This window comes from Amblyomma maculatum, chromosome 10 (assembly GCF_055883805.1).
Source record: "Amblyomma maculatum isolate TAMU_Amacu chromosome 10, ASM5588380v1, whole genome shotgun sequence".
NCBI classification, from domain to species: domain Eukaryota; kingdom Metazoa; phylum Arthropoda; class Arachnida; order Ixodida; family Ixodidae; genus Amblyomma; species Amblyomma maculatum.
The window spans coordinates 29,576,938-29,649,026 of record NC_139353.1 but is presented as its reverse complement, the minus strand read 5'-3'; the positions used below and the strand labels follow the sequence as shown (position 1 = coordinate 29,649,026).

The 72,089-nt window shown below is 47.2% G+C and overlaps 2 protein-coding genes and 1 pseudogene across 2 annotated transcripts in view; 1 reads left to right on the top strand and 2 right to left on the bottom strand.

The window, feature by feature from the left end:
* Nucleotides 1-7,852, bottom strand: part of LOC146176014 (uncharacterized) — a 43,327-nt gene extending 35,475 nt beyond the window's left edge. Inside the window, exons 1-3 of the mRNA XM_084581239.1 lie at nucleotides 7,829-7,852; nucleotides 7,055-7,162; nucleotides 5,198-5,283 (exon numbers count right to left, since the gene is read on the bottom strand). Of these exons, the coding sequence (XP_084437365.1) occupies nucleotides 5,198-5,283; nucleotides 7,055-7,162; nucleotides 7,829-7,852 (218 nt within the window). The remainder of the gene's footprint in view (nucleotides 1-5,197; nucleotides 5,284-7,054; nucleotides 7,163-7,828) is intronic.
* Nucleotides 7,853-11,720: 3,868 nt separating this feature from the next.
* LOC146176013 (uncharacterized) lies at nucleotides 11,721-43,482 on the bottom strand (annotated as a pseudogene).
* A 7,252-nt stretch (nucleotides 43,483-50,734) lies between these two features.
* LOC146176012 (uncharacterized) lies at nucleotides 50,735-71,721 on the top strand. The gene is made up of 2 exons (XM_084581238.1): nucleotides 50,735-51,457; nucleotides 71,467-71,721. Exons 1-2 carry the CDS (start codon nucleotides 50,735-50,737, stop codon nucleotides 71,719-71,721), a joined length of 978 nt encoding a protein of 325 aa, XP_084437364.1.
* The last annotated feature ends 368 nt before the right edge of the window (nucleotides 71,722-72,089 follow it).

Sequence of the window (72,089 nt, the reverse complement as noted above, 5' to 3'; positions counted from 1 at the left end):
CAGCGCACGGCCTAGTGTTATGCTCGTCCGCGATGGTATACTCTTTAATCCTGGTTCCTTCAACTGTGTTCACCTGCACTCGGATCTCGGAAAAAAATTCACTGAATGAAGCTCATAACGCAGCAAGGAAACTGCAGGTCTTATTTTGCTCTCCTTCATTCACACAAATATCCTCAGTTCCGTACATCCCCTGAATGAATTGTGCCTCGCCGAGCATCTGGTATGAACCGTTGAGACAACGAAGGCGCTCTGCCATCATCACAATGTAACTTCTTGCATCGCGTGGTAGGAGCAAACAATAGAACCATATCAGAAAAAAAAAAGTCACTACCTCTCAAGCAATTGGGAGTAGCTGTAAATAAGAAAGTTATTTGCAAGGTCTTTAGTGTACAGATGTTGGTATAAGAAAATAGCCATTTTCATATACCAACCAATCTACACGAAAAACCTTGCAAACTCTTTCCTTAGGTTTGCTTTGCGCGGTGATGGACGGCTGCCCCTAAACTATTGTGAAGGTTTGTTTACGGATTGCGACTCCACGTGTGCCTGGTGCGTTAACAGAAAAGTGACGAGTTTCTTCCATTTCCTCACAGTCCTTTTTTCTCCCTTCAGCGTTGCCTACGTTTACACCATCATGGACGAAGCCCCCTGGGTTGTCAGTCAGAGTTCCGAGAGTAGCAGAGCATCATTGCGACATATACAACTTTTGTTCTCCGAGAGGGGCAGCCTTGCGAAGATGGGCGAGAAGATGACCTATTCAGCCATATCTAATAACCGGAACTGACGCCATGATGACTTGACATCTGGTCATGACGTCAGCAGGCGATTCACGCATATACAAAGCTGACCCAGCCGGGTGTCAGATCCAGGCATCCGTGCGGCGCCTTTCCTTTGGTGCTTCCTCGAATGCCGCATCACGCAGCATACAGGAGCAGACGCAGCAATGCAGGCATCAGTGGCGTTTCAAATTGGTCTACATAAAAGAAAAGGAGCAGTATCTTTCACAATTCTCCGCGGACACGTTGTCCGAGCTGTAAGAAAAAATTGGAGGCTTATCAAGGTTAAGCCCAGTGGATGCGAAGCATGTTAGGCAGCTGCCTCAGTGTGGATGGGGCTAAGTAACGGAGCCGTGGTTTTAGGTTAATCGTCGTACTTTATTCTTGGCAGCCCGACAAACACACTCTTATGGTCCGTAAATGCATGACTCTTGGTTTGCACGTAACTTACGCATACACGCCCGGCGCAAAGACGCTGGCGCGGTTGCGGGCACAGAGACTGACGCGACGGCGGGCGCGCGCCGCTTCATCCCTGGCGTGACGTCACATATCACGTGATGCAGCGATGGTGGCGCCGCCGCCGCGTCGCGCGCGACGGCGCGAACCGAAGCGTGGAGGCCTCCGCCGGGCGACGTCCGACGGCGCGATTTGAGGCGCCATCTGCAGCCGGTGTGACGTCATCACGTGACGTCCCATCATGTGATCTCACTTCAAGGTCAATGGTGGCCACCGCCGGGAGGCGACCGACGGCGCGATATGAGGCCCCATCTGCAGCCGGTGTGACGTCATGTCACGTGACCCCACTTCAGGGTCAATGGTGGCCACCGCCGGGCGTCGCGCGAAGGCCCGAAACCTACGTTAATATGCTTCGCATAAAAGAAGAAAGGTGGGAGTGAAAAGAGAAAGAGGTGCCGTAGTGGAGGGCTTCATACCACCGGGCTGGTTTGCCCAACGTTGACGACAAATCACTGCCCTGCTTCGTCACAGTATCTTGTTATTTATTTGAGGACATGGAAACACGCCACTATCATGACGCGGTGCTTTAAAGGTGACACTTGGTAGAGTCACTGGTGAAGCACCAGGGAAGAGTGGAACTGGTTGAATAGGACGAGGAGCTGATCGCGGTGAGCAGTTTTTAAGTCAGTGTCCATTTAATGTTGAAAAAATTCAAATACTTTGGGATGCCATGGCAACGTACTCTGAAGATGGTCTATTCGAGACCAGGACTTCGGTGGCGCAGCAGGAAATGTCGTTATGACAGTAAAAGGGAGAACAAGGTGGCGGTGAAAAGGAAATGCAGGAGGATGAAGAGAACAGTGGCGTCGGAAGAAGACGCAGCGCACAAGGAAGCAAGCGTGCACTTTCGGGCGCAAATGTTTTACTGTTACTGCAGTTCATTTTAAGGCGAAATTCTTTATATGCTTATCATTGTCAGCAAGATCTGTGTGTTCACGAGATTTCGCGGTATATCGGTGGGGTTCTGTTTAACCTTGCAGAAAAAATTGTCCTCCACAGGGAATCGAACTCAAACCTCTGCGATCACCAGCCGAGCGCGTTCCCTCTACGCCGCGCCGTTTTATATCTCTATTGCCATTAAGGCTGTAGGATGCAATGTAACAAAACACTACAAAACGATACTATACACTGAAGTTAAAATACAATTACAATATACAATAAATTACAATAATTAAAGTACGATAAATTACAATACAATATACGCCGCACACGCGCTAAATATTTGTTCTTGTCCAGCATTCCTGCCGTCATCAGTGCAACGTACGGGCACAGTGACGATGCCTTCAATACGCTCGGCAGGAGGACGCGCGGCATCTCAAGACGACCAAGCGCCCCAACGAGCATGCGCGGCGCCGCCGAGTAGAGCTGCTAACCTCGAATCAGGAACGGAAGAAATAGTGGGATCGGCGGGGTTCTGGTAAATAGATAATATAGTAGACCAAGCCCCAAAGGTCCTTGCCTTGTTGCTCTTAAGGGATCAAGTACCTCAACAATTTTCAGAGCGGCAATAGCCTGAGCAGCACAAGGCGCCGTCGGCCCAATATTGAGAACATCTTGGCAAATCCTAGCCCTTGATAGGACCTGCGTTCCCACTGTTTCCCCAGTATCGGTTGAAGAGAGATGTGCTTCTCTAAGCACGAACGCCAACCAGACACACCATCGCTCAACAGGCCAAAGATCCTCAGGCTTTATTGCCACCCAGCGTCACTCGCACACACTACATCGGTGATGTCATTCCTGTGAGCTACCAATATTTGCAGCGCCAATTCATAATCCTTTCAATGATTGCCCTGGTTGCGCTCTGGTTTCCCATATTGGCATATAACTGCCTACGAAGGCCCTAGTCTTCCCACCATTTCCCCGTATTGGCACTGTCATTTCATCGCACTTGCAACAAAAGGCCTGGCTGTGCACTGTTCCCCTCATATTAGCAATCTCACCCTTACACTGCATACGAATGCCCGCGTTTTCTTTGTTTTCATTGCAGAGCCCTTGATGGCCGCAACTGCGGAATGGGTCCCTAGTTACGGCTACGCCATAACTAAAATAAAATAGGATAGGAATAGTAAGTAAATACAATGACAATTTTTGCTGGTTAGAATAGGATAGGAGAAACTTTATTGCTCTACTTTAGAGGTATTGACGACAGAGTTCCTCCATCTTCTTTGCGTCGATAGTCACTACGCATCCGGGTTCCATCCCACTGTTTGCTTTTGTTTTAATTTCTTATGCAGACAAATAAGCGAAAACGAGGGAATGTGAGTGTCCGCGGCGACATGAAGTCTGGCGCAAAGACGCCAGGGTGAGGCACGTCGTCGAGCATGGCCACGCGGGCGGCAGAGAACGGGATGTGTTCAAGGGCGCAGCCAATAACGGCATTGTGACGACATCCCAGCCAGTGAAATGCACGAGGCAAGCATCGCATAAGCGGTCTTTGATGATGACGTGCGCGGCGCAACCATCAGAAGCATGAACGGACTCTGAGCTAGCGGTGCCTCCCTGACAGACGGCACCGTAACAGGGAATGAACTGCGGTGGCGCTGCTGCCAGCCTCCCTCGATGGTCGCCACGGCAATCGTGCAAACTCCGGAGCTCCACGGTGACCGCGTAAGAGTCCTACACGACACCTTCCGCCAAATCAAGAGTGGTTCAATGGGACGTTAGCAGCACTATTCAGTCGCGGGACACAACTCACACAAGAAAGGGTCCCAAAAAGAGCCGAGCTTTAAGTGCGCGCGGCAGCTGCCAGCCACAGAAGAGCTAAAAGCTCCATAGTATTTTGCGTGGGCTCGATCATTCCTATAGTCTTCTTTCACACATATTTCACATATTTCCCCCCTTCGACTCCTGGATCTATGTTATGGAAAGATGTATGAAAAGAAAGTGAGCTTCTCAGCAAGGTACCGAAATGCGTTGATAAGATCGTAAGTATAATTCATCACCTCAGAAATGCGCACAGAGGTGAGCTGTGATAAAACGGCTGGGAGCGTGCAGTGATTCTGGTAGAAGCAATACGAAGAAAATTGAAATTCGCTTTACCAAACTGCACCAATAAATTCTTCCTGAAGGTAAAATAAATGGCACTCAGAATAAAACTACGGCGGGTACGAAGTGGATCGGATCGGGCAAGACTATACCAGTACTAAAGTTTTGTTTCGCTGTAGAATGAAAGTGCCAGTCGACAGCTGCCATCAGTGCATTTCCTTCAAAGCTATCGAGTGAACAACGCACACTAGAAAGTAGCCGCTATGGCTTTATAGCTTCATAATCATTATCATCATCATCAGCTTAATTTTAATTGTCAGATAAATGTACATGATTATCAGTATTACAGAAGTAGGTCCTGAAGGAGGAACTGTCCGGGGGACCTCTATGAAAAAATGACTAAAATTCGCGGGTAGCCTACTAGGCAGTGAATGAGAAAAAAATATATACAGTCGTGCAGAGAACAACTTATAATACTAACAATAATATAATAAAATACTCATAATACAACGCAAACGACAAAAAGTATAGAAAATTCTAAATAATCATGAACTGGAAACAAAAGAGCACTAATTGCGGACATCTGAGTATGTAATTTACTGAAAAAAGAAGGAAATAACGTAAACACGGAAACTTACGACACAGAGAAACATCTTTAGTCGGCGGAACAAAACGAGGTAGAAAATAAGTAAGTCTATAATGAATTATGAATTGCACAGAACTATAAATAGTTTTTCAAAGCCGGGTCCAATGAGGGAGTTTAAAGAGGCAGAACTACAGGCCACGTGCTGGCGAGGCTGCTTTTAATGCCCTGTGGCCTCTTCTCCATCACGGACCCGTCACCACGCCTCGCACTTCAGGGGATCCTGAATAGTTTGCTCTTTATGGTCTCCAGGCGGCTGAAGGGATTCGGAGCGCACTTCTTTTCAAAGGGCCCGAGATGGACGTTGTTCACCAACCAAGACATATTGGGAGGCAGGTCGACAGCTTTCTTCAGGGCTTCAAACTGAAAAACGATGAGAGAAATGCTTCTCGTAGCACTATTAGAGAGAAATGCAAGCTAACACCAGTGTGAAGATGAATAGCGACAATGCGCTTTTGTTGATGAACTGAAGTGGCTATTAGGAGACTTGTCATGTACTGGCAAGCATCTAGTCTCTTCAGCGGATTTTAGAAGAATAGTTCAACTAACCTACGGTCAAAGCCAAATAACGCATCGTGCCGTCAAAGCGCCCTTCAAGCTCATCATATATGAAGCTATGCCAGCTTGCCTGTTGTGACCAATCGTGTTGAGTATTATAGCATAGTATTGTGAGCTGGTGACAATCACATCATTTAGTGACTCACTAAGTGACAGCTCTGCGATTTAAGTGGCGCATTACAGTAAATTGGTTCATTGCGAATAAGGATGGAAATTAACTGGACAAGCCCTATATAGTTGAATATCATATGCCGAGTATAATTGCACAGGATTTATTGTAGGTGGTAAATAATTACCGTTATTTATTTATTTATTGTTAAATTTATTTATTTATTGTTGAATTGTAGTATATACATGTCCCCAAATATTATAGCCGAGGTAGAAAATTTGCGGCAAAACTGTATCCCATGCAGCTGCGAGCTGTATATATGTCCTCATGATACACCATGCCAGTCCATCTATTCCTTTCCTTACAACTCGTTTCGTTCGAATGTAATATTGCCGAAAATCTTCTGGTGCCGCGACATTAAAGCATACCAGACGTTTGATTGACTTAATCGAATCTAACTAATTGTTCTGTATGCAGGAAATATTTTTCTAAGTGAGATGTTTTCATTCCTCATCTTCTGTTCAGTGTTAATATTCGTTTTATTATCACTTTTTTTTTTCGCTGGAACGTACTCCTGCCGACACGACACCCGCCTGGTGACCCGACATACCCGACGTCTGATTGACTTAATTGGCTCTAATTAACTAACTACTCTTGATGCACCAAATGTTTTCCTCGGCAAGACTTTTTTTATCCATCTAGTACAAGAAATAGTGTTCTTATCACTCGTTTTGTTCGAACGTAATCCTGCCGACAAACAACTGGTGACACGACCTTGGAAAACATACCCACTTGATGCTTACGCATGAATAAGTGAACAAAGTACTTACCTGGAATACGTAAAATCCTTAAACATAGCCACTAGGCTCATAAATCTAACGCAATGTCCGCTTCTATAAAAGGTTTGGGCTCCGTAAAAAAGATGGTATAAAACCTCATTCTGGTGTTTCATTAGAGCCCGCTACGGTGACTCAGTTCTCAGGATCCGTATTCCGAGTTTACATCATTATCGAAAGTGTCGCTATCTCACCGACCTCGCATGTGAGTGGTGAAAACACCGGAACCGGATGTCACTGCCACTTCAGGTTCCGGCGTTTCCAGCAATCAGATGTATCGAGGTCGCAGAGATAACGACACTTTGGATAACGAAGCAAACTCGGAATGCCGACTAAGGATGCTCGAACACGGACAGGGCGGCCACTTTTCGATGCAACAAACAAGCAAAAGCAACCATGTACTGTATGCGATGTCAGCGCACGTTCAAAGAACCCTAATTGGTAGGAATGTCTACAATTATCGACTACTGCATCCATCGTAGCTTGATTTGCTTCCAGACCTTCAACTTTCTGCACTAAATAAAACAGATCTCGCGTTACGGATTCTGCGTTACGGAACATTAAGTTTTCATACTTAAGTGTTCCGCTCGCACGCTGAAAACTGATACAAAATGAAGCATTGTTAACTAACCTTCTTCAGCAGGCTGAAATCGTTCTCGAAGGCGAACACGTAGGCCTTGTTGCCTTTCACCTGCCCGTAGACCGCTCCAGCAATTGTTTTCACATCCTGATCGCATGACTGGAAAGTGCATGAGGTAAAAAGCAGCTTTATGTACTTCAATGACTTTATTGAAACTACGCAAACATTTTGGCACCAGTTCTAAATTTTCTCTCGATTTAACGGTCGCGCTTCCCTCAACGCTGCCAACATTGACGGCACATTTGTCAGAGATAGAGTCACTGATTTTTCTCACAGCACCCGCTGGGAAGGATGGCTGTCCTTGAAATGGGGACTATTTTGCTCACAATTAGTGCATCAAACACACTCCAGATGACGCAACGACACTCTCCTGTGGCTGAAAAACGTTTCTGCAGCCCTTCAATGACTTGCATCTAGAACAACCTGCCACAGCAAACAGCAATAATAAATTTGATTACTTCAAGAGGAAAAGCTCAAACACCATGTAAAAAATAGTTCTATCAGATATACAGCGGCGGTACTACAGTACCAGGCAGGCCGGAGCTATGAGGGCAAGCTCCGAACATGCCGTATACTAATGCGTAAAATCGCTTTTTTGTCTACACACACATCCTTTCGTTATCTATTTCTAACTATATTTTATCAAACCGCTGTGATTTCTCAGCAATTGTTGGGACTCGATCATCCAGCAAGGGTATCGTATCTGCCACGCCATAGGACTAATCGGCCACTATATGTATCGCTAAAATATCCAGGTCCAATCACCATGATGGTTGCCATGGCAACCATGATGTTAACTATGAGACTTCATGGACCACAACAATATCCCCGCAGCGAAATGCAATAACAAAATTAGCGGACATCCAGGCAATGCTCAGACAGATTGATTACTGATTGGTTACAGATTGGTCGGGGTGGTTTCTCTTCCTTGCACGACTGTCAGCGTGACCTTTCACAATTACACTTGCTTGTATAACCATCAATGGTTGCGCGACCTATCGAACTACTACTCATACTTATATGATAACGCCTAACTTGCTCTCCGATATATTGCTTTTACTGTGGGGCGATACTGAGATTAACCAAGGCCTTCCCAAATTGAACGAACAGCCTTCTTGGCAGTTCTGCGCGCATTGAGGATGATCAAGCAGCCATGCACAGAGCTGAATGAACTCCCTTTTACCCAACGTGATCATAAAATTTAATTACGCTGCTAACAGCTTTGCTACGTTAGAATTTATTTATAAAGTGGGACACCCAAACCAAAATGAACAAGGTCGATGAAATCACACGAGAAAAATAATAACACAGCCCCATTCATCAGAAAGTTGAAAGCCCCAAATACACTCCTTAATGCAGCAAGCATTGATGCCAGCAACAGAATGCCTGAGAAAAATTTGCTATCCTTATGCCTTGGAGATTAAGAAAAATCTTAGATTAAGTAAGAATCAAAAGTCGACGTTTTGCTGGGGTCAGCTGGATGAAGATAGGCCCAAACAGTTTTAAGCGTGCACACCGATTAGGAAAATCATTCCAACATAAAAGCGGCACATTAATATTAAGTTGTCACAGTTCAAAATCAATCAAAACATCAAGTAGGATATTAGTGCTCTTTTTATTATTAAGACCCCGGTTCTAATAGCGTTACGGAATCAACCACACAGCTATTTGGCCGAGAGGGATTCCGAAAACTCACAAATAATTAGCGAATGACACTCCGGAGTAACTTTGATGCTGATAAATCACTCTCGTCATGTTCCTTATAAGCACCTTAATGGGTCCATGCAAAGAAATTTACCAATATTAGGAAACTTGCGCGACCAAAGACATCCAGTCAGTTCTCACCGCAATGAAAAAAATATCAAAGTCGCTTCGTTAGCACCAAACAAGTGAGCAATCGAAAATAATGCCCCTCTTCTCCTCGCTCAGCTCGGCCGCACGCCGGCGCGCAAGAAAAAAAGAAAATATGTCGTGACGGCGCCCCACAATGACCCGTCTCACCCATGTAACTTGGGAGCGTCCAACGAGCGCCCAGTAGCCTCACTGATGTCAAAGGGGAGATTTGTACGCGGGCATGTGTCACGCGATTTGTTTTTGAGCGGTCACCAGTAGCAATTTAAAAAAAAAATAACTTGTACTCACAAAGACCACATCTATGTAACTGTTGCATTAAATTTTTGCCTAAAGTAGATTTTCAGGTACCTTTAACATCACAATCCCGAAAATAAGAAGCACAAACCAAAATTAGATGAACTGCATACCCTTATCGATGACACTGATGTCGACATAGTTGTTTTAACTGAAATGTGGTTGCACGATAGCGTCCGAGACCATTGAGTACAGCCTCCAAATGAGGATTACATTTTAAATCGTCATAGGGGCGTTGCAGTGCTCATCGCCATCCGAAACACCTTATCATTATCGCTTCTTTGCCATGCCACTAAACTTCAACTAACCTTGATATGCATACGCAGCTGAGGATCGAAAATAATCTGATATTTTCTACATATCTCCGAACCGTGATTCTTCAGCGAGCTCCTTCACGATGCGCTAGCCAATATTAAAGGTACATATTTTAAGTCATCGATCCTTCTTTTTTGGAAACTTTAATTATCCACACATTAATTGGACTTTCCTATCTGTATTCAGGCAAGCACCCTCCATAGATATGAAACAATTCCATGAATAAACATTATACTCTGAGCTGCACAAAACCACTAGAGGTGATCATACTCGTGATCTGCTATTGACATCTTGCCCTTGATAACATCAGCAGCATATCATTGCTTCTCGGCCTCAGTGATCACATGATCCTGCACATCTGCGCAACACTGCATTGTAATAGGCGATCACTTACAAAATTTTAATCATGGTCTATAAGCGAGATGGCTTCGATTCGATCAACAATGGACTTTCATACTTTTGCACTCAATAGCGAAGTTCATATTTAAATCTCACTAATAATGAAAGGTGGGATTTGTACAAGTCAACAACAATCTTAAGATTGAGTTCATCCCCAACATTCCTATAAATGCGGTTCCCACAATTATAGGTTTAAAATGTTTGAAAGATTTCACTGTTCCGCCCAACTAAGCAATAAACACGAAACATGGGAGAGTTAACGAGCCTGTAAGTAATGAGCCTGTCGGCGCTGTTACGACCAAGCATCCGCATTTGCGCGCTCTATTGTTCGCCTGTGGGCATGGAAAAGTATTGTGAATATGTGGTGATGGTCCAATGGCTCTAAGTGAGCCTGTTTCCAGGAATCCTGTTTTGTAAGCCTGTTTTGCTTTGTGGACAACCTGCAAATGCCAAATTGACCTTGTCAAGAGAACGTCTGGAAAAACACAAAGAAACGTCCCCCTGCGGGAAATGCAGGAAGTGCTTTCTTTCTTTTGTTCACCCTTCCAGTCGAGAAGCCCTATCGTCCAGTGAGGAATGTCTACTTTCCAAAGAAGACGACAGAGTGACATGTCCGCTGACGTGCAGGACAAGAAAGGAGCATGACGCATACGTACAGCCATTAAGTGATTTCCCAGGAATGCAGGAAAGATTTGCAATTGTCGAAAACGGACAATGCTGGGAGCGGATGCGGCGCCACGTGCACTCGGGTTTCTGAGAAGTAAAACCACTTGTCAGAACCAGCCTGTGGTTTCTTTGCTGAAGAATAGAAATGTACCTCCTCTCCTCGCCGTTCCCAAGCTTTTCCCGCCAACAAGTGATCACGCCCAACGAATGAATGCCGGACCAGTCAGTGCTTCAGACCATCAGTGCAGTGATGTGTTCGATTGGATGCCGATACCTGAGGGGCGTGCCCTGGATTTGGTTGGTCAGCATCTTCAGAGAGGGGCTGGACATAGGGGTTTTAAGGACGCTGCAGAGCACGAAATGTCGCTCTGGGCCCTGGGTAAACGGCTCATCCAGTCGCTTCTCGCTATGAACTCTTAACGCTTGCCATTTTGCTGATGTACCCTTCTTTTTCGTGTAAATAATCTTGTAAATAAGTTTCTCAAAGTGCCATTAAACCTGCTTGTACATATTTCACCAACTTCGAAGATTCAATCCTTCTTCAACCCCGAGTCTCTGCACGCTACCAAGTGAAGGCCGGGACGACGTAGCCCCAGCGTCACGACAGCGCATTGGCTGCCGCAAAACACTTTTCTTTCTGTTGACATAATATTCTCAGAACAAACCTGAACAAACTCGGTCGTCTCTTTTCCCCTAAACATGCATCTAACCGTCTTGATCTTGTACGAAAAGATGGCGAACCAGTCGAATCAATCCACAATTTGCCTGCAAGCAATTCAACACACGTAAACTTGTAGTCTCATTGGCAAAAAGGAATTCCTGAACTCTATTTCAGCCCCGAAGGAATGTCCAATTTAATTTGCGTGCTAAAGATATCATGAACCGCTGAATGGGTCCAAATAAACAGTAGTAAGTAGTAGTAGTGTAATAGTAGTATAGTAGTATTGTAGTAGTAGTGATAGTAGTAGTAGTAATAGTAGTAATAGTAGTAGTAGTAGTAATAGTAGTAATTGTAGTAGTAGTAGTAGTAGTAGTAGTAGTAGTAGTAGTAGTAGTAGTAGTAATAGTAGTAATTGTAGTAGTAGTAGTAGTAGTAGTAGTAGTAGTAGACTTTATTGAGGAGCAACACTTAGGCGCTTAATACATTGATGGCCTGCTGGACGAGCAGGCGCTGTTCTTCACCCTCAGCATTAAGCCAGTCCACACAGGCCCAGATAGTATGGGAGGGGGTGGGAATGAATACCGATTACAATGCAACCGGGCTTGAAAATAGGCAGCGGGTAAGGTTGGCATAAGGGGAAGGGCAGTTAGCGCATGGTGGATCATGACGGAATTTGTACAGATATAGCCGTGCAGGGGTTATGAGTGTATTCAGCTGTATCTGCCGAAGGACATGAGCCTCGGAGATATTAGGATGAGGGTCGGGGTAGAGCTTGCGTTCTAAGCGAGTAGCATTGTAATATTCGCTGATGGTGGCGCGAAGAGACAGTCTCGACCCGCCCTCCAAGGATCTTGGCTAGGGTATTAACGGTGCCCGGTTACGAGTTTCACGGGCGAGCTGGTTCGCCAGCTCATTGCCGTCAATCCCTGAGTGTCCAGGGATCCATCGGAGAAAGACGGGGCATGGCTGCAGCGCAAGTGCGGACTCGAGCTCTGTGGACAGATGATGTGTTAGACTTTTAGATTGAATTGCACGAATAGCAGCCTGGGAGTCAGTGTATATAATATACTGAGGCACAGGTGGGAGAGAATGAAAACTTTGAATGGCATGAATGGTGGAGAGGACCTCAAAGGAAATAATATCCGAAGGGTGGAGAAAGGGGCCGCTAGTGTGTGTGACAGCGGTAGATAGACGAGGATGAAAGGCTTCCAGACGCGCGAGGAGCCACATAAAAGGTACCCGCGTAAGCGACTCCATCGGTATTTGAAAGGCGGACTATGATGAGGGGTAGCAACATGTCGGCGGCCAGCATGCAGGACCGGCGACATATTGGCTAGAAGAGGAAGTATACGGAGGTTAGTGGCCTCCGGAGGGGAAGGAGTTGGCAGAGGGACTGACTGGATGGGGGAAATAGCCTGGTTGAGAAGCCAGCGTCTATTAACTGCGCCGGAGAGGCGCGCTACCTGTCGGTAGCGGTGAAGAGAAAGGAGACTGCGAAGAGGATGAAAAAGCCCGGTGGAATAACGCTTATCGGTGGAAGTGGTTATGGGAAGACAAAGAGCAGCTTTGTAAAGGCCGTGAAGAGCTGTTGCAAGTGTGTCTAGCTGGCTCTGGGTGAATGAAAGATATGATATAAAGTAAAGAAATTTGTTAAGAGCCAGCGTGTGAGCCAGTCGACAGGCATGAGCTTTCCTCAGGCCAGAGGACCGTCTCTCAACTCGGCGAAGTAAATGGGTGGCAGACTGACAGGTAGCAACCGCCGCATTAAGAGCCCGGACATTTTTGGCGGCATGCAGAGGCATGCCAAGGACGCGACATTCAAAAACTTTGGGGATTGGAGCCGGCCAAGGTAAGGGAGATCAGTGAGTTGTGAGCTCGTTGATAAGCAGAGTGGGTCAAAAGTAGGAGTTCTGACTTCTCGGTCATGGGAGATAGGCCTGCATGGTCATGAAAACAAGAAATGATATCCAATCTCTGCTGAATGGTGTCTTGAACGTGACCAGGAGATCCGCGCGAGCACCACAGTGTGATGTTGTCGGCGTAAAAAAAGTGCTTAAGATCGGGAATGGTCGATAACTGAACCGCGAGAGGAGTCATGGCGATATTAAAAAAGGGTGAGTGAAAGAACGGCACACTACGGGCTACTGCGAGGGAAACGGTGGGGTGTAGAAGTGAAGTTCAATGCTCGGAAATGGGCCTCGCGATTAGAAAGAAAAGCTGGAATGAAGTTATGCATGCGGGAGGCGCAGTCGGTGCTGGAAAAGCAGGTAAGAATATGGTCCTTGGAGACGCAATGGAATGCCTTGTGGATATCTACTGTGACCAGGGCGTGAAGCTGAAAGCTACCACTGGTGAAGAAAGTATGCTGAAGTATAAGGAAAAGGTCCTGTGCAGATATACGGGGGCGAAAACAAATGAAGGTATGAGAGAGCGAGTTCGAAGCCCCGAAATGCCGACTAAGCCTAGTGAGCGCCATTCTTTCCATCGTCTTGCCGACACAGGAGGTCAGAGAAATGGGCTGGAGATTAGACAGGGCTGGAGGCTTACCAGGTTTAGAAATGAGAGAAATAAGTGAGGAAGACCAGGACGCTGGCAGAGAGCCTTCTTTTCAGGCGGTGTTATAGAGGTTGAGAAGGTGCTCTTTTGCGTTATCGGGAAGATTGCGAAGAGCGGAGTGAGTGATTACATCTTCACCGGGAGCTGACCGAGTGGCGTTAGCAAGAAATCCAGCTTCAAGCTCGCGCAATGTGAAAGGGGAATCGAGGTCATTGCTTTCACAGCCTGTGTATTCAGGGTAAGGGGGACAAAGGGGGTGGGCGATAAAAATTCGTAAGCGTTGCGAAAACCTCATCGGGAGACTTTGTGGCTAGAGCTTTAGCAAGAGTCGGGGCAGGGGCAAGGGTGGTACAAAGGAGGGTTCGAAAATGACTCAAGGTTGATTTTTTTGGAGCGCCGTGTCAAGATTGTTGCATAGGGTATTCCATCGGGAATCCTCAAGCGTAACACAAAATGTCACGATATCGTCTCGTAACTTTGAAAGGGTGGTTTGCGGTTGGATGTTGCGAGGTTGCAGTCTGGCTGTTCGGAGAAGCTTTTTGCGACGCTTCCATAGCCTGATAAGATGGGGGTCGGGGTTAGAAGTGGGATATGCAGCGGTCTCAGTGCGAGTAGAGGATGAAGCCGCTTGGAGAAGGACATTAGTCCACTCCTAATGGGACGTGAAGGAGGCAGAGGAGTGGAAGCAGCGGAAGACATGCCAACAGTAAGCTCTTAAAGAACACTCGTTCACCATCAAGCCAGATACACCTTATATTCACACAATCATTAGACACTAGGAGCATTGCTGACAATTGGAAAGTAGCCCAAACCTTGCCATATACAAAACTGGTGACCACGCATGTCCTGTAAACTATCTCCCATCTTCTTTAACTAGCATCCTTTCCAAACTACTCAAGCACATTATATCAAAAAGCCTAATGCCCTGTTACGACCGTGCATCCGCATTTGCGCGCTCTATTGTTCGCCTGTGGGCATGGAAAAGTATTGTGAATATGTGGTGATGGTCCAATGGCTCTAAGTGAGCCTGTTTCCAGGAATCCTGTTTTGTAAGCCTGTTTTGCTTTGTGGACAACCTGCAAATGCCAAATTGACCCTGTCAAGAGAACGTCTGGAAAAACACAAAGAAACGTCCCCCTGCGGGAAATAGCAGGAAGTGCTTCCTTTCTTTTGTTCACCCTTCCAGTCGATAAGCCCTATCGTCCAGTGAGGAATGCCTACTTTCCAAAGGAGACGACAGAGTGACATGTCCGCTGACGTGCAGGACAAGAAAGGAGCATGACGCATACAGCCATTAAGTGATTTCCCAGGAATGCAGGAAAGATTTGCAATTGTCGAAAACGGACAATGCTGGGAGCGGATGCGGCGCCACGTGCACTCGGGTTTCTGAGAAGTAAAACCACTTGTCAGAACCAGCCTGTGGTTTCTTTGCTGAAGAATAGAAATGTACCTCCTCTCCTCGCCGTTCCCAAGCTTTTCCCGCCAACAAGTGATCACGCCCAACGAATGAATGCCGGACCAGTCAGTGCTTCAGACCATCAGTGCAGTGATGTGTTCGATTGGATGCCGATACCTGAGGGGCGTGCCCTGGATTTGGTTGGTCAGCATCTTCAGAGAGGGGCTGGACATAGGGGGTTTTAAGGACGCTGCAGAGCACGAAATGTCGCTCTGAGCCCTGGGTAAACGGCTCATCCAGTCGCTTCTCGCTATGAACCCTTAACGCTTGCCATTTTGCTGATGTACCCTTCTTTTTCGTGTAAATATTGTAAATACGTTTTCTCAAAGTGCCAGTAAACCTGCTTGTACATATTTTACCAACTTCGAAGATTCAGTCCTTCTTCAACCCGGAGTCTCTGCACGCTACCAAGTGAAAGCCGGGTCGCCATAGCCCCAGCGTCACGACAACTGGTGATCAGCGGTGGGATCTGAATCTACAAGCACAACGACTGGTGACCAGCGTTGGGATCTGAATCTACAAGCCACAACATCTGGTGATTGGAGGTGGATCTGAAGCTACAAGCCACAACACCTTGTGATCGGAGGTGGCATCTCAAGCAACAAGCAGGAGCAACAATCGGCCAAGAGGGCAGCTCGGAACATCGATCGCATGTGTGGGTGAGTGCTTGGCTTTTCTTCTGATGTGGACCAGGTTCTAGAACAGGGTTAGATTTTAGAACTGGTAAAGAGAGTGTGGAAACGCCTTTAGGTTGGTAGTTTGCACAGTTGTTTTGGAAGTAGCCGACACTCGGAGCGATCATGGACCTACAAAAGCTGCAGAAACCGGACCTGTTGCTATTGTGTGAGGAATTGGGAATTGATACAAGTGGTTTGGCACGAAAACCTTTGATTATAAAGGCAATCACAGATTTGGGAGCCGATGATGAGGAGCTCAGTGAAGCATGGAACCTCATCGCCCAAAAAAAGGAGGAACAGCTCAGACAGCAGAAAGAGCGGGAAAAAGAGGAAAAGAGGCGTGAGCGTGAACTTGAGAGGGAAAAAGAGGAAAGGGAGCGCGAACGTCAGAGGGAAAAAGAGGAAAGGGAGCGCGAACGTCAGAGGGAAAAAGAGGAAAGGGAGCGCGAACGTCAGAGGGAAAAAGAGGAAAGGGAGCGTGAACTTGAGAGGGAAAAAGAGGAAAGGGAGCACGAACGTGAGAAGCTTGAGAGAGAAGCAAAAAAGCGGGAGCTAGAAATTGAGCTCCGGAAATTAGAAGTAGAGTTGAGCAAGAGGTCGGGCAATTGTCCCCAGCTAGCGGTACCTCTTCTCAACAAGGAGGCAGATTTCAAGATGTCAAAGTACATGCAGCCATATGTGATATCAGGGGATATCGGTCTGTATCTGGGTAACTTTGAGCGAACTTGCGAAGAACTGTCCTTCCAGCGAGACACGTGGTCTCAGAGATTATTGACGGTTCTGCCCTGCGAGGCAGCGGAGGTTGTCGCGCGGCTAAACAAGGAGGACGCGGACAACTACGAGAAGGTCAAAGCTTGCCTTCTGATTTTCGGAGACAGAGATGTGCAGGCCTTAACACGTTCAAAGGCGCGAGAACTAGCTACACTGCTCATTTCAGAAAAATCAACAGCGGAGGAAACGGCAGTTAAAACAGTGGTAAATGCGGAAAATAGCGGGCCAGAAAACTTTGAGAGCGAGGCATCTCAGATAAGTCAACATGAAAGTGAGCTTGATAAGACACGGAATGAGGACGTTCTTGAAAGTAACCTCTTGCCGCCAGTGTCTAGTAATCTCACGAGACTTTTAAGTGGAACCCGAGAGGACTTAGCTATGGAGCAAGCCAATGATCCCAAGAATAAGCTCGAAGTACAGTGGGAAGGACCTGCTAAAGTCGTTGCAGAGCTTTCTGACACTAACTACGCAGTGAAAATCCCCGATAGGCGTAAAGAAGTGCGCATTTATCATTGCAATCTTATGAAGCCTTATGTGCAGAGGGAAGCCGTGGTAAATCTAACGTTAAACCTTCCCGAGGAGATGGGGGACAACTTGATTTGCCTCAGCGGAAAAGGAAGCAACGCTCAGGAGCTTCTCAAAAAGACGGAGCAGAGAGGAGAACTAAAGAAATCCCAGCTGTCCGATCTGGGCGAGATAATAACAGAGTTTGAGGCCTGCTTCGTGGACAGGCCAGGCAGAACTGATTTGACTGAGCACGATATTGAGCTGACTTCAGACGTGCCAGTGCGATCAAGGTGCTACCGATTTTCTCCAAGGCAAAGAGAAATTCTGGATAGGGAAGTAACTCGCATGCTGGAATTGGGAGTAATAAAACCCTCGGAAAGCGATTATGCTTCGCCTATGATCTTAGTAGAAGCTCCAGGTAAAGACCCTAGGCCTGTGGTAGACTACCGAAAGCTAAATTCTCTCACCAGGGATCAAGTGTATCCTATTCCGAATATTGAGGAGAGAGTAGAACAGGTCAGTAGAGCGGCATATGTGACTACGCTGGACCTTACTCGAGGATACTGGCAAGTACCGCTCACTGAACGCGCCAGCAGATACGCGGCTTTCGTCACTCCGACGGGCAGCTACCAGCCAACAATGATGAGTTTCGGGCTCAAAAATGCTCCATTTTGTTTTTCCCGACTCATGGATAGGGTTTTAAAGGGGTGTGAAACATTCGCGGTGCCTTGTTTAGACGACATTGCGGTTTTTTCCGACTCATGGGCGAACCATATGGTACATCTAAGAGCTGTACTGAGCCTTTTGCGTCAAGCTGGACTAACCGTAAAGGCCGAGAAATGTTGCCTGGCAAGGGCGACCGTGGACTACTTGGGTCACAATGTAGGTCAAGGTTTCAGGAAACCCAGCGAGATTAAGATTTCTGCGGTAGCAGACTACCCGCGGCCGAGCACGAAGACGGAAATTCGAGCATTCCTAGGTCTGACTGGATACTACAATCACTACATCCCTAACTATTCAGCTTTGGCCAGCCCTCTGACCGACGCTCTCCGCAAGACAGAACCGACAAATGTAGTCTGGGACGAACAAAAGGAAGCCTCCTTCGTAAACCTGAAGGCTGTGCTGATTAGCCGTCCGGTATTGCGAGCTCCAGACTATGACCGGGAATTCACGGTCCAGTGTGATGCCAGTGATCGAGGGCTAGGTGCTGTTCTCTGCCAGAGAGATGACGACGGTAATGAGCACCCCGTGCTCTACTTGAGCAGAAAACTGAGTACTAGAGAGAGGGCTTATTGCGCGTCAGAGAAAGAGTGCGCTTGCATTGTATGGGCCATTCAAAAATTGCAGTGCTATCTTGGAGGGGCCAAATTCACCGTAGAGACGGACCATTGTCCCCTGGCTTGGCTGCAAACTGCGACATCGAAGAACAGTCGCCTTCTTAGGTGGAGCTTGATTTTACAGCAGTACAATTTTGAAATAAGATACAAAAAGGGGAAGTTAAATGGGAATGCGGACGCGCTTAGCCGCTCTTTCTAAGCGGTCCGAGATGTTCCTCACCATGTATCGAAATTGATAATCAGGTTTTTTTTTTTTTTTTCCGTGCGCTTGTATATGTGTGACTATGTAAAGCAGCACGTTTGGTTTTCTAGGCATACGTGGGTCCTGAACGTCTTGAGAGTGGGCTTTTCTCGAACAACAATGGCAGTTTTCTTTTAACCTGGTCTCTTCAGACGGGAGCCGAGTGCTTGTTTAGACATGTGGTTGAGTTTCAGACAGCTCGAGCAATTTGGCCTACAACAATCAAGACAACGCGACAAGCAACAGCGAGCTTCAAGCGTTCACGTGCAGGCCATTAAGTCGTCTCTTCATGCAGCAGCGGCGACTGCTGCCCTCCGTGACTCTTCTGGCGGGGGAGGAGGCTGTTACGACCGTGCATCCGCATTTGCGCGCTCTATTGTTCGCCTGTGGGCATGGAAAAGTATTGTGAATATGTGGTGATGGTCCAATGGCTCTAAGTGAGCCTGTTTCCAGGAATCCTGTTTTGTAAGCCTGTTTTGCTTTGTGGACAACCTGCAAATGCCAAATTGACCCTGTCAAGAGAACGTCTGGAAAAACACAAAGAAACGTCCCCCTGCGGGAAATGCAGGAAGTGCTTTCTTTCTTTTGTTCACCCTTCCAGTCGATAAGCCCTATCGTCCAGTGAGGAATGCCTACTTTCCAAAGGAGACGACAGAGTGACATGTCCGCTGACGTGCAGGACAAGAAAGGAGCATGACGCATACAGCCATTAAGTGATTTCCCAGGAATGCAGGAAAGATTTGCAATTGTCGAAAACGGACAATGCTGGGAGCGGATGCGGCGCCACGTGCACTCGGGTTTCTGAGAAGTAAAACCACTTGTCAGAACCAGCCTGTGGTTTCTTTGCTGAAGAATAGAAATGTACCTCCTCTCCTCGCCGTTCCCAAGCTTTTCCCGCCAACAAGTGATCACGCCCAACGAATGAATGCCGGACCAGTCAGTGCTTCAGACCATCAGTGCAGTGATGTGTTCGATTGGATGCCGATACCTGAGGGGCGTGCCCTGGATTTGGTTGGTCAGCATCTTCAGAGAGGGGCTGGACATAGGGGGTTTTAAGGACGCTGCAGAGCACGAAATGTCGCTCTGAGCCCTGGGTAAACGGCTCATCCAGTCGCTTCTCGCTATGAACCCTTAACGCTTGCCATTTTGCTGATGTACCCTTCTTTTTCGTGTAAATATTGTAAATACGTTTTCTCAAAGTGCCAGTAAACCTGCTTGTACATATTTTACCAACTTCGAAGATTCAGTCCTTCTTCAACCCGGAGTCTCTGCACGCTACCAAGTGAAAGCCGGGTCGCCATAGCCCCAGCGTCACGACAGCCCTAACTTGAATAATTTGACATATTTTATTCTCATAACCATGGCTTTAGAAAATCGTATCTTCAGGTGGTGCAGCGTAGCGCAACGAGACCTATACAAGAGAAAGACCAACAGCACTCGTCTTGGTCTCGTGCCGTTACGCTGCACCACCTGAAGATATGTCTGACCAACTCCTAAATGATAATAGTGCGATGCTGTGTGTGTCAACTGCATGCTTTATCTGAATCGTATAGATGGTCATGATTACTCATTCATGACGTAACTCTCATTTGTGTATTTCAAATTGTGATTCGTGAGAAGTTTTTAGTGCAGGGTACACGGGAGTTTAATCTTCATCACTCAAACGTAGCCACACCACCTCTTATTCATATACGTCATGAAACGCAAATGTGTTAGGGGCAACCTTGCGTTATCATCTGTTGGAGTGGAACTTAGTAATTGGGGTTAAGTGTTAAGGACACCATATTAAACAGTGCGGGAGAACGGTTGGTATGGTATACCATAAAATCTCCACAAGGACGTCGTCACATAATGGACTACGTAGGCATAATAGTTCGCCTATTTCCCAGTGTGTCTTTAGAACACGGGTACTCATTCCATCTCACTTCACCCACAGAGGATGTAATGCAGGCACAACGAAATCTAGTGAATGGGTAAGTTGTAGAAGAGATCGGAGATTGGAGTGGAAGAGATCAGTTGGCAAAACGGCGGAGGAAGCTCTGTACTAAATCACTACTTTTCCGCAATCAAAATATTCTGAGCTCCTTGAAACCTATCGCGCCCAGTTGCAGGTGCCGCATTAGTCTGATTTCAAAACGGAGGTTCGCGTCTATAGTTTCGTATTAAGAATCCTTCCAAGAGACCGCCTCATTCCGCTGATGAAAAAAGCAGCACTCATAGTGGGAAGTAAAGAGCGCTTTGTAGCGACAAGAAATGCTGACAAGGCAGCTAATCACTAACATAGCAGAAAGAACAGCACAAATCATTCGGCCAATAATAAAGCTTGTTGGCGATTGAACTAGCCTTACATAAGTCCAGTGGATTGCCAACAAAATCCAATATTGGGCTAAAGATTTGTGTTAACTGGAAGGTGGCGCAGTGTATATCCGCTGTGCACTCGTCAAAGAGGGACTCTTTACAATTCTGTTTGGCATTTCATGCGATCAAAACAGGCATCTGAGCTTCCTAAATTGCTAGATTCTTTCTGGATAAATGCGTGCGCGACCATTAAATAAGAGTAAGAATGCCAGAAAAGTAAGGAAAAAGATCGAGAACAATGTGAACGTTCACAGCCAATAAATGGTGTGCCTTGAAAATTTCATTTTAGGCGTCTGCAACTTTTCTTTTACTTTCTATTCATTTTGCTTGCGACAACCTTTGGTTAAATGCGGGCTTGATTTCTTACTTCTATTTTATTACGCCTTGAAAGCTTTATAATAAAGCAGTACATTTTCTTACAACATATTTTAAGCACATGCGCCACAACGCTGTCTGTAAACATGGGTGAACAGCGTCGAGGACTCTGTGGGATGTCGTCAAATACGGTATGAAGCCGTGCTCTTAACTGTATGGGCAAAGGATTATGCTGCTATTCGCGATCAGTGTAACATTGGAACCAATCACAACAGAGCCGACCTCCGCTGAAGATAGCCGTCAAAGCTTCACTTGGATATACACTCACCACATCCCTGTGGTCGATCGTTGAGCGGATGCACTTGGCATAGGGGACTTTGTCCAAGGCGAGATTGGCGTCGGCCAGCTTGTACAGCAGCGTACCCAACTCGAAGGACAGCCCGAGCTTCACCTTAGTATTGCTGTACTTTACGCTCCTCTCCATCAGGCTGGCGTGTTCCTTCTGCGTATGGTTCAATGACACCGTGTAGGCATACCTGCTTTGAAGAATGTTTATTTGCTGTGTTCGAAGTTCAGTTTTGTGGCTACACTCCCGACAAATAGAAAGCCTTTGACTTTGACACAATTCTGAGCGGTTTCAGTCCCTTCGGAGTGCCAGCCCCCTCAACCACAAGAAAATAACGGGGATGCTTATGAAATGACTATGAAGAGATGCTAGTAATACAGCCAAGAAAGTAAATACGGTAACAGGGAATGGGAAAGTGGAATATGGCAGAGCACTTGATCCTTTCTGTAAGTGCTATTTCGGTCTTCAATTTACCCGTTGTTGCCCTTACCATGGCAGTGTAGCAGTATTTACTTTTACAAGCGTAGCTCTTTCGTCACTATTCCTGGACTTAACGCCCACACTTTTGCAGCCATTGGTCTTGGCATAGTATCAAGCAGGTTTACAGGGAAGCTAAGCACGTGGTTGAAATTTAAATCGCTTGTCTACATTTGAGAGAGGGAAGAGCAGCGAAAATAGGAGATTGAGGGATGCAACGGGCGTCGTAAAGTCTGGCATGGCGACAGCGGAGGAATGCGTGACCGTACGCGGAGCACAATGAGGAGGGAATTATAGGAATTTATCAAGGTTTTGTTTTTCCCTCCTTGAGAAAATGATCGTAATAACTCTCGACGCATGCCCGCAATTTTAGAATGTGGAACGTCTAATAGTATGGGGGAGGATGCAACACAGAGTAAGAGATACAGGGGGAAAGGGAGGGCAGTATTTATTCCTTGCGTCCATGCTACACATTCCTCCTCAGCATGAACCTCTGCATTCGTGGTAGTCGCATTGGGCTTGTAGCACTACTCTGGCGCGAGTGTCTTCTACTGCTGGCTGGCGATCGAACTGTTTATCAATATATATAGTACCCAAATGGTACGTATCGTCATTACAAAGAGGAGAGTCGGATACAAGATACTGAACCATAGAAAGAATTTGATTGAAAAAGTTTACACAAAGTCTGAAAAGCGAGTTCACTTCGGAAGGTAATAGAAAAATAAGAACGAAGTATAAAATGATTTCTGCAAAACAGCCTGAGCATCAAAAAACTTCAATATGGTACACGGTTCAGAATGAAGAAAAATCGCCACACAATAAGGGTCATTGGTAGCACCGGACAAATATACTTGAAGTGCTGTGTTCCAACACCTTTTACTAAATATGATAGTCCTTTATGGCTTTTGTATATCGTTCAAAATCGCTCGCACCAGGGCCCGTTGCTATCTCCCCGACATCGAGTCAACTGATTGATCGAAACGCAGGAACGTCCGGTTCCGCTGTAGCAACACCAGGTTCCGGCGTTTTCACTAATCAGATGACTCGAGGTCACGTGAGATAGCGACACTTCGATAACGACGCAAACTCGGAGTACGGGCCAAGATAAGATGAACCGGTTCGCTACAGAGAGCGTAGGAAGTTACCTCTCGTATTAGGCATGCCTAGTGTGTCGCGCGATTGTTTTCTCCAGTTTGTTCATTGGCTCATCAAAATCAGACCTCCTATAAAAAAAATGACTTGAGCAACGTTTGACGCCTTGCTGTGTACAATTGAATCGACAGAAACCCAACATGAACACAAATATGTTCCTACTCGTCAATAGCTAACCAAAATTTTGGGTTGATTTTCTGTTGTGGTCTTACAGAGCAAATAAACATGAAATGTACGCTCATCAGTGCATTAGCTGGAAAATGGAAATGATCTTTTTTGGCAAATATTTGAAAGGGTGTGAAATATACTGCATACATGTAACAAGATATATCAGTGGTAGAATCGAACAAGAAACACAACTTCCGCGAAAAAGGTGTGTGTTGATCGAACAAGAAACACAACTTCCGCGAAAAAGGTGAGTGTTGAGCTAGTTGGACCGCCCCGCCGGGGTGGTGCAGTGGTAAGACGCCCGACTACTGTGCCGGAGTTCCCGGGATCGAATCCCGGCCTCGGCGGCTGCGTTTCGATGGAGGCGAAACGAAGTGGCGTTCGTGTGCTGTGCGATGTCAGCGCACGTTAAAGATCCCCAGGTGGTCGAAATTACTCCGTAGCCCTCCACTACGGCTCCTCTTTCTCTCTTTCCACTTTCATTCCCACCTCCCTCCCTTCCCTTACGGCGCGGTTCGGGTGTCCACAGAGCAAGTGTGACAGTTACTGCGCCTTTCCCTTCCTGTGAACCAATTTAACTTTAACTAGTTGGACGCCACATTCCGGAGTTCCGCAAACGAGAAACCAAGTTGGGCATCGCGTTCCGAGGAACACAAAGCAGCTCTAACTAATCGCTTTATTTTATTTGTCGACAAAGAAATGAAGGGGTTCAGTTAACAGACTGTCGCTTGTGAATATGATTAGTTATACTGCAGCGAACATATATAACTATTCACCAGAATATTTTATATAACATTGCTGGCCTGCAGTATGCAACATGGACAGATCAGAAAACCATCGTAGAGGGATTACATAGATGGATTTGCCACGCGCGCCTGATGGTCTCCCGCCCTGATGGGGCTGGGACAGGTAGGTCACCGCCGCTTGCGGCGGGGGCTGAACTGCCACCGAATTTTTATCTGTTATAAGCCGTTATTGCACCCAGCACCGATTTGGGGGTGGACGACGGATTTTGTTGCGGCGCGCGTCTTTATCTCCCTCTTCCTTTTCTTCTCTATTTTTTCCTCTGTCTGCACGAGGCAGCGGAGGGGGCTCAGCTACAGAGCCAGTAGCAGGCCCGTGCATTTTCTTTTCCTTCTTCCTACAGCCACAACAACAACAACCCGCGCGCCTCAACAGCAGCCGTCGTCCACCAGGGGATGGGGCTGGAACAGCGGCGGGGGCTTGCCTGCCACCGAATTTTTATCTGTTGTAGGTCGTCATTGCACCCGCCACCGCTTCGGTGGTGGACGACGGTTGTTGTTGCGGCGCGCGTCTTTCTCTCCCTCTTCTGTCCGCATGAGGCAGCGGAGGTGGCTCAGCTGTGCCCCGCCGGGGTGGTGCAGTGGTAAGACGCCCGACTACTGTGCCGGAGTACCCGGGTGGTGGTGGTAAAAATATTTTAATGAAAATGATTAGGAGGTTGTAGCGGCGGTTGGAGTCCTCAGTCCGGAACCCCATTGGCGTAGGCTGCTGTCCGCGCTCTTCCGATGAGTTCTTTTTGAACCCTTGCGTCCGAGCTGGTCAGAGCTGCCTCCCACCCCTCCTGCGTTGGCTGGTTATTAATAGTGACAGTCTGATTTCGCTGGCATGCCCACACCATATGGTATAGGTCCGCCTTCTCCCCGCAGAATTTGCATTGTGAGTCAAATGGCTCTGGATCTATTGCGTGTAGTCTGCGTGGATTGTTAAAAGTGTTGGTCTGTAGCTTGCGGAGGTGTATCTCCTCCCCTTTGTCTAGTGTCTTTGCCGGTGGAGGGTAGACCCGGCGAGATAATCTTAAGTGCTGAAGTATTTCGGTGTAAGTTAGCAATGGGATAGGAGGTTCCACGAGATCCGTATTGGGTGCCCGGGGGAGAAATGCTCGGGCTGAGGCGTGTGCGCTCTCGTTCCCTGGGATGCCCTGGTGACCTGGTACCCATACTAAGTGTTTATTCATGGGTTGGTAGCCACGGGTGTAACTATCTTGCAGGATTTTAGCTGCTAGCGGTGCAATCCTGCCCCTGAGGTAATTGCGATATGCTGTCTGTGAATCTGTAAGAATGTATTCTGAGGTAGTGTGTGTCGCAGCTAGGGCAATTGCCACTTCCTCCGCAGCCAGTGTGTCATGGCTGTGTAATATTAGTCCATCCACTGTTTTATCTTGGTGTACTACCGCAACGGCCGCCATTCCCTGTTCAGGACCCGCAGCATCGACATAGAACACGCCCTCGCGCCCGCCGTAGTGCCTTTTTATAGCTTCCGCTCGTGCTTGTCTTCTTGGCTGGTGAAAGTCGGGGTGCATATTCCTCGGTAATGGAGTTCCCTTGAATTGTCCTCTCCATGAGGCTGGGATGTCGCTTTTAGGGTCTAGCTGTTCGGGGCAATTGATGTTCAAATCGTTCAAGACTTGTCGGCCAGTCAGAGTCGTGGAGAGTCGTACCACCTGCGCCGTGAGGTGTGCCTCAATCAGCTCGTCTACCGTGTTGTGGACGCCCAGTCGTAAAAGCCGGTCCGTCGATGTCGTAAGAGGGAGGCCCAGGGCCTTCTTGTAGGCTGTTCTGATTATGACGTCGAGGTTCTTGATGTCAAACTTCTTGAGACGAAGGTAGGGTGCCGCATAGACGATGCGGCTTACGACGAAGGCCTGCACCAGTCGGAGAGTATCTTCTTCGCGCATCCCTGATTTCCGCGTCGTTATTCTGGCGATCATCCTGCCGACTTGCTCGCTCACGAGGCGGAGTTTCTGGATGGCGAGGTGGTTGTTGCCCTTGTTATTGATGCATAGACCCAGTATCTTAACGGTCTGAACTTCCTTTATGGGTGAGTTGTCAACGTGGATGTCGATCGTGGCCTGATTTTTGTGCTGGCGGAAGACTAGGAGTTCACATTTTTCGGGAGAGCAGGTTAGTCCACACGCTCGTGCATAATTCTGAACTGTTGTTGCCGCTGTTTGTAGTTGTTCTTCCATCATTCCCATACTACCCCTAGTTGTCCAGATGGTTATATCGTCAGCGTACAGGGCGTGTCGTATGCCCTGTATCTGATTTAGAAGAGGTGGAAGATTGCGGAGTGCAATATTGAACAGAAGTGGGGATAATACTGCCCCTTGCGGAGTGCCTCTCGTGCCCATCTTCACTTGCGTTGTTTGTTTAGTGCCGATGCTGATGTTGACTGTTCTGTCTTTAAGGAAATCATAGATGTATGAGTAGACTCGCTGGCCACAGTTAGTGGTCTGGAGATTTTGGAGGATTGTGGAATGTTTGACATTGTCAAACGCTCCTTTGAGGTCGAGGGATAGAAGTGCTCGGTCACTGTTTCTGCGTGCTGGATCAATGACTTCGCGTTTGAGTTGCAGAAGCACATCATGGGTGGACAGATGTGCTCTGAATCCAAACATCGTGTGTGGCAGTAGCTCGTTGTTCTCTAGATAGTTGGAGAGACGTGCGTGGACTGCCTTTTCCATGAGTTTGCCTGCGCACGACGTGAGGGATATGGGGCGTAGGTTTTCAATTCTGATTTTCTTGCCGGGTTTGGGGATAAAGTGTACATTGGCTGTTTTCCATGCCTGTGGAATGGTGCCGATGCGCCAGCATTCGTTAACGTAATCCGTAAGTTGCTGCAGTGCCTCCGTGCCGAGGTTGGTTAGAAGTCCGACCGTAATTTTGTCTTGTCCCGGGGCTGTACCTCGGCGCATATCTGCTAGTGCTGCTATGATTTCTTCTAACCCGACCTCGGCGGCTGCATTTCGATGGAGGCGAAACGAAGAGGCGTCCGTGTGCTGTGCGATGTCAGCGCACGTTAAAGATCCCCAGGTGGTCGAAATTACTCCGTAGCCCTCCACTACGGCTCCTCTTTCTCTCTTTCCACTTTCACTCCCACCTTCCTCCCTTCCCTTACGGCGCGGTTGCGGTGTCCACAGAAAAACAAGTGAGGCAGTTACCGCGCCTTTCCCTTCCTACAAATAAATCAGTTTTTTTTGCTCAGCTGTCTCTCTTTCCACTTTCCCTCCCATCTTCCTCCCTTCCCTTACGGCGCGGTTGCGGTGTCCACAGAAAAACAAGTGAGACAGTTACCGCGCATTTCCCTTCCTATAAATAAATCAGTGGCTCAGCTGTGCAGTGGTAAGACGCCCGACTACTGTCCGGAGTTCCCGGGTTCGAACCCGACCACGGCGGCTGCGTTTCGATGGAGGCGAAACGAAGTGGCGTCGGTGTTCTGTGCGATGTCAGCGCACGTTAAAGTTCCCCAGGTGGTCGAAATTACTCCGTAGCCCTCCACTACGGCTCCCCTTTCTCTCTCCACTTTCACTCCCATCCTCATCCCTTTCCTTACGGCGCGGTACAGGTGTCCACACAGCAAGTGTGACAGATACTGCGCCTTTCCATTCCTGTGAACCAATTATTATTAGGTGGCTCAGCTGAGGCAAAACTCCCCTGATGGGGCTGGGACAGGTAGGTCACCGCCGCTTGCGGCGGGGGCTAGCCTGCCACAGAATTTTTATCCGTTGTAGGCCGTCATTGCACCAGCCACCGTTTCGGTGGTGGACGACGGCTGTTGTTGCGGCGCGCGTCTTTCCCTCCCTCTTCCTTCTCTTTCTTCTCTATTTTCTCTTCTGTTGCACGAGGCAGCGGAGGGGGCTCAGCTACAGAACCAGTAGCAGGCCCGAGCATTTTCTTTTCCTTCTTCCTACAGCCACAACAGGTGGCTCAGCTGCCCCGCCGGGGTGGTGCAGTGGAAAGACGCCCGACTATTGTGCCGGAGTACCCGCGTTCGAACCCCACCTCGGCGGCTGCGTTTCAATGGAGGAGAAACGAAGATGCAACCGTGTGCTGTTCGATGTCAGCGCACGTTAAATATCCCCAGGTGGTCAAAATTACTCCGAAGCCCTCCACTACGGCTTCTCTTTCTTTTTCCACTTTCCCTCCATCCCACCTTCCTCCCTTCCCTTACGGCGCGGTTGAGGTGCGCACAGAAAACAAGTGAGACAGTTACCGCGCCTTTCCCTTCCTATAAATCAATCAGTCAGAGGTAGCGGAGGTGGCTCAGCTACAGAGCCAGTAGCAGGTCCGTGCACTTTCTTTTCCTTCTTCCTACAGCCACAAAAACAACAACAACGTAAGTGAAAAAGCACTGACTTTCAAGCGCCAAACTCGCCCTTCTCCTGAGTGATTCCCCCTGAGGTCATTTATTATAAACAACTGCTCCATGATTTGTAACCTGTGAGCGTTGGTTGGTTTGTGGGGTTTAACGTCCCAAAGCAACTCAGGCTATGAGAGACGCCGTAGTGGAGGACTTCGGAAATTTGGACCACCTGGGGTTCTTTAACATGCACTGACATCGCACAGCACACGGGCGCCTTGCTTTTCGCCTCCATCGAAAAGCTGCCGCCGAGGCCGGGATTCGATCCCGCGTCCTTGGGAACAGTAGTCGAGCGCCGTAACCACTGCGCCACCCCGGCGGGGCCTGTGAGCGTTGGTAGTACATTTAGATATGGGAGTTTGAAATGTGTTTGTATGGTTATCATCGTGTGTGTAAAACATCCGATGTATAGGCTGCCTCAGTTAAATACCCCAGAAAAAAATGGTTTGGCACACGGCCTTCACTGTTCTGTTTTGTATCGAGAGCTGAAATGGCCGCAAAGTCGCATTTTCGCTGGGGTAGTGGCCGAGTAGTGGTCGCGCCGCTCACATCTGGCGAGCTACATCTGTGGTTTGGTTTGGTTTGTGGGGTTTAACGTCCCAAAGCAACTCAGGCTATGAGAGACGCCGTAGTGGAGGACTCCGGAAATTTCGACCACCTGGGATTCTTTAACGTGCACTGACATCGCACAGCACAGGGATGCCTTGCTTTTCGCTACCATCGAAAAGCTGCCGCCGAGGCCGGGATTCGATCCCACGTCCTTGGGAACAGTAGTCGAGCGCCGTAACCGCTGCGCCACCCCGGTGGTGGTGTAATACTAATGACTAATGACTAACTAGTCACTAACCAGTACTACCTAATGGCGAACTAGTCACGTACTAACTAGTAGTAATTAGGCATTAGTCATGAGCAATTGACTATGAAGTAATCACAGCGACGTCATCAGCTCTGACGCCATGACCGGATGTGACGTAATGATGGCGTCGCACCCGATCATATATAATAATCTGCAGTGACGTCATAGTGAACCCACACCCAGTCATGATGTCACAACTGGTGATGACGTCACTAGGCGATTCAAGCATATACGGGCGTTCGATCCAGGCGTCCGTGCGGTGCCATTCATTTGGCGCTTCCTCGAACGCCGCACCACGGAGCACATAGAACCAGACTCCGTGCTGCAGGCGTCAGCGGCGTTTCAAATTGGTTTACAGGAAAGAAAAGGCGGAATATCTGTCACAATTCTCTGCGGACACCTTAGCCGAGTTGCAAGGACAAGGAGGAAGGTGGGATTGGAGATAGAGAGAGGGGCTCTAGTGGAGGGCTTCAGAACACTGCGCAACAGACGCAATGCCCATTGTTTTAGCCAAAGATAGTAGTAGTGTGTTGAATCAACCCAAATATTTCAACAAGGTCTCAACATAAAAATATCTAGAAATGATGTTGAGAATGCTGAACTCTAGCATGGTGGCCAATTTTGTGTTCAAGAGACGCCTCTTCGTTTAGCCTCCATCGAAACGCACCCGACCTCGGCGGCTGCGTTTCGATGGAGGCGAAACGAAGAGGCGTCCGTGTGCTGTGCGATGTCGTCGAAATGTCGATGTGGTGGTCGAAATTACTCCGTAGCCCTCCACTACGGCTCCTCTTTCTCTCTTTCCACTTTAACTCCCACCTTCCTCCCTTCCCTTACGGAGCGGTTCAGGTGTCCACAGACTCAAGTGTGACAGATACTGCGCCTTTCCCTTCCTGTGAACCAATTATTTATTTTATTTTAATATAACTCTGCCTCAACATTATGAATCCATCAGTCGTGCAAGATCGCAACACGAATTCAACATGGCATGTTGAGCCGGCTCAACAGAACACAAACACCCCCTCAGGATAGTTTTTAAATGATGACGAGGCGGGGAACTATGCTCCCAGCATAATGAAAACATGATGAGAAACTATGCTTTTTGATCGGAGCTTGCAGAGTATATTCTCATTTTTTTTTCCTACTTTTACGATGAGCCACCGCATCCTCTGCTGCTCTTGAAACTGAACACCGGGAAATGCAAGCAGCAACACAAGCCACCATGCCGCTGTGAAATTTCTAACTTTTCGATTATTAAGTGGCTGTAATAAATTTCTCGTTTATCTTCATGAGTGCATGACTAACTTTTTGGCTTTGCTTCTGCTAGGAGCGTGAAGAATCCTTGTGGTAGTAAAGGGAAGCTACTGTCGCTGATATGAAGACATCGGCTATTCTTCTAGGGCCGGCTACTTACCATGTCTGGGACCCGTTTGTCCGTGGGGTCGATGACACTAGTTGGTGCCACGAAGCATTTTTCGTCGCTTTCCATAAATCCAGTTGAACACAGGGCAATCACTGTGTCGACGTTCATCGTCCTGCATTTCAAGAGGGGCTCCCTCATAAGATCTCGTAAAGCACCAGTCTATGCAAAGCATTTTGAGCGGAAGAAATTCACTTCGGTGGTTACAGTATAACGCTATCGCTATGCTCAACAATACTCGCTCTCATGTCCCCGAACATTCAGGGCATCCACTCATGACACCGAGGTACCCACCGCGCATGCGCTATGGGTGCAATCGAAGTGTCTCACTTATGTTAAAAATGGCTTGAGTTAACTATACGTACGTCGTGGTGGCGCCGTGGTGGCGTAGTTTCAGACGCCCGACTACAGTAAACCGCTTACTGCTCAAAAAATAAGTGTGTAGCCATTTTAATAAATCACGATCCTGCGGTGATCAGAAACCATGCAGGTCGCATGAGAATTATGGCCGGCTTTTTAAAAGGATTTGATAGGAGATGTAGCTATTTATGCGGGCGCTCCTTCAATTGAGTTGGTTAAGAAAGAAAAAGTTATTTGTTAACAGAAAGGCTGAGTGGTGTAAAAACTCATCTTATACTCTTGTTATTGTTTGTTTTTTTCGCTTATTGTTTTGCTTTCGACTCTATGGCTTTTGTCTCATCCCCAGAGTTGCTGGTAAATATGAAAATAAGTCTAGTAAGTTTGATCTTAAGTTTTTTTCTTTCAGTATTGTGTTAGCGCAATTCTACTGGAAGAACGACCTAAAATGTCTCGGCGTCTACACAGATGACGGAACTATTAAATGGCAGACGAAATGCAAAGAACGCAGGGTGTGGTTCACTGGAGACTGGTTTAGTACAAGAATATCTAAAATGCCTACAGATCTAAGCGAATACATAGCTCGTTTCAACAACTGGATGGAGAATAAAGCCCCGATGAAGGCCGACGAGAGTCTTCCAGATATGGGGGCAAAACAATCTGGCACATCGCTACAAACATCGGAAATGCCTAAAAGGTGTCAGCGACTACATAGCTACATACATACTGTGGAAGAAGGCTAGGTCAAGACGGCGAGGTCGTGGCGGCAAGGACAGCGAAGCCTTGTCCAGCGTTTTAATCCGGTCACCAACCCAGGCACGCGCCAGAGCCGGCGCCGCGGGACGATGATGATGGTATGTACAAATGAAAGAAGATGATGATGGCATGTACAAATGAAAGAAGGTCCACAGAAGGCTCACACAATCTGCCCGGGGGGTCGGAAGCGGCCAGCCTGGCCGCTCCTAACTAACAGTACCGCGGCGCACAAACGGTTTCAAGCGAGAGACATGAACAATTTCAGTTCCACGGTGGCGTCGATCGACTGGGGGATCAACAGGCGCGACTTTGTAGTTAACTGGAGAAGTTTGGCTGATGATCTTGTAGGGACCAAGGTAGCGGTGGTGGAATTTGTCACTAAGGCCAGGGGTGCGCAGTGGAGTATAAAGCAGTACTTCTTCACCGGGACGATAAGAGACCACGCGATGCGTAGAATCGTAGCGGCTCTTGCGGTCTTCCTGGCACGCTGCTGTGTTGAGGCGGGCAAGATGACGGCATCTGGCCACACGAGATAAGAACTGGGTAGGTACCGATGTGGAGTAGTCGGGCGTAGAGAAGAAGGAAGCGTCGAGAATTGTAGTGGGAGGACGGCCATAAACGAGGAAAAATGGAGAATAACCGGTAGTCCGTTGTACTGCTGTGTTATAGGCGAAAGTGACGAATGGTAGAATAGTGTCCCAATTTCGATGATCCGGTGTGATATACATGGAGATCATATCCGATAAGGTGCGGTGAAATCGCTCAGTCAGCCCGTTAGTCTGGGGATGGTAGCTCGAGGTTGTCTTATGAAGGGTGGATGACGCGTAAAGAACTTCGGCAACGACTGTCGATAAGAAGGCCGTCCCGCGGTCACTTAGGAGCACCCGAGGAGCGCCATGACGCAATACAATTGATTGCAAAAAGAAATTTGCTACTTCTTGAGCGGAACCGGTCGGTACAGGTGCTGTCTCAGCATAGCGTGTAAGGTGGTCGACAGCTGTTATAATCCAATGGTTACCCCCCTCGGAGAGAGGTAGGGGACCATATAAATCGATGCCGACTACGTCGAATGGCGTGGCGGGACAGGGAACAGGTTGTAGAAGGCCAGCGGGTGAAGAAGTCGGCCGTTTGCGACGTTGGCATAGAGGGCAGGATGCGACGTATTTGGCAACGGTGGAAGATAGGCCAGGCCAAAAGAATCGTTTTTTCACGCGGTCGTAGGTTTTGTCAATACCAAGGTGACCTGCAGTAGCGTCATCGTGGAGAGCCGCCAGTATTCGTTGACGAAGCACACGCGGCACGACTGGTATCCAGCGAGTTCCGTCAGGGCAATACACGAAGCGGAGTAGGATGCCATCTTCGAGCTTGAAATTGCGAAGTTGTCGGCGAAGCCGAGCATTGGGCGGGTCCGAAGCGCCAATAAGGCGATCGATGATGGGACGGCAGTAGGCATCGGCTAATTGCTGTGAGCGGAGAGTGTGTTTGTTCTCTGCGTCGTCAAATGAAACTGTTGTGATATACGTCGGGGAAAGAGATGGTCGGCTGTGGTCATAGGTGGAAATGCATTGGGAAGAAAAAAAGCAAGCCGATTCCGAAAGTGGACAGCGAGAAAGAGCGTCGGCGTCTTGGTGTTGGCGACCCGATTTATAAATGACGTCAAAATCGTATTCTTGCAGGCGTAGAATCCAACGGCCAAGTCGGCCTGTCAAATTTTTGAGCGAAGACAACCAGCAAAGAGCATGGTGATCGGTCACAACTGTGAAGTGCCGACCGTATAGGTAAGGGCGAAACTTTTGGACAGCCCAGACGACGGCAAGGCACTCCTGTTCTGTAATAGTGTAGTTTTTCTCAGCTGGAGTCATAGTCCGACTGGCGAAGGCAATCACTTTCTCACGCGAAGTTGCATCGCGCTGCAGAAGTACAGCGCCAAGACCGATACCACTGGCATCAGTGTGCAGGATGGTTGGAGCGCTGTCACTGAAGTGGCCAAGAACAGGGTCTGATGTGAGGGCGTGCTTCAGGTTATTAAAAGCAGCTTCGCACTGTTCAGTCCACACGAAAGGGCTGCGTGCTTTAAGTAGTTGATGGAGGGGAGCAGCAATACTTGCAAAATGCTTTATAAAACGCCGGAAATAAGACGCCAGGCCGAGAAAACTGCGCAACTCTGTAGTCCGTTGTGGACGAGCAAATTTCAAGACCGCAATAATTTTTTCAGGGTCTGGACGAATGCCATCATGGCTGACTAGATGTCCCAATATTTTAATTTCCTTCTGTGCAAAGTGGCACTTCTTGGTGTTGAGCTGAAGGCCCGCTGAAGCGAGACACGTGAGGACCTCATTCAGGCGCGTGAGATGGTCGTTAAAAGTTGATGAAAAGATGACAATGTCATCCAAGTAGCATAAACAGGTTCTCCATTTTAGGCCACGAAGCACAGTATCGATCATCCTTTCAAATGTCGCTGGTGCGTTACAAAGTCCGAAAGGCATAACATTAAATTCGTAAAGGCCATCGGGAGTTGCGAAAGCGGTTTTTTCTTTATCGTCCTCGTGCATAGGTATTTGCCAATAACCTGAGCGGAGGTCCAAAGTCGAGAAATATTCGGCGCCTTGGAGAGAGTCAAGGGCGTCATCAATTCTTGGCATTGGGTATACATCTTTGCGGGTAATTTTGTTGAGTGCGCGGTAATCAACACAAAAGCGTACCGAGCCGTCCTTTTTTTTAACTAACACTACTGGGGAGGACCATGGACTTGTCGAGGGACGAATAATATTGCGATGGAGCATGTCATTTACATTTTCTTCAATTACCTTCCGTTCAGAGAGGGAAACCCGATAAGGCCGTCGGCGAACGATAGAGTTACCTTCAGTAATGATGCGATGGTGCGCAACACTAGTCCGTCCCAGTGGTGGGGAAGTGGCATCAAAAATGGCTTGGTGTTGTCGAAGCAATGTCAGCAGTTCTTGGCGTTGGTTCGGCGTGAGGTTAGGATTAATAGTCTTTGTGAGAACAGAAAGAGAGACGTCTGTCGAAACACGGTGCTGAGACTGAGGGGCGGCGAGCACCATCAAGGACAAAGGTTGAACATCCACCTTGCAGGGGAGAGAAGTTCCTTTTCGGAGCACGAGGGATTCACGTGAAGTGTTAGTGGCCGCTACTGTCGCTGAGCCGTTGCAGAACCTCACAAGACTAGACGGGAAGGCGATACCGCGTTCAAGATGACGATAAGATGGTGCGATGAGTACGTCCCCGTCAGCGATGTGGTCAGAAACAACGGTAAGCAGTTTTTCGCACTGAGGAGGCAGAACAGTATCAGCGGCGGCAACGAGGGGATGATGTCGTTCAGAAACTTCAGATGAAAAATCGCTGTCTGTCATATGGATAACACGGTCGCCACAAGAAATTAATGCCGAAGCGGTTGACAAAAAATCCCATCCAAAAATTATCAGATGCGCACATGGAGAGAGCACAGCAAACTGCACATGATGGCGGACGCCGTCAATAACAACTCGTACGATGCACTTTGCTAAAGGGCGCAAAGGGACGTCATTGGCTCCACGGAGTTCAGGCCCATCATATGGTGTCGTAACTTTTCGCAAACGGGAGCACAAATCAGCGTGAATGACAGAAATTGCAGCCCCTGTATCAATCAATGCTTCTACCGGTAATCCTTCAGCGAAAACAGAAATCACATTATACGGGCGATCTGGAGGACTTTTGGTAAGTTCGCAGACTGCAGTTTGACCTCCGGAAACTGCAACGCTTAGTTTTCCGGATGGCGGATAGGGAGAGTTGTTGCGGGTCGGAGAGGGGAAACTGAGCGGCGGTATGGGGATAGGGACCGACGTCGGGACGCATGGGTTCCACGAGGCTCAGACGAGGATTCTGGAGGTGGGGATGATCTTCGAGGTGGGCTGGACATAGGAGGTCGTCGCTGATAATATGAGGGTACGTCACTTTCGAATGCGTCATAACCACGCCGCTCGTTCTGAATACGGCGACGGCAGAAGCGGGATATATGTCCTCGTATTCCACAGTAGTAGCACACTGGGCGAGAGGGGCGCCAGGGTGCGTAATAGGGTGGCGTAGGCTGAGCCGTCGTCACGGCGTTGATGTGGTTGTAGGGCGATGCCAGTTGGGGCGGCGGAACAAAAGGAGGGGGTGATGCTGCGACGTGCGCGTAAGTCGATGCTTGGCGGGGTGCAGGAGGGTCGGACGGCATAGGTCGCGTGATTGTTGCCAGCTCATCTTTAATGATGTTGCGTAGACCGGCGTCATTAGAAGGTACGGAAGAATGATAGCACCCGTGTCGACAGACAGGCTTGAGGGCTTGGAGCTCCTCCCGGATGATGGCTCGAATCAGTGCCCGTAGATCCAGGTCAGCATAGGTCGGGCCTGTAGCAATGCTGGGCTGCAATCGGGAGGACTGCAGCTGGTCGATGCGTTGGCAGGTCGCAATAATGGCGTCAACAGTAGAAGGATTCTGGGCAATCAGGGTATTATAAGCCACAGAATTAATTCCTTTTAAGATGTGGTGTACGCGTTCAGGTTCCGGCATGGTGGGACTAACACGCCGGCAGAGTGCAAGTATGGCCTCTATATAAGACGCGTACGACTCATCGGGACCTTGGAGGCGAGAGGCGAGCTTGTTCTTCGCGACCTCAGTGCGAACTGCTGGGTCGGCGAAATATTGGCGGAACTGCTGCTTGAATGTTGTCCAGTTAGTGGTGTGGGGTTCGCGGTTAATAAACCAGGTTCTGGCGACCTCAATGAGGTAGAAAGAAACGTTCAGAAATTTTAGAGCGTCGTCCCACCGGTTGTAGTTACTGCAGCGTTCATAGGTGTCCAGCCAGTCATCGACGTCTTCGTCGCGACGACCAGCGAACAGCGGCGGGTCGCGTTGTCGTGCGGGCATAGTCGGAGGGGGTGGTGCAGCCGAGGTAGAGGGTCCTGCCGAATCGTGGGTGCTCTCGGTAGACATAACGATGGTGGCAGGCGGTAAACAGCGACCGGAACGTAGCTCCAGCGAGAGGCAGGGCACAAAACAGCAAGGGGATCAATTCTCACCTCCACCACTTGTGGAAGAAGGCTAGGTCAAGACGGCGAGGTCGTGGCGGCAAGGACAGCGAAGCCTTGTCCAGCGTTTTAATCCGGTCACCAACCCAGGCACGCGCCAGAGCCGGCGCCGCGGGACGATGATGATGGTATGTACAAATGAAAGAAGATGATGATGGCATGTACAAATGAAAGAAGGTCCACAGAAGGCTCACAATACATACATACATACATACATACATACATACATACATACATACATACATACATACATACATACATACATACATACATACATACATACATACATACATACATACATACATACATACATACATACATACATACATACATACATACATACATACATACATACATACATACATACATACATACATACATACATACATACATACATACATACATACATACATACATACATACATACATACATACATACATACATACATACATACGCAGAGTAGACTGAGTAGAAGTTCGTCCGGGCACTTAGATAACCAGAATCGTATTTGAGCAGCAGGCCATCGTGCATATATGTTCCAATTATTTCTTCAATATTCCGCGATTTTTGAAAAGACAGTGCGTTATATACCATAATCTTGAGTACCCCCACAAAAACGTCCACCATGACGCCAGCAGAAATATTGTTACGTTATCGTAACAACGCATGTCAACAAGAACCCGATATTCTTTGTTCGATAAGAAAGCATGCCGAAAAACAAAACGTTACCACATCTAAGCTCATCTTGCCCTAGCATACTAAGGATGAGCTTTTTTGTTTCAGCGTCTAAGAGTTCTGAAGGGGGAGACTTGTTTTGGCCGTCTATTGGCTTGAACAACTACAGCAAAATGGGACGACTGGATAAAGGATATTATATATAAAAAAAAAAACACAGGGTAAAAAACACGACACATTCATTTACCTTGTAAGTCCAGGGACTGTTTGGGAACAGCAACCACAACCCGAGAAGAGTGAGATGATATCCACCAGAGCTTTGATTGCCTACATTCGGAAGCAGAAGCAGTCTGATTTGCTCTAAAGGGAGAATATTATAGTGCGCAGCCTGACGGGACCAAGTAAAGTAATCTGACTGCTCTTCTTTTCATGCTCAATCCTAGGTAGCGTTATAAAGTAAACTTTCATAGCAAAATACTTCCAAGGGCTTAACCAAATCTGACTTCCTGAAATCAAACTGTGGCACCCCCAGAGACAAAAGCGAGCAACATCTTCCTTTTGCTGCAAAGCCGATATCAAGCACCGCACCGTTACTGCCCCATAATGATTCACCGCTCTGCGTCGCTATAGAAGCTAGTGGTTTCGCTCGTCTTTTTGTTTATTGTTCAGGCAAAGGCTCGCGAGATCACGCACCGTATAGGCGGTGATCTAGACCCGCTATACTTTTCCCCTGAAAGCACGGTTCGCTGAGCGACATTCATAGTAAATGGAGTCTCTAGCTTCCGGCTTTGAATTTCTCCCGTCGAGTTCACGCAAAAGTTTTTCCTTTTGCACTCGCTGCGACTATTTGATTACTTCTTACGTGGATGCCCATGTATGTCCCACACCTTACGTATTTCCTCGAGGAGGCTGAAAATCGCGAACAGATTAGGTTCGCTTATTGCTGTTTTAAGACCCGAGGAAATACTAGACATCCTGCTCCCCAAGTGTTAATTAAGCGACTACTAGCGCTTTATTATTGAAGCCGTCGTCTGCACGCACTTTCATCCGCACGCGACAGTCGGTTTGCGTTCTGAGCTTTGGGAAGTGTGTTCATCCATTTCTCTCGCGCTGTGTCTTAGAAATCGGCTTCCAGCTGTCATTGGCGCATGATATAGTGTAAGCATAAGGGCGGTCGGTCCTCTGGATATGTGAGTCGAAACAGCTTGTGTCGTATCTAATTTCACGAAAGGTTCGATTCAACTCTTCTTATGTCACTATTTGACACTGCCCTTACTTAGCCAGGTCTAAAGCAATCGACAGAACAGGGTGATTGTTTCTCGCAGATTAAATAATATTTTATTCATGCCTACATGATCCCACGCATGCTGATTGGAATAAAGTGGTAAGCTATATCACAGTATGAAAAACACCACTCGAGATAAATATGCACGAGTTGCCAAGAAACAACGTGTCAAACTCGGTATCCAAGAGTGCTAGAAAACAGGAATAAATTGCAGTAATACGGAAGGTTGAGCTAGTTGGTACATGATTGCAAATTACGAGCGCTGCGACGGAGAACAACAACGAGAGAGTAATGAGCACCTGTCCTTGTCATTACTCTCTCGTTGTTCTCCGTCGCAGCGCTCGTAATTTGCAAAGCAGGAATTTGATTTCACCAGCCCAATAAACAGAAAAGTCAATTGGCAGCATTGCAGAAAGCCATCACCAATGCCGACTCATAGAACAAAATGTTGTATCTGTTGTCTTCAGCGTGAAACTAACATTAGCTGGAAACGTGAAGAAACAAGTCCCTGCGATTGTACTCACTCAACGGCATTCTTGAATTTGTCCTTATACGTGAACCACGCATTAGAGTTGCTGTAGTCGTACAGGCCGAGGGCTACAACTGTCTTCCGGTCCTGCGCGCTGCCTTGGAGGGATTTAAGTTTCTGCGAGAAAGAGCATATAATAACATTTGTGCAGGTAAGCCATATAGAATTTCCTTTGTGAAATAATGATTGACGAGATTACGAATTATAGGATCGAAATAGGCGTTTAGAGCAATTTTATTATTGCATACAAATACCGAATGCTACAGAGACGTTTCTTCATAAGACAAGCAAGACAATCGCCAGTAATTCAAACTCAAAAGACGCTGAAAAATTGTTTAAATCTCGGAGAATTCAAAATAGATTTTCAATACATGACTGCGTCATAACAACATGCAAGAGTTATGATCAAAGCTAAACTGTAGAGTCAGTTCATTACGTTAAGGCAACAAATTTCGCGAATCATATTCCTGCAACAAATAACTCTTATTATTCTCAAAGCTGGATAACGCAGAGAGTAATTTTTGCTGATGAGTAATGCACAGTTAGAGTAGGATGGCGTCACTAAACGTAAGATGCAATGAATTTTCATCACGTTCAGGATAATTCTGAAAGCCACTTTCTTAATATTTTCCAGACTTGGAAACACCTAGGTTAAACCTCATGGCGGGGCACAGTGCCCTCGAAGAGGCTACAGTATCTCGTACTCACGTCTAGTATTTTTTTGGCTTTTGCCACCAACCCTCCTAGTTTGTTAAAGGTGGTGACCACTGTGAGCAGGCCGTAGTTTTTAATGTTCGAAGAGGACATGGTATTCAACTGGGCGGTTACTTTCTGATCATCAAAGTGTTTCTCTTCAGTGTATCTGGAAGGAAAGACGGCAGATAATTCAATCAGCAGGATAGGACAAACGGCCTTGCAATATCTTTCAATGAAGGCTGTTTTGAAATACGATAAAAACGGGTCTGGCGGGGTAATGCCATACATTCACGGGCAGTGCAATCAGCGTTTTCATTGCCGTAATATAGGGTAATTATAAATTGTGTCATTTTAGTGAGGGATCTTATTAAAGAGCAATTGTTGCTTAAACTGTGAAATCGCAATGGTAACAATAGATACATCCCTTAGGATACTTGATTTTTCTGCTATTTTTGCCACAAGCGCGCCGTCTCTTTCCTAAGGCATTCTTGACTACCGAATGCAGCGTTGTTCAACCTTTAAAAGGAGAATGGTCCTCTATACGCATCGGACAGTAGACGATTCCTCATCTGTGTGTTCATCCAGGTACCTTACAATATCCCATAGGTGCTCCACAATTGTTGTCAAAGCCGTGTGCTGTGCGATGTCAGTGTACGTTAAAGAACCCCAGATGTTCGAAATTTCCAGAGTCCTCTCAAAACCTTAGTCGCTTTGGGACGTTAAACCCACAAACCAAACAAATTGTTGCGAAAGGTTCGCCCGATTGATTTTCTATGTCACTCTGTACTACTCGCTACAAGCGCAGGGGAAGCATTAACAGCCAGACTTTGTGCTCATGACAAGATTAGACTATTTTTAACAATATACCCCTAAGAGCACTTCACCTAGACACCTGCTTCCAAATTCTCACGGTGTCCAACAAAGCTGGACTTGTGGGGCAAGAAAGGTATAAGATCCATAATTTTCAAGTGAGTGAAGATACTTCGTACTGGATGAACCCATATTAGGCACAGCCAACAAGGAAAATGTCGACTAGGTCAGTGTGGACTGACCTCGCACCCCACAAAGGCGTACTTCGCCCCTAACTGGTGTCCGCAGGTTCAGTAGAGGTTATAGGCAGTTAAGAGTCAAGATTGCAGAGCATATCGCCAATGGAAGAGCTCCAATGATTGAGATCAACAAAGACGAATCTTGCATCATCTGAGTCACAAAAGAATTTTCCCCTCTGATGCACGCTGGTGAAAGTGTTCAGTCATCATATGAGAGATGAGAAAAAAACAGCTCGCCATTGGCAGATGTGGGTAAAGTCCTGTAGCCCTCACTTTGGAAAGGGCCCACTGTTAAGAATTGACGCCTGTGGAAAGAAAGCCTGTTTTTAAGGGCATATTCTGCTGCATTCTTGCCTAGTGACTGACTGCAGGTACCACGACCATCGACGTCTCGTGATTAGCTCCTTTAGTCGAGTTGTACAGCCGCCACTATTTAGCTTCTCAGTTGAAGAGGAACGTTCATGAATTAGAATATGTGGCATTTTGTTCGCATTGCCGCCTTGCAGAGCGTTCAGTTAGGATAGTGGCGTGTATTGGTTATGCTAGAGGCACTAGGGTCGCACCATTCACCTGCACCATTTATGGAAGGGCGCTTATTAGCTCGGCTCGATGGTAGGGGTATGACATATCAATGCAAAGCGTGGTGTGTGCAAACCAAGGTACGCACTTTCGGCCTTCTCTATGTTTACTAATAATTTCACAGTTGCTGCGGAGGCATTTGCGTCATTAGAATTAATTTTACATGTTCACAAGTATATTTAGGAGAAATCGGTAGGGTTTCAATGTAAGTAAATCCGACAATATAGCGGAGCGAATAATAGTATTGCAGTGTAAAGAGTAGCCTGACCACACTATACATAAATTAATCTTAAGTAGGTGCTGGTCTTGAATTCTGGCTATTGTTGCGGAAAGTTGATTAATCAAGATTTACGGTCATTGCTATGGGTTCCACGCTGCTTCTCCGACAACGGGGAAGAAGGAGAAGCAAAAGCACTTTGCACTGCCTTTCATTCAGCGAATCTTGAAAATTGTTTGTTAAATGTTTTGTGTGTGTGTGTGTGTGTGCAAGGCAGGCGGACTGCCTCTCTAACTCATGGTGGCCGCCTACATTTAAAATTATTTGAATACAATCGGAGGTGCATATGTCCTTGGTTCGAATCCCACTCGCAGTCTAACCTCCAACGTGACTTGCCGATGAGTGCTAAATCGGAAGCGAAATTGTGTCTCCTAAACGCGGCAAATAGAACTGCTTCTTCACATTTTTGACACGAGATCACTTTCGTATTTTCCCATTCATGTTCCTGATTTGCCCCTGGAACCTTCCCCTCGTATTCGGATGTTCGACCTAAGAATCCGTATCAGTTATCGCGTAAGAATGCCGGTTCAACAAGATCAGGTATTCTAATGATTTGTAACAGATATTACAACAATGTGAATGGTTAAATTTCAATTAACAAACTTTCGAACCGCCAACTTTTAGGGCCAAAGGAACCAAGACAATGACAATCTAATTGCGTCATGCAGTTTGTGCCTTGGTATACGCCTTAATAGCGTAACATACAAAGGTTTTCAATCATGCTATAGTTGGACGCAACCATGAGGCTCTCAATGTTGTGAGAACAAGAAATCAGGTATTATTAACCATTCCAGAGTTTGCACGTCAAAAGGCCTTCCAAAAAGCTGAGCTTACAGAGGATAGCGTGGGCAATTAAAAAAAGAAAAAAAATACATTTGCCCGGCCCAATCGTCAAAAGCACAACGAGCGTAAACGAATATAAAATATAAGATGGCCAAAACGAAATTTTTGTATTGCAGGAAAAAAAAAATCAACTGAGCTGAACTTACTGTATGTCGAAAGAAATTCCGCCCATCGTCTTTGTGAGCGTCTTGATCTGCTCCTGGAATACATTCCAGCTGACGTCAGAGTAGGCGCCATGCAAACTCGACGCCGATATGAGAACATCACTGTAGTACAAGTAGGGGCAGAGACCATCTGGCGGTAGCATATATGGCATCGTGACCTTGCCGCCAGCTGTACAAATCATCTCTGTCACCGAGACTGCGAGGGTGCGGAAGAAAGAATGTCGTCACTCGATGTTTTTATGCCCAAAAACTATACTAAATAAGCAATCTTCAGAATATTTCTAGTGCCCATACTTCTCACACTTTAATGCTTTCAAGCGCCAGATTTGGTCCAATATGTCTGACTATACATCATCAGAAATATATACATCTATATATAGGGTGTTGCACAATTAGAGGCGCGATGTATAATGCTTCTCCCAGCTAAACCGCGGAATCCTCGCAGTTCAAATTTTGCACAGAAATGGTATTTTGTTGCTAGTATTTTTAATACCAAATTTGTTTGGGGTACTTGCCTGATTCGATCAAAAGAAGTCAGATGTTCCCATCTTATGCGGCGGCGACAACGCAAGACGAGCCACTGCCCCAACAATGGTACTGGTGGCGCCACCTCATGCTGCTTACAACAACTCAAACCTTCTGCCAAAACATTCGCCCGCTCTTTTTCTGCTACAGAATTGTTGTAAGCAGCATGAGGTGGCGCCACCAGTACCATCGCTGAGGCAGCGGCTCGTCTGGCGTCGTCGCCGCCGCATAAGATGGAAACATCTGACTTCTTTTGATCGAATCAGGCAAGTTCCCCGAACAAATTTGGTATTAAAAAATACTAGGGACAAAATGCCCTTTCTGCTCAAAATTTGAACGGTGTTGATTCCACGGTTTAGCTGGGAGAAGCATTCTACATCGCGCCTCTAATTGTGCAAAGCGCTGTATATGAGCTATAAACGCACGCCATTTGAAATGAGGTAGAGACAGTTACCACCAAAAAGGCGAACGAAAGTATGATCATACTGTCGACGTTCGTTCATCCAGTCATACTTAGCTGTCAATCAAATGAAATCATGCGCATGATGACGTCAGCAAAAAAATTAAGATTGTGCCTCCACCGAGAATCGAACCTTCAACCTCCATTCCTCGGACCCAGGCCGAGTGCTTTAACAAACTGCTCCACGCCCGGAACTTTGTTATTTTCTGACATGATATTTATTATACGTGGTTATGTACAGAAACGGTTATGTACACAGGCTATTTACAATGCACTCAGCTGTTGCTGAGATGCACAACAGAAAACACAACTAAAAGGCAAGCAAAGATAAACACCGTGTCACCAGCGGAAACCAATCAGGTTGAAAGTCGTTTTCATCATAAATGTCCTTCAGCTGCAGTATCATTTTGCTAAAATGGAGTCTAGGTGGAACAACAGGTTCAGCGTTGCGATCCAACATGCGTGTCTTCCACAAGCTATGAAGTCCAATAAGGAAAAACATGTCATATGGTTCGTAATCAGATTGTGTAACAGCAAGATACCGCAAACTGTACGAATTTAGAACAAAGTCTTTCTTTAGAGTTCTTTGCTGCACATCCCAAAAAAGAATTACGTCTTTGCAATTAATGAAACAGTGCTCAATTGTTTCGGGCGCATCACATAGATGGCAGTTTACAGAAGATACAAAAATATTTTTTTCTATGGAGCCATGTGTAAACAGGTAGAGCTTCGGTGTGTATTTTAAAGAAAAATGTTTTCGTACACGGAGAAATCTGCATTTTGCGCACTATCTTTACCACATCATGACCCTTAAGACCAAAGTATAAAAAACGATACAGTGGTGGCGGAAAAATCATTGCTATCAATTCCTTGTGTAGTCTCTTGCGCGAAACAGAATAGAAGTACTCCTTCGAGAATCATGCTGTCAAAAACCTCACCGAAGCATTAACTTCCTGCATAAATCCTAGTAACTGCGGGGGGTCAGTAAAATCTGAAGAAACCACTAAGTCAGGAAGCAAATTCATGAAATTAAATTATGATGTGCGTATCACGGTTCCGGGCGCCCAGGTTCCGGGCGCAATCAAGTACCATATCTTTCCCTAGTCTTGGAACGCATGTACCCCTTCTTCCGACCACCACCGTAATGACCACGAGGTTGTCCATGTTAGCCGCTTCATGTCATATTACAACCCTCTTTTCGACTCTTCCCCCTGAGTCACCAGCATGGCGACTTCTTCAAGCGGGCACTTTGTAAAGCAAAGTAAACTTAGCGCTGCGACATCTCTCGCCATCGCTCGCTGGAGTCCATCTATCGGGCTGTAGATGTGACCTACTGCTGGTAGCTCCACCCTGGCCACACTATACATAATTTCTATACACGTTATATTCTTTTCGGCTAGAATTGCTTTTCATGCAATACGCATGTAGGCTTGTTAGTAGGACATCGTAAGGAAAAAAATCGCAGAAACCAAAAGACGTTACCGTTCCGTGTTTCACTTTGCCCATTTCCTGTCTCTTCTGCGCTTTTGTTCTTTACGACGCTTGTGACGAACCGTCAGATAAGCTGTTTAATTGGCAGCGCAAATTGACTACATACGTGCCGACAGGGTTAGAAATTTCTTAGCTTTCACCGCTGAATTCACTCCACGTAAAAAAGGGTAGTTAATGGCGTTCAGAGTAGTATATCTCGTAGTAGTTGCTTTCGACACAAGCCCGAACTTACATTCTTGCTTTGGTGTTACTGCTGGGGTGCCTTCAGTCGGAGCGGAATCTGTAGCTTTGGTTGCTTTGCTTGCTTTGCTTGCTTCGGCTGCTTCGGTTGCTTCGGCTGCTTCGGTTGCTCCGGTTTCGTCTTGTTTATTTGGTGCGTCTGTCGACGCTCCTTCAATCGTTTCCGACGAAGTGGTCCCCGCCGGCTTGGGAGGCTTGGGTGGTGCTGAGGTGCGAGAAACAGCACCCCTTTTTTAGTAGCACATGCTCTCATTGCAATAACCAAACCATCCCGGAGCGACACTGCTGATTAGAATCGAAGAAATACTTAGCTGTAAGCATTAGGTAATGGGTGTTTAGTTCATCATATTAATTTTGTACAAGTTCGCAACAAAAGTAACTTAGTTATGGATACTGTGAACCAATTTGAAACTCATAAATGCAAACCTAGTACAACTATAACTAGGTTGGCTACTCCTACACACTAGAGGATCAGTAAAGCTGTTTCTTGGGCTAGTTGGTAGATGTTTCTCATTTTTGGCGAAGCCTGAAGCGAAAAAGAGACAGCGATGTGAGAGACACAGCACTGTGTTCTATATGTCTCTCACGTTGCTGTCTTTTTAGCGCTTCTGACTTCACAATAATTAACACTATTTAACACAAGCCTGACATTTGACGTTGGACAGCACGTCCAATAAATTCTTCAAACATGACGCACAATTATAGGTATCGATTCTTTATTAATCATAATATCTTCCTTTGTTAGTGGCCTTCCTGCTTCAGCTATCGCAGAACTGTTATGTGTGCTCTAAGACAATCTGTAAACTCCTAAGGCAGCTGTTTCTTTAAACGTAAAATGAGTGCACTGTTGAACTTGAACAGATGCGAATATAGACACTGAAGTTATGTTGACATTAGACCATGGTACTCTCACTAACTTGCCTGTGCCGATCCTTTCTTAATATGCTCGTTATAATGAAATGCATCAAGAAGCTTTTGGTCAAGTGCGCGTCTGCAGCTCCTGCCTATAGGAACACACAAGGTATCTACGTGCCATCACTTTCCGGAAGAATAGGACTTTTATTTCTCGTGGGACTGGCTCGGTTATGTTGTCAGCAGAAACAGTAATGACATTTTCGGAAAGTGCGGCGCACAAGCAGAAACACGGTCTTCATGCCTTCCTAGAACGTCATACCGATTCGCTTATCAGTCTTCGCTATATAACAGTAATGAGCTGCAATGCGCGCCGCCTCAAAGGAGACTGCGAAGAGCAACTGAGAGGCGCCTTAAAAAGATATCGTCGAGTCTCGCATACGGAGCTAACTCTTAAGCATCTTGTACAATAAATATAAGATATGGTGCGTAGGTTGTAATGCTTCAAAGCGGCATCGACTATGAGCGACGCTGAAGTGGCAGGCTGATCACATGGGTGTTTTTACCATCACTCGCGAAGCACACCACAGAGACGCCGTGCATTTCGCTTCCATCACAACACGACCGCTATGGCCGAGATGAAGCCCGTTTACGTAGGCTCAGTACCTGAGCACTCCACTGAGTAATTGCAGCTGCGCTTTACTGCTGTCACTTCGGTCATTCCTCGTAACCATTTTTTACAACCAGCAAGAATGCAAGGAATCGGCACACGTTTTCGACTAATTGTTTCCAGATGGAACCGCATTTTGAAAGAGACGAAGCGAAAGAATGCCCAGATGTAATACGCGGTTGCCACTAAATTTAGAGGTTTTGTATGCTGTTTCGCGGGATAACATGCTGTACTGCGGGCGATAGGATTTTTAGCGGTTTTTAGACTTCCTTGGCTTTGTTCTTCTGGGCGGAGTGATGGCATTTTTAGTGAGTGGTCCAGAATAGCCTATGTGTCTAGAATGGTTCTATATAACCGCATGATGCTAGCGAGAATGTCGATGGGGCGAATATCTCAACAAAGTTATTACATTGCGAATTGGTTAAGCGACCTTTGTTGCCGGTTATTGCTGGTCGTGCTGTCCAGTGCATGAAACACAATGGTAGTCAACAGGCCCCCAGTTTTGAGAGTGGATCATGGAACGAAAGTTCTCTACGTGGTTCAAGCTTCATCGGTGGAACCTATGGAACTGATGAGTCTGCTTTTAAAACAATCGCTGCCGTTTAACTGCAATGTTGCAATGAACTACAATGTTTCACTGAAATGCAATGCAAGGATAGCCTAGGAAGCACAGATGAACTCCAATACAAAATGAAAAAGGGCGAAAAGAAAACCTTCCTTCTATGAGCTGGACGAATTTGCTCTGTCATGCTGATGCAGCACTGGTCGAAAGCTTGGCGTTGGACGCAGTTACAGTGAACTGAACATTATCTATGCAAACTGAGGTCCTTATGTTAACCGAGATGAGGAATCGCAAGCTACCATTCTAGCCGGACTCCTAAGGCGAAGGGCTCAGTATCAGAGCACTTTGCCGATACTAAATGCCACTGAGAATGCAAGTGCATCAGCGTACGACTCAACCGGCGCTGAAAAAAAAAAAAAAAAAAAAAAAAAACTGCCGTTTGCTTCGGCAACGTCCTGAAATTTTCAGCCTTTTGTTTTTGTCATGATCACCCCCAGTGTGTTCTAATCTCATTACCCCCCGCCCTCTTTTTTTTTTTTTTAGTGCTTAGCTAGGTACGCTTGAGTTTTCTTCCTTTCACACAAATTCAAATGTAACGCGCACCCAGTCACACAGGTAGTATGGTGTCCCGCAAAAGACCTGTGAAATCCGATTTGTGAAACTGTGAAATTGTGAATTTGTGATGTGTGAAATTATATGCTCATCTATTTACACACGCCTTGTCAATTCGTAGAGGACGGCTTTAATAAAGGAGATACCGAAAAGCTTAGAATATCCTCAAAATCTTGCATCGGCGAGGCCAGCAAGGTTCTGCAATAAGGTTGGGGTTCAGCTTTATGTCCAAGCTGGAACCGGAAAAATTAGCGACGCTTACCAACTGGCGGCTGTTTAAAGCCGGGTGGGGCTCCACCTGGGCCACCTGGACCACCAGGGCCTCCTTTAGCGCTGGATTCCTCGGTTATCTCCGCCTCATCTGTGTCTGCATAAGCGTGTGAAGGAGCAGTACATTAATAAGTGCTACTGGGCTGACGATGAAGTTTTTGCCATCACTCCATCGACTAAGTTTGGTAGCGGTATAACAGCCCTTTAGTTTATTAAAAACCAGACAAGTCTCCATTTATATTTTGTTGTAGCACAAGAAGCTCGTTTTTCCGAAAGCATGGCGTCGTCTATCGCGGTAGTAACGGTTCCATCGGAGTAGGTCCGAGAAGAATTCCAAATAATGCTATTGAATTTGAGGAGAGTAAAACGAAGGCAAATTTGCTGGGAGGTTACTTTAAACATAATGTCACCATGTGAGTTTTGCCCCAAGTGAACGCATTGCGGTGAGTATGTCTTTTAATCTAATGTTCCTGCAAGATTCAAATTCCCAAGAAAGTTCAAATAACTCCTAAAAAATGAAATCACACTCGGGATCAAAATGAGCTGCCAGTCTCGGCGAAGACAGGTATCATTACGATTCTGGGAAATCGGAACAGGTAGCAGTTCTGCTTCTTTGATCGAAACCTAGACTAATATAGAGCTTGCGATATAATTGCCACATTTGATCTAAGCTGAATGCCTCCACACATGATCTAGAAAGGTTGATCAAATATGTAGTGTTTTCGCTTGTCCCGGCACAGTCAACGCTTTTTGACTAGGAATGTTTTTGACTAGAAAGTTCGGTGTTCTGAATCATCGTTACCCAATGAAAGTTGCCACCCAGGCTTTGAAGAGAGATTTCCGAGGTCGCCTACTCTTAAATTCGTTACACCAAGAGGTCTTTACGAACAGCCTATTCACTCAGCGCGACTGTGATTGGATTAGTGAAAACATGGTGCACTCACCCGAGGTTGTTCCAAAGATAGCATATCCGCCGCCAGCCACCAGCAGCACCGCAACGCATATTCCAACGAGAAGGAGGGTACTCGATGACTCTTTCGAGCCGCTGAAATATTATTCGTACGGTTAGTGTTATCCGCGCTATTCTTTTTAAACATAACTGTACCTAAATATGACGTCTCACCGCCTGATATTCGACCATATTATGAATCTGTCATGTGCGTGCGTGCTTGCGTGTGCGTGTGCGTGTGCGTGTGCGTGTGCGTGCGCGTGCGTGTGCGTGTGCGTGTGCGTGCGTGCGTGTGTGTGTGTGTGTGTGTGTGTGTGTGTGTGTGTGTGTGTGTGTGTGTGTGTGTGTGTGTGTGTGTGTGTGTGTGTGTGTGTGTGTGTGTGTGTGTGTGTGTGTGTGTGTGTGTGTGTGTGTGTGTGTGTGTGTGTGTGTGTGTGTGTGTTTCGTGCAGCATCAGTTCTGCGAAATTATGGAGAGCTATGAGGGAACCTGGTTACTTAAGACCTGTGCAGCAGCGTTCACCCTCAGGTATTAAATTATTGTCACTGTAAAGAAGAGGTTCCCATTAAGTGGGCAGATCACCGAGAAGGAGGAAGAAAAAGTGATTTTGCGGACTAGCTGACTGCAAGTTAGGGCCACCCCTGCTCCGGTCCTGCTCGCTACCAGTGCCCGCTACCAGTGCCTGGATCCCCGCTTAACACTTGGTGGAGGTCGCGGGATTTCTCTTCCATTTATTCCCCCTGGAGCTCCGCAGCCGCCGAATTCCTACCTCAATGATCGACTCCAGCACTAACATCACCGGCCCCGCTGCCTCGGCCCCTTCTATTCCATGCTCCGGGGTGCTTCGCCAGCGGGACCCGCCGGTCTTCAGCGGTACCGACGATCAAGACGTCGAGGACTGGCTTTCTTCGTATGAACGCGTAAGCACCCACAATAAGTGGGATGACATCCTAAAACTTAACAACGTGATCTTCTACCTGACCCAAGTAGCAAAGTTATGGTTCACAAATCACGAGGCTGACATTCCAACTTGGGCCTCGTTCAAATCCCGATTTGTTGATGTCTTGGGTCGACCTGCGGTTCGCAAGCTTCGCGCCGCACACCGTTTGCGCGAGCGAATGCAGCAGACAGGAGAAACCTTTACCAGCTACATCGAAGACGTTTTAGATTTGTGTCATTGTGTAAACGCATCAATTACTGAAGCCGAGAAGATTCGCCACATCATGATGGGCATCCACGAAGGCATATTCAACATTCTGATGGCAAAAGAGCCCCGTACTGTAAGTGAAGTTGTCACGATGTGTCAAAGCTACGACGACTTTCGTCGGCAGCGCACCGTCCCTCGACAACCTGAAGCCACGATCGCAGCTATGTCTGACGCCCCTGTCAGCTCCAGACTAATTCAGGAAATTAAAGACTTCGTACGGGAAGGAGTTGCACGGCAATTATCGCTAATTTCAAATGTTCCGCATTCCTGCTCACAACTGGCTCCGACCGTACGCCAGGTTATTCAAGAACAAGTTGCCGACGCACTTCCGCCCCCTCGACAACCTACTCCTCATTCCATACCACTGACGGCTCCGCTCATTCATGCCGACGCTGTTCCGACGTCCGGACCCACTCCACTGTCCTATTCTGAGGTTGCCGCAAGACCACCCCCTCCTACGCCTTTGCCATCGTATGGTCCGCCTCAGCGCGCATTTTTCACTCAGCGTCGTGCGCCACCTATTCTACGCCCTTGGCGCACATCTGACAACCGGCCAATTTGCTTTGCATGTGGTCTCCCTGGCCATGTTGCACGCCACTGCCGCCGTCGCCCGACACCGTACGCTTTCGATCAGAGCCCGGCTGCCTACGCACAGCCGCCGTCCCCACCCCGAGCGCCACCTCAGCCCTCGTCTCACTTTGACCACTTCTCGCACGACCACCGCTCAACCTATCCGCGTCGTCGCTCGCCGTCACCTATGCGTCGTCGCTCTACCTCGCCAATGCCGGAAAACCACTAGACGCAGTTCCGCCGGCAAGAACTGCGCTTTCGTCGACAAGTGAAAGTCCTGCTTCGTCACCTAATAATTTAATCGAACTTACCATTGAAAATGTTTGTACTCTTGCGCTTGTAGATACTGGTGCTGCTGTGTCGGTTATTAACGTTAGACTGTGCCGCTTGTTACGAAAAGTTGTTTTGCCGTATTCTGGGATTTCTTTGCGCACCGCCACTGCTCAGCACACCGCACCGCTCGGTACCTGCACGGCTCGAGTCACCATTCAGGACGTTCTCTATGTCATCAGTTTCATCGTTCTCCATGACTGCTCCCATGACATTATTTTAGGGTGGGACTTCTTGTGTCGCAATCGCGCCGTAAATAATTGCGCTCGTGCCGAGGTAGAGCTTTCTCCGCTGAGCACCGCACCGACCACCGTTAACGTTCTTGGGGAAGCAAAATGCCACGTTGCGGATGCTGCTGATATCCCGCCTTTATCTGCCGCTATTGTACCTATAACCTGTCCCTCTCTTCAAGACTGTACAGTGCTCTTCACCCCATCTTACCTTTTCGTCTTGCGACGCTGTCTTCCCCTACCCTGCGCCGTCCTTAGTGTACGAAGCGGCCGCACCGAACTAGCCATTACTAACGATTCGTTATATCCACTCACGTTGCAATGTGGCGAGTGCGTTGGGCATGCCGACCCTGTTCGATCAGAAAATTTTGTTACCGTCCCGCCGCTTCTCTCCGCCTGTGCCGACACATTCTCCGACAGCATAAGTGCCCTTAGCCCACCTCGTTCCTCGTCTCCTTCATCGCCTCTTGCTGCCTTTGACAAAGCCATCGACAGTGCTCTCGCTCCAGATCAATGCGCCAAGCTCTTCGACTTGCTGAACCGATTCCGAACTTCCTTTGACATCCAGCAGCCATCCTTGGGTCGGACATCAACTGTTGCCCACCACATCTATACTGGTACGCATGCCCCGTTACGCCGACGTCCTTATCGTGTATCAGCCTCAGAGCGCAACATTATTGATGAGCAAGTCGATGAGATGCTCAGTAGAGGTGTTATTCAGCCCTCCAGTAGCCCTTGGGCGTCCCCGGTCGTTTTAGTCAAGAAGAAAGACTGGTCTATTCGATTCTGTGTGGACTACCGCTGCCTTAATGCGATCACACGAAAGGACGTCTATCCGCTACCACGCATAGACGACGCGCTGGATACTTTGCATGGAGCAGAATTTTTCTCTTCAATCGATTTACGATCTGGCTACTGGCAAGTTCCAATGGCTGAAGACGATCGCCCCAAGACAGCGTTTGTCACCCCCGACGGGCTCTATGAGTTCAACGTCATGCCTTTTGGCCTGTGTAACGCGGCCGCCACCTTTGAACGCATGATGGATAATATTCTCTGCGGTTTGAAGTGGCACACATGTCTCTGCTACTTGGATGACACCGTCGTATTTTCATCCGACTTCACGACCCACCTAACTCGTCTTGAAACTGTCTTGCAATGTCTTAGCGACGCTGGTTTGCAGCTCAATCTGAAAAAGTGCCATTTCGCCGCTCGCCAACTTACTATTTTAGGGCATTCAGTGTCCAAGGATGGCATCCTTCCTGATCCATCTAAACTCCGCGCTGTCGCTGAGTTCCCGAAGCCAACATCTATCAAGCAACTACGCAGCTTCATGGGCTTATGCTCCTATTTTAGGCGTTCCGTCCGGAACTCTGCGAAAATCATTGCTCCTCTGACGCGACTTCTTAGCGCCCACAAAGATCTTTCTGCCTGGTCGCCGGCTTGCGATACTGCTTTTACGAAATTGCGCACGATACTTAGCTCACCCCCCGTATTGCGCCATTTCGATCCGGCTGCTCCTACCGAAGTGCACACCGATGCCAGCGACGCCGGCCTCGGCGCTGTTCTTGCCCAACGAAAAGCCGGTGTTGATGAATACGTTGTGGCGTACGCAAGTCGAACGCTGACCAAGGCCGAGACCAACTACTGGGTGACAGAAAAGGAATGCTTGGCAATTGTTTGGGCGCTTCAGAAATTTCGGCCATACTTGTATGGGCGCCCATTTGATGTTACGGACCACCATGCTTTATGTTGGTTGTCTTCACTAAAAGACCCCACCGGCCGTCTCGCCCGCTGGTCGCTTAGACTACAAGAGTATGATATCCGAGTCATCTATCGTACAGGGCGTAAGCACTCCGACGCAGGCGCTTTATCCCGCTCGCCAATGTCGCCTGACGCTCCGTAGTACCCTGCCTCCAGCTCCGCCTTATCTTCTTTGTCCATCAACGACATGCCATCAGAACAGCGCAAGGATCCGTGGCTTACATCACTAATCGATCTTCTTCCGAACTCGTCACTTTCACCGGCTCCTCGCGCCCTTCGTCGTCAAGCGCAGCATTTCGCCCTTCGTGACCATCTTTTCTATCGACACAACTATATGCCAGGTGGCCGTAAGTGGCTGCTTGTCGTACCTCGCCACCTCCGAAGTGATATCTGCGCATCTTACCATAACGATCCGCAATGTGGCCATGTGAGTGTATTTAAGACTTATGAACGGTTGCGACAGCGCTTTTACTGGCGCGGTATGTATACCTTCGTCAATAAGTATGTGCGTTCGTGCATCGATTGCCAACGTCGCAAGCCGCCTCCTCTCCATCAGCCGGCTCCACTACAGCACCTTCCGTGCCCATACCGACCATTCGATCGTGTTGGCATCGATTTGTATGGACCTCTACCTTACACACCTGCAGGAAATCGTTGGATAATCGTGGCCGTCGATCACCTTACTCGCTATGCGGAGACAGCAGCACTTCAGGATGCCACGGGACCCACTATCGCGTCCTTTCTTCTTCATCATTTCATTCTGCGGCACGGTGCCCCCCGAGAACTTCTAAGTGATCGAGGCAAATCTTTCCTATCCGAAGTTGTCGAAGCGCTCCTACACGAATGTCAAACCATCCACAGGACATCCAGCGCGTACCACCCTCAAACCAACGGACTGACAGAGCGCTTCAATCGCACACTAGGTGACGTGATGTCCAAGTACATCGCCTCCGATCACTCCGATTGGGACAAGATTCTTCCATTTATAACCTACGCCTACAACACCGCCGTTCAAGCAACTACCGGATTCTCGCCATTTTTTCTGCTGTACGGGCGTGAACCTTCGTCTCCACTCGACACCATCCTTCCCTACCGTTCTGATATCTCAGAGTATACATCGCTTTCAGCAGCTGCCAGGTACGCTGAAGAATGTCGCAAACTGGCTCGCTCACTAACTTCGGACGAGCAAGCCCAGAAACAAGCGCACAGCGACAGCAGCCACTCTGTCCACCAATTTTCTCCCGGTTCTCACGTGTGGCTCTGGGTCCCATCGACACCACCCGGTCTGAGCAGCAAGTTTATTTCCAAGTACCACGGACCCTACCTAGTGCTCCAACAGACTTCTCCAGTGAATTACCTAATTGAACCGCTCGCCGCATCCACCGACCTTCGCCGCCGTGGGCGTGAGATTGTTCACGTCGACCGTTTGAAGCCTTACTACGATCCCGCATTCCTTTCGTCTCCTTGAGTCGCCAGGATGGCTCCTCCTTTCTGCGGGGGCCAGATTGTAAAGAAGAGGTTCCTATTAAATGGGCAGATCACCGAGAAGGAGGAAGAAAAAGTGATTTTGCGGACTAGCTGACTGCAAGTTAGGCCACCCCTGCTCCGGTCCTGCTCGCTACCAGTGCCCGCTACCAGTGCCTGGATCCCCGCTTAACATCACATAAAATTGTCGTTCGACCTGTCCATGAATACTCTTCCATAGTACGGGATCTCTGCATTCAAAGATCAGTAAGATAAACACATCCACTACTGGAGGGGCGATAAAATTGTTTCTCTCAATTGGAATGCATCTTCCAGATACCCTGGTTAGAAAGACAGCTGCACTCACGGTAGCCGACTAAAATATATATACGTGAAAATTTGCTCTAAGCTTGACAGAAACTTTGAAACCTATCTAGACTCTTCTCGGAAAACCGACGCGTTCTTATCTGAAAAAACTAAAGCATTCTATCATCCCTAACTTTTCAAGCAGTCATCATACTTCCCCCGAAAGAATGATACATTCAACAGGGACTGTTGAATCGTTAGAGGTGTCATCATTCACATCTCGGCGTTTCTATGCCGATAAATTCTTTCTTCGTTTGTCTATGCCTATAAATCCATCTGTTGAGTCAATCATATCCTTCTGCCAAAGTCAGCAACGTTTTTTTTTTTATTGGCATGGTTGGTTGTGCATGCATAAGAAACGTTCTTACATTGTACTTCTTTCTTGCTTTTTTATTTCAATGCGCATATTACGTTTTTAATTATTTTTAACAATTTTCAGCCGTGCCTGTCTTTATTTGTTAAATCGTTCTTTTCTTTTATGAGTCGCTTGCCACTACTCTATGTAAAACTGTACAGTGGGCTTTTTATCCATATATTCTGAATTCTGAGGTTTGTATATGACCCAGTCCTTCTTAAGGCTGACTGCAACGCTAGCTGCACTGGTGTAAATAAAATAAAAATAAAATAAAACATACTTCGTGGGTACGCTAAGAACGGCAAGTTCTTGATTCTGGACGGTGTTGTTTCTTATATTTTTTTTTTCGAACTTCGGGCCTGTCGTCATTATGTAACGATCTTGACGCAAGTGTATGCCGCTAGGTAAGAATAAAAGACAATGAATATCTGGTCGTCCTGTTTAATAGAGCAGTTCAATGCTCATGTACAAATATACAGCGTTTGCAAAAATAGAAGGATACCTTACTGTGGTTTGCATGTAAATTGTACATTACGATGGGCATTATGCATGTTGCAGGGCTTAATGATTATAAAATTTAGGTAATCAAATTTTAGGGCGGTGCTTATGGCGTGGGTTCCTGGACTCTACGTCGTAGTGGTCGCCGTATTCTCCGTAACACGCGACCTGTCGGCCTGGCAAACAGTAGGTGATCTAACGACAACCAGCCATGACTAGCAATTGGCAGAGTGAAGAGGTGTAAATCCCCTCCCATCATGTAGACGATCTTAGGCTGTGTGACGAGAGCAAAGGAACGCGCCAACCGGACTGAGACACCGATGGTAATAGCCAGCAGAGTGGGCACTATGCAATCAGTAGTAAATGACTGGTAGTAGTAAATTAGTGGTGAAATGTCATGAAAGAACAAGTTTTTGTTTAGAGCGCAGCAATGCACTCCACATAAGGACGACCTCCAAATTCGGAAAACGTGACACGCACAAGCACCGCCGGGATGGTGCAGTGGTAAGACGCCTGACTACTGCTCGGAGTGCCAGGGTTCGAACCCGACGTCGGCGGCTGCGTTTCGATGGAGGCAAAACGAAGAGGCGTCCGTGTGCTGTGCGATGTCAGCGCACGTTAAAGATCCCCAGGTGGTCGAAATTACTCCGTAGCCTTCCACTACGGCTCCTCTTTCTTTCTTTTCACTTTCACTCCCATCTTCCTCCCTTCCCTTACGGCGCGGTTCAGGTGTCCACAGAAACAAGTGTGACAGATACTGCGCCTTTCCCTTCCTGTGAACCAACTATTTTTTGACACGCGCAACTGCTAAAAAATGCAGGTAGAGATTGATAACAATGTGATCTCAGGACTGTAGGCAGACCACAAGGATTCTGAGTTTGTATGTTGTCAGGGTCGATACTTGCCCTCCTGCGTCGGCGGCTGTAGAAAGCAAATGTTGAGACAAAACTTAGCAGAGAGAAAGAGAGGAAAACAAGCTCTAATCTATTATGGAGCCCGTTTAACATACAATTCGTCATGACACCAAGATGCCACTTCTTTGAATGGTATGAAAGAGCAATGAACAAAGGTATAGGGGCAGCCCCAGTTCGCAAGCCGAGCTGACAATTTGACTAGTGGACTTGTCTTCGTCTGTGCCCAGGAAAAATCAAGTCCACTAGTCGAAACGTCTCGGCTTTCAAACTGAGGCCTTCTTTAACCCTTGTTCATTGCCTGTTTCATACTGTGTAGCCTTCTTTCTCTCTCTAATTTTAATCTGGAACGTCCTGCACAAAATTTTATGCCCAGGTCCTTGAGGTTGCGAAATGTTTGTCACCGAAAAAATAGTTTTTCTTGCATGCACTCAGCGTCAAACCTAAAGTGCCACTCAACCAACCTTCAGCTACGTCTTGTTGACACTGTTTACCTTGCGCTCCAAATACCGTTCAAGCACTAAATAAAAGTCTCCAGTAACGGTGTTTTCAAAGGCACGTAGAAATGTTTATATTCCCACATCCTAGACATTCATTTAGTAACCGACTAATGGAATCAGTTGACAGTTGTAATCATTCACCTTTAAGGTGGACTATGCGTAACATGACCCGATTGCATTTCAATCTTGAGCGCTCCAGCCTGTCAGCCACTCCGCCGTTGTCTATCTCAAAACCAGTACAGGTATAGCCTGAAGCTGATGAAAACCTATTGCTGGAAGATGGTTTCCCAGCCCCACCTTTTTAAGCAGACCCTTTATTTTAGCTTTTTTTTTTTTTTTTCAGGTGAATCACCTATCCCGAGTTGCTTTGCAGCAGTCGTCGGTGTTAGGGAAATCTGTCTCATTGCAACTTTTCTCAAGTTGCGGCTTGCTTTTGACCTTGCCCTGACGTGCAGTCGCCAGAAGTATACTTCAGTTCGACTTAACACGCTTTTGGAATGCACCGTTCAAATAGGCAATAGGAATGCTCGCGTGTTTTTGCGTAGTGGTTTGCTTAACTATTTTGTACACTGTTTCGTGCTGTGTCGAAATGAAATGCGGTGTCTTGTGTGTGCACTGTTATGTCAGGGAAGTTTCCCTAAACGGATCCGTCATAATCCTGCCGGTGATGGACTGAGCACGTGCCGTCCCTAGTAGTAGACAGCCGCTATCCCATCGCGCAACGTAAGCTCGACTGAGCTGTTTTCTTCTCACTTTGTACACACATTCACATCAGCCCTGCGGTTAACGCGGCTCCTTGTGCAGGCGCTTATCTGCGCAATTCCGCAACGGCCACGGCTAACAACTCGCGAGGCACTTGGATTTCTGCCTTAGTTCCGGTGCATGCGTCTGTGCGCCCGCTATGCTGCTACCTGCATCGCACGTACTCTGGTACTGGTCAATCCTGAAAAGACGATGGGGTGTGTGCACCCCCGTCAGTTCACACGCAGTTTCAGACAACCAGTGCTGTTGATTGCGAAGCTATTTCGAAAATTTAGGGGAGACAAGCCCCTCCTTTGCAGTATGGTGGGACCGGGTTAATGAATCCCATATGAGGCTGCCCTCATGAATTTTTGTTTGACTACATGCTGCTTGCCGCAAGCTTAATTGATAATGCTTCAATGTGTGCATATATTACCTTACGCATACTCAGTCGAAGACCAGCGCGTTGCGCGAGAGGCCAGCCGCCAAAATACGGATAGGCTTTATTTACCCGTCCAAACGTGTCTGCGTAACTTACGAGTAGCTTGTCTAAATTGAAATCCAAATGTATTGGATGTTTCGGCTCCATCGCACCTTTCCATCTAAAACAAATAACCTATCTATGTTGGCAGCTTTATGCTAACTATTGCACGTCACTAGATCTCGTGATGTAACCATCTGCAGGCCAATCAAATGCCGGCCATGTTACCCGCCAACTTCCTCCTGCCAAAGCGACGATATTGAATATTGCTAAAAAAAAGCCTATTGCGCTGATGCCGGGCTTTCGGGAGGAGACCTTTGACGGTATTGTGTTAACAGCTGCTCGGGCCGTTGGGAAAGCGTATTCATGCCTTGGGACAAGTGCGGTGCTGCGGCGTCGTCGTGTGCTTTAAGCTGGTTGGTGCATTCATAGAGAGCCAGTAATGACGGTACATATTGCGGGGTTTTACGTGGCGGCAGTGTATAGTGGTGGAGGGGAGGGATGTGGCAGTGTGTCCAGACGAGTCCACCAACCTGGCACCTCGGATACTCCATGTTTGTGGCTAGCACATATCCCCGTGGCCTCTGAGCCACGGATCCTCGCCGCAACGTTTTCATGGCGGTGGTATGTAGTGTCCATTCCTTCGCTAACCAAGCTGCGTTGCTTGTTCCGGCATAAACATGCATCAGTACTTGCCAGCAACCCACGCTCTTTCCTTCAACGGCGCAATACTTTTACTTTGTGTTCCTTGGGCAGCTTCCGAAACTCACTTGTCTCGCGTAGCAATTAACTACCATTCATCAGTGCAACGTGGCTGCTATCGCTAGTAAAGCGGCAGTTTAGGCGCAACTACAAATTCCATCTCCTGACCCACAGAATTACGTTAGTGGACTTTCAGGGTAATGTGTTACATTAATGTGTGATGGTTACTCTACAACGCATCATATTATATATATACTGTAAAAAAAAAAGGTTTTCGCATTGTACCACTTGAATATAATCTAAGGGTCCCTGTCTGCACTAGGTTGAAACAATGAATAATAAACTCGCAGAAACAAAAAGAACCCAAAAATAAATCTTTTGGGTAAACAAAATAAAGAGAAGTAATATTCACATTCAGGCCGCAGTTTGTAGCATTATTTTATACTGACTAACTATAACACTTTGCTGTGGACTACCAGTTTCCGTGAAAGAAGTCTATAGACTCCCATGGCAAGCAACTGAGCGGCAATAATTATTTCAAGAAATTAGTAAATTTTTGATAGGGGACTGGTTTGGACGATAGGCGATTTTATGTCCTGTAGGACAAAAGTTTGGCTTAGACTGTAGAAGTATAAAAGATGGATCAAGTGAACGCTCGGTACTTACTGGACACCTGGCTGCTCTCTGAAAAAGAAGTTTGGTTATGTAGAGCGTGGGTATGGCGTGAACAGTCTTGTGTAGTTTGAGGGCTTTAACGTTCCAAAGCGACTAAGGCTATCAGGACGCCGTAGTGCAGGACTCCGGAGATATCGACCGTCTGGGGTTCTTTAACGTGCACTAACATCGCACAGCAAACGAGCGCCTTGCTTTTCACCGCCATCGAAAAGAGGCCGCCGAATCCGGGATCCGATCCTGCATCCTTGAGCACAGAAGATTGCACGATTCCTTTGGTGCATTTCTGTACACGACTGGCTGTTGTGTGCATGAGTGCGCCTTGCGCGCAAGCTCTCAAGACATTGCATGATCGTCGGCAAACGCAAGACGGTACAACCATTGCGCGCGCGAAACCATACCTAAATTCACAGCGGGCACCGTGTGACTACAATCTGGATTGTTCAGCACGGGTTGGCAGCGCAAGCAAGGTTCTCTTACATATGGTCGCAATAATTTGGTCATGAATTTGTCCTTCGTCCGCTTAGTGCGGACTGGTCGACCAACATAGCAGAACGCTTTGTTCACCAACATAGCAGAACGCGCGCTGGTGGTATTGATTGTTGTGCAAGTGCCACGCACTTCTGGCGCTGCAGCGACAAGACGGAAAGACTATTTGCTTCATTGGGTTGAGGTAATTGGCAACGCGTGAATTCGTTCTCGGCAGTGGAATGAAGCCCAGCTAGAAAGTGTTTTAGGAACTCGTTGAATACAGCCTCGCAGTGTTGAGTTTGCCAGCCCTGTATAAAGCTGTCGGAAAATGCCACATGGACTTATCAGCTGCGAATGCTTCCACAACGCGTTTTATGCGAGCTTACTAGGTAGCGGGGGCAACTTGTGCGATGAACATGTTTATATTTTCACGTAAGTGTAGAATGGGAACGGCAATTCTCATTGAACACAGTTAAGTCAAATCCGTTTCAAGGGTGCGTTTCATGCTGGGGAAGAACGGACATCAAGGAGTTAACCTTTCCGGTGAGGGCTGTGTTCGCAAGAACTCGAGCTGCATATTCCAGGTTTTAAACTATAAACGGTTTTTGACCACATTCATTACAACTCCGCGGCAAGAAACGCACATGAACGCAAGTGCACACAACATCAAGGAGAAGCCTGTTCTATGTTTAAGTATGTTCCCTGTTGTCGGAGCCTGTCCTCCTAATTTCAATATTGGTTCCCTTTTGTCGCATCGCGGAATCGAAGCCAAAGCTTCAAAAAAGTCTGCAGATTTGTGCCACCTCCTGTGGCACGTGCCGAAAACATCTCGAAAAAAGGAATTAACTAATTACGTTCATACGTTCATTTCAATGACACGAGCGGGGTACGTTACTAAGGGATCAAGAGCCACTTCCGTGGGAAAAAAAACAGTCCTCTTTACTCAAATGGTTCTTAGTCAAAAGCGATTATTGGGAAGAAGAAAATGACTGCTACACGCGGTAGGTGCGTGCCTCAAGATATGGAGGGGCCTAATTCTAGGAATTTTCGATCTATGTTCTGTTTAGCCCTAAATAACGCAAGGCTTGAGCAACTGCTTAACTCCTGCGGGGGAAGATACTCCGTTTCGCTGTAATTTCGTGGGCGAATATGAACAAAATGTTTTCTAATTGCTTCCACTTGCCCGGTGAAACACGAACTTTCCCAAATGTCAGGAACGCAAAGATCGACTGGACGGTTTATAAATAGAAAACGCTTTTTTTTATTGTACTTCCTTTTGATTAGACTTTGATTAGAGGTTTGATTAGACTACTTTTCAATTACGGGTCTCGGAAATACACAGCCAGTTGCGAATAAGTTACGAGTCATTGCCACCAATCTGGGCAGAGTATGGCTCACTTACCCATTGACGACATGGCAGCTATAAAAAAAAAAAAAAAAAAAAAAAAAAAAAAAAAAACATGCCACTCTATTAATGAACGTATTAGTGTAATTAGGGTACAAAGACAAGGGAATCTACACACCATTTTACTTAAGAACAAAATATAGAACCCTCACCTCTATAAGTTAACAAGCGTTGTTAACAAGTTAACAAGTCTACAAGTGTAGCTTTAACCCTGATTACATCCACAGAAATTTGCATAGTGCCCTAACTATAAAGCAGTAGCACCACGGTAAACAAGCGGACTTAACATCACAATAAGTTGAGGCCCCATCATCATTACGACAGCTAAAATTTATGACAAGCTCCCGCAAGTCCTGCTGCCACATTAAGGCAAAAGCCTTTAATGCCTGATCGTTGTCAGCAGGAGCTGTCCGCATAGGCTGTCGACAGAGGGTGCCACACTTTCGAGGCAGATAGTTAAATACAAATAAATAAACCTTTTCTCCGCCGGGAATCGAACCTCCATCTCTTGGATCCCCATTCAAGCGCTTTACCAACTGCGCCACGCCCCTGATTTCTTTTTTCTTTATTGCCAAATTTATTATCAGATTTTACACATAAAAAACATTACTCCACAAACACACAACATGGGTTAAAATCCACGTGATTTGGACTGCGTGATTTATTACAAATCAGGCATTTGCAACAACACTTCACTTCTCGGAAGCTACTCAGACACTTCGCCTTGCGTCTTGAAAACTTCAATAAAACTCGCAATGGCTTCACGAAAATGTCAGTATTTTCCTCGCATCAACGTCTGCATGCCTGAAAGCCATTCTGAATCGCCAGATACTGAGCAGGCCCAATAACATGATCATGTCCAGCGGTAGGCCATCATCATCTTCAATTGGTAAAAATCGGATTTCGAATGCATCCACGGGTAGGTCTTTTTTATTTGTTTGTTGTAGAATGTCACAGAAGAAAACGGCTTCCCAAAAGTCTAAAAACAACGTGCTTGATAGTTTTTGGTTTGCGGCATATGAAACAGTGATTTTCCTAATGTGCAAAAAACCCCTCCATTTCTAAATAAGTCTTAACTTCTTGTGTATTGCTATGCAGCTTGAAATACAAAGTTCTTGTTCCCCCTGGTACGGCCATACTTTTTACTCGTTTAAGGACTGACTTCCATGGACCTGCACAGTACAACAATCTATACAATGGGATCAGGAGAAAGACATCGCACAAGTCCTTGTAAACTTTCTTTCGCGTCACTGTTGATAAATATTCATACAAAAAAACGGGCTTGCAATACACGACATGACATGTACACTTCTTTAAGGATTCCGAAAATCCTCCGTTGCATGCTCACCGAACCTACAACTAAATCTGGTAGCACTTTCTTCAACCTAACCTGAAACACAGTTCGTAAAAATGGGTCCTTCGTATCACGAAAGAACATAAAACGGCGCAAATACATATGTGCCGAACCAACTCCTCCAGAGCGAACGCGATAAAACAAGCTGGTTTGGCGCGTGCAATCCGAAGTACTTCCCCACACAAAAATGGCGAACACACGGTGGAATCTCTATACATTCACAAACGCCCCAGATCGTGAAGCGTTTTTCATAATTCCCCTCGTCTATTGTGAGGATAGCGGGATTCCGCGAGTGACAGATACTGCGCCTTTTTGTGGAAACGAATTATAGAACGTCGGTGAAATTCGATGCGTTCAATGGAACGCTGGTTGTATTCGACAAGGGGCGCGCCATGTACCGTCACTACTGATCATGACGTCACCAGACGAAAGCCCCCCTTTCCTAGAAACACGCATCCAGAATTTAATGTAGAAAGAAGGGCCAAACGAGCCGAAGCTATAGAGAGACTGTTGAAGAACACGGGAGCGAAGGAAGCAGTCTATGTTGATGCGGTAAGTGGCAGGACAGGTGCGGTGGTAGCCTCGGTATTCGATGACCGAGGGGCGCCGGTATCCGCGGCAGCCATCAGAGGCCGCAACATAGAGACTGCGGAGGAAGTTGCGATAGCGATAGCTTTCGTAGGAACGGAAGCAGGTTCATAATTAGCGACAGCAAAAACTGCCATCCAAAATTTTTGAAAGGGGAGAATATTCCCGGAGGCAGCCAAAATCCTCACCCAAAGAACGCTGAATAGGAATGAATGAATGAACGAAGCCTTCATTTTGAAGGAAGAGGTGGCTCTCGGCCGCTGTAGCGGGTGTCCAAATTAACTGAATTTTCCTGTTCAACGCACGGAAAAGAGCTGAATAGGAAAATTTAGTTGATTTGGACACCCACTCACGCTGCAGTCCCTGGTAACGAGACGGCTCAAGAGCTAGCCCGCGCTCCCTACTTCCGGGTAGCCGTCGAACCTCCCGAACACTGGGCATAAGACGAGCGTCTGCAAGATTACGGGAAAATCATCAACCATTATAAATTGGGACGCAGACTGGTACCCACACCAGATGTTAGCCTAAATAATAGAGAAGCTATCACGTGGAGGCGGCTATGAACTAATACCTTCATGAACCCGGTCTGGGCGTTTCACGCACTGCCAGACCTTAGGGACAATGATCAGTGGATGCGATTCCCCTCGTGCGGACAGAAGAGAAAATAGAGAAAAAAAAAGAAAAGGGGAAGAAAGACGCGTGTCGCAACAGCCGTCGTCCACCACCGAAAGGGTAGCGGGTGCAATGACGGCCTACAACTGATGAAAATATGGTGGCAGGCTAGCCCCCGCCTATAGTGAACTAGAATACTATACCCCCGCCGCAAGTGGCAGTGACCTACCAGTCCCAGCCCCGTAGGGCCAGGAGCAACCACCAACTCCACCACCCAATGCAAAGACGAAGCTGAACCTGTCGGGAGTCCGATCCAGGCGTCGTACGCAACTTTCATTTGGCGCTCCCTCGAACGCCGCACCCCACAGCAAACAGAAGCAGACCCAGATGTCTAGGAGGCGTTTGTACAGCAGGCATCAGCAGCGTTTGAAATTGACTTAAAGAATATAAAAGGCACAGTATCTGTCACAATTCTGCGCGGACACATGTACCCCGCCATAAAGGAAGGGAGGAAGGTGGGAGCGAAAAAAGAGAGGGAGATAGTGGTGCCGTAGTGGAGGGCTACGATCCATAGCGCTATAATGGCTTTCGCCTCATCGCACTTTAGTGGTTCAAAGTGCCCTCTAGAACTTTTCGTTTATCAGCCTTCCATCACCGCACGTGCGGGAGTACAGCTTGAACAGCTTGCTCGGGACAGAGAATAACGCACCAACTAGCCCCAACCGAAAGTTTATTGAATATCTGTTGCTGCACCTTTAGTTTAAAAAGTGGCGCATAATTTGATGAAGGACGTCAGAATAGTTCACTCCACACCCGAAAAATTGGCTAAAATGCGCGTACAAATAGCGGCACTTGAAAGTAGAAAATTTAGGAATTTTATCCCCTCTGACGGAAATTTCGTTTGAGAATGTTTGCCACGTCTAGTTTGTCTTGGCTTTCCCTTCTAATTCCGCCACCGTGTACGACGTTAATTTCTACAAATCACTCCGTTATTTTCAGCGCACTTATCAATTTTCAATGCGATTGGATGCAAATTTCAATACTTCCTTCCACAGTCGACTGGTCACCTGGAAGACAGGAAAAGTGTTATCAGGGTTAGTGATATTCTGCTCGGATTGCATATCGTTTGTTATGAGCTTGATGTAAACATATAGAGCTCGTGTAGTCTCAAGACAGTACCAATAAGACCAGTGCTCACCCATGGTCAGGCAGCTCTAAGTGGTCTCCACTGTCAAAGAAAATCTGTCAGCAACGAAGTTTTCACCAGCTGTCGGATGCCTACAGAGTGCTCCCCAAGGACCCAAGGACAGGCCTTTGCGAGCCACCTGAAAGAACCAAAACCAGTTTCTGAATATTTATGACACTTTGCAATGACAGAGCATATATTCGATCATTGAGATGGGTGTATCGTTACGGTATAGCCCAGAAAGAACAGCAAAGCTCATTATATAGAACAAACTGCATCACTACGCTTAATGTATAAACCGAAATATCGAAGCGAATGGCGGGGGTTTCGATGCGACAACTGCTGGTGGCAATCATACGCCGCAGAGTGCTGTCACTGGTTACTTGTCTTTTCCGATTGTACCACGCTGTAATATTCCTTCAGAGCTATTTCATCGACATCATTCGCGTCATGAAGCTGACCAGTCTTGCGAGCTATTTTCGCAGGTGTAGATCAAATGCAATGCTTTTTAGGCAATTTAACTCTGGGAAAACGTCCTCACAACACGCAATTTTATACATAGTGAGGTCTCACTTTCCTCTTGGCCATGTCCTGTTTCGCTGTTCCGCTAAAGATGTCCGACAACTCGCCTATCAATTCACTCGAATGTCTCAACGTGCTTCTAATTTTATGAATCTGCTTACGGTTCGACTCTCACCTGGTGCCAGGAGCACGCTTGGTAAGTCAGACCACATCAAAGGGAATGAAGACAGGGCAAATGTGACAATTTCAACGCCCCGGATAGAGCAGTTTCACCGAGTGGGACAGCTACGGGGAGAAAACGCCTAATGAGCTTCTATCTCTACCACATAGAAAAGGATGGTGGACCTTTAGGCTCCAGCTTTGAGGGTAAGACGAGGCATAGTTCATCGCTCCCACCCGCACATCCATCTCTTGCAGATCCCTATTCACGCACACGAATTTTTTAATCACTCATTCATTAATATGTTCATTTGTACCTGTTATAACACACGCTCTTTAACCTGCAGCCGCAACGTACATTATATAAAAAGCCAGGCAACAAACATATAAAACCCCGCTCTAACTATTCCATAAAAGCATGCTTGCGTGGCCTAGGGGTAGCTTTGGGAATCGCAATCGAAGGGTCCCAATAATTACACTCCCATCTCATCCTCCCATTACCATGTCGGTATACGTCATAAAACCTGCGCACAAATCAGAGCCAGGTCATGTCAATTGGCATCTACCACCTAGACGGGGCTTGCGACTTTCCGCTCAAAATGGCGACTGCGGTGACAATGCCAATTAATCTTCTAGTAAACATGCAGGTATTTAAATCGTGTTAAACTGTGCAGCGCGTGTTATATAGAACCAAGCCACAAAGGTTACACAAGTGTGAGCGCTTTCTTGAAGTTTCCGCACGCCTTACGTTTTTCGTTAGTGCGCAATGCTACCCCATTCTTAAGCGTTGGAGCCCCGACTCGAGATATCCTCAGATTAAAAGTACATGAGTGAAATGCTCAGTTCTTCGACCACCTGCGCATTTCATTATTGGAGCCTCAGATTCTGAGATTATAGCGTTCGAGTCACCGCGGTGTCGGTGACAAGAACGCGATAGTATGCTCTCGGTGAGGAAGTAAACAAATGGCGAAGATACGGTATATTGTACATGGGGTACAACGTCTGAAAGCGACATCGAATCCTTACTGAAAAAATTGTGTGAGGCAATAACCTCACATTTTGTCACACAATCTCACTCAATTCACATACGTAATCATATACAAGTCCCATATAATGGCGTAAGGTCTCATAGCTTCTTGTACATTATCATAAATTATGTACGATATTTTATGATAATGATGAGAACCGTATGAGAGTCTATGCGATTATACGAGATTTTATGAGGTTATTGCCACGTAGAACGTTTGGTTTTTCAGTAGTCACGGATGCCGCAGTAGCAGATCCGCTAATTTCGAACAACTGGCTGTTTCTGTCATGCAAATACGAAATGAAGTGCACAAACAGCGATGCCCATGAAAAGCCATTTTTTTTTGCACTCCTTAAAATACGGTTACGATAGCTGCAAGAGTCGCAACGAGGCACTGCGTGACGCCTTAGATGATGGAAGTCTGTTTAAGTAAAGACTGCACAGCGTGTGGCACACAAGCCAAAGCACGCAGTCGTGAGAGGAAGGCCAGTCCTAATCGGTTTGCCACTTGGGTATCGTAGCTTACTGATTAGACGTCTCTTCTGCATTCACTTTTGTAACTAACATCGGCTTGCAACAGCCAATGCTACAACAGATTTCAGACAACTCGTCTTAGTGCATTATTTTTGACACAGGAGTAACATGAAACACGCGTTATGTTGTGGCAACCATGATGTGATACTTAAAAATATGAGCGTATGTGCATTCTTGAGCATTAGCTTGCGTCTATAAGGAGTCAATAAATGGTGGAAAAGTTCTAGACCTACTTTTCTAGCGGCAGTAAAAAGTAATGGCTTACAGATATGCTAGCTAGAACGCAGGTAAATATTTTTCGGCACTGAAGCTCTGCTTCTTATAGGATATGACAAGAGAACATTAATGACTGGTGCATCGTCTTTCGCGCCCGCGCCCGCCGCACACACATGCACTCGCGCCAAAGATTTAATTTGCTGCGTGATAACAAGATGGCAGCTCCAACAGAATCAATATTAATTTAACTTAGTGCTTTATCATCGCTTTCCGGGGCCTTTTCCTCAAGAAGTGTACAGGATCAGACTGAGGGAAATGTACCCAGTGAAAACCGGCCGCTGTCTGGCGACGCCGATCATCGAAGCTAGCCCTTCAGAAATGCAAGGCCGATCCTTCAACAACGCTACCAGTGAACGCATCTCATGCAGCCGTAAGCTGCCACTCGTGTGGAAGACCTTACCAGGTATTTCTGGCGCCCGTGTCCTGTGTGATTTCAGTGGACGTTAAAGGTCCCCAGGAGGTCAAAATGGCTCCGAAGTACTCTACTACGGCATCTCTCAAAGTCTGAGTCAAATTTTGTCGTTAAGCACAATAAACCACACTAAACCGCACCATAAAAATATGCTATGAAGCGGCATGAATCGATTCACTTAAGTTCCAAATTCCCCGGCCCCACGTGGATGTTAGACGTTCGCAGTAATTCCAGATTTCCTTGACACACTGGCGCGGCCTTGTTACTTGCTGGCTTTTGAAAAAATATGTCCTACGCTCGCCTTTAAATGAGGGGAAGGCACTGGAAAACGACCTCCTGGGGAAGATGGTTAAGTCACCCTTAAACACCAGCGTCAGGCAAGAGTGAGCCAGGATCGGTCTAGTTAGCGTCAATGATGCAGCGTACGCTGACATTTTGCTGCCAGTCCCATGAGCCCCCATTTGTAGGTTAACCTCACGTTACTTGCTCGGAAGAAGGGCGTCGTTCAAAAGCTTACGAGAAAGACGCTGCGCGTAAGCGTGCTGCCAGGGATCCCGAAAAAAGAAGCACAAGTGATGAAGTGTCGTGGTGTTGGCAACGGAAGTATGGGGCTCAGGCCAAATCTGATGCGCGTACGAGCCCCGAAGCTTGGGTGCGCAAACAATGAACTGCCGGGAAAATATTTCACAACCGAAAGTTCCTAGTGCTCATCAATCATTACTACTAATTTTAACCAACACATATTTTACTTGTGCCGCCTATTCAATATAGGAGCATTGCTACTGATATGGCGCGAAAAATGAATTTCACTGCTATGAGGTCCTATATACGAGCGGAACAAGAGGATATGAATACAACGCGAAGGAAGAAAATCGAAAATGCTCGAGCTTCCGAGAGCTAAAGAAACTGATCCCCTTGATCGAATTACCTGGAAGTCCTACATCCGCAGCCCAAATGTGGATGAACAAAATAGCGTCCTACGCCTGGCGGAGGAGGCTTACTGCAAGACCTCTGAGACCGCGGCGCAGGAGAGCCGGCAAGGAGACCCTCCCCCTTAATGAGCCCCTGCCCCGAGGTCCATGTCTGTGTAAATAAAGTCTTCTCTCTCTCTCTGCCCATATACAACCGGATACAACCGGAACAAGAGGATATGAATACAACACGAAGGAAAAAAATAAAAAATGCTCCAGCTTCCCTCTAAGAGTAAACATTATAGCGCCTTTGACACCGAATTTTTTGTCTGCTAATTAATTTTTATTCTTCGTTTAAGTCAATTTTAGATGAAATGAATGCTTGGTATTTGCCCCACTTTCAGGTGAACCGCTACTATCGCAAATTTGTACATTAGAAATGAAAGGCGCCGTATCAGTTACAGCTCTCGCTGGACACCTGACTCGCGCCGCAAGGGAAGGGACACCACCTCCACTACAGGCCTGCAGTACGCAGACGACATGGTGCTTATGGCGGGCTCAGAGGCAGGACTGCAAAAGTTGCTAGATATCTGCACAGCGCACGCGGAGCAGTTGGGTCTACAATTCAGCACGAGGAAGAGTGCAGTACCTTGTCAGGACGGCTGTGGAACCAAGACTACTGCTACAAGGGCGCGAAATCCCGTGGGCTTCAACCTATAGGTACCTCGGGATAGAACTCATGACACACCGTGCCTACCTGGTAGACTACGAGAGCAGCCTCCGTGCGAAGGCGGCGCGAAGGCGGTGCGCAGCCAGAATGTCCTCAGAGCCAAGGCGTTGTGGTCGTTCAACAGAATGGAGGTGCTACGCACCATATGGAAGGCGGTGATGTTGCCAGATCTGACATATTCAAATACAGTGTTGTGTACCACGTCCTCGACGCGGGAATTTATGTAACGAAGACAGAGAGAGGTGGGAAGACGGGCACTAGGAGCCCATCGTTCATCCCCCAACGAGGCGGTGCAGGGTGATGTTGGCTGGACCTCCTCCGAGGCCCGGGTGGCAGTAGCCAAGATTAGTTTTGAAATGCGTTCGTGGACTCTGGGGGCGGACCGCTGGGTTCATCGAGTACAACGCTGCCTTTTGTACTGCGGAGTATGCACACGCTGGAAGAGGAGGGTACGTGAACTGAGTGCAAAGTATGAGGTACCATTGCCAACTGTGACAAACACTGAAGACACCTGCTGGACTACTTCGAAGGTGCGTGAACACGTTGCAACGGCGGAGACCAAGCGGTGGCGAACTGGTGCAGCGGCCAAGCCGGCTCTTGGTATGTACTCCACGCACAAGAGGGACATCACTCAGGAGCTGTTCTATGACAACTCCCTGGGGAGCGCCCTGCTTTTTGAGTCCCGTTCGGGGGTGCTGAGCACGAAGAAATGGCACGCGCGGATCGAGGGCAAGGACAACGCGGATGTCTTGTGTGCGGTGTGCGGGCGGGAGACAGAGTGTTGACTTGCCAAGTGCTCATGCAATGTCAGCCTAGCGGGTCAACTTTGCCGCAGGTATCTCAAAATAACGTCTTGAGGGGCTAGTTGGTGCTGCATAATACCCAGAAATGTGTCTCTTTGCTTGTGTTTGTGTTTGTTGCGCAACATTTCTGGGTATTTTGCCGCAGGTGCTGGGGTTCACGTCTGGACAGCCGCAAGGAGACGCTGCGGTGATGCGACACAGCGGAATGAGAGGGCAGTGGCTGTGGAGACAACCAAACGACGCCTTGAGAACTGGATAAGGCATATTAGATAAATAGTGTTGGTGGCGTTGCGCCAGGGCGGGACAGACTCCGTCACAGTGGGAATTGACTTGGCTAGGACCTATCTGGT

Coding starts and splice junctions, on each gene's coding strand:
- LOC146176012 (XM_084581238.1), top strand. CDS start 50,735: ATGATCGACTCCAGCACTAACATCACCGGCCCCGCTGCCTCGGCCCCT. Junction 51,458..71,466: donor GCTCACAACTGGCTCCGACC/GTACGCCAGGTT, acceptor ACTACTTCGAAG/GTGCGTGAACACGTTGCAAC.